At 42.1% G+C, this 72,089-nt stretch overlaps 2 protein-coding genes across 6 annotated transcripts in view; both read left to right on the top strand.

The window, feature by feature from the left end:
• KIF5A (kinesin family member 5A) overlaps positions 1–10,640 on the top strand; it is a 123,836-nt gene extending 113,196 nt beyond the window's left edge. For all 5 annotated transcript variants that reach the window (XM_075265620.1, XM_075265619.1, XM_075265618.1 and 2 more), the window contains 6 exons: positions 1,355–1,571; positions 2,884–3,034; positions 5,804–5,886; positions 8,308–8,335; positions 8,884–9,004; positions 10,327–10,640. In XM_075265620.1, coding sequence (XP_075121721.1) covers positions 1,355–1,571; positions 2,884–3,034; positions 5,804–5,886; positions 8,308–8,335; positions 8,884–8,962 — 558 coding nt within the window. In that variant the 3' untranslated portion in view covers positions 8,963–9,004; positions 10,327–10,640. The remainder of the gene's footprint in view (positions 1–1,354; positions 1,572–2,883; positions 3,035–5,803; positions 5,887–8,307; positions 8,336–8,883; positions 9,005–10,326) is intronic.
• Positions 10,641–28,539: 17,899 nt separating this feature from the next.
• PIP4K2C (phosphatidylinositol-5-phosphate 4-kinase type 2 gamma) lies at positions 28,540–61,709 on the top strand. Its single transcript, XM_075265692.1, has 10 exons — positions 28,540–28,845; positions 42,263–42,360; positions 48,223–48,319; positions 50,991–51,137; positions 51,597–51,743; positions 52,861–52,899; positions 56,024–56,137; positions 58,594–58,843; positions 59,063–59,166; positions 59,763–61,709. The coding sequence occupies exons 1-10, from the start codon at positions 28,678–28,680 to the stop codon at positions 59,841–59,843; spliced, it is 1,245 nt and encodes a 414-aa protein (XP_075121793.1). The 5' UTR covers positions 28,540–28,677; the 3' UTR covers positions 59,844–61,709.
• Positions 61,710–72,089: the final 10,380 nt, after the last annotated feature.

The following is a 72,089-nucleotide window of genomic DNA, read 5'->3' as shown; positions in this document are numbered from 1 at the left end:
TAATATTATATTTGTAATATGTATTATTATATATGTAATAAAGCTATACATTGGGTCTTCAGAAGGAGCTTTACTGGTGGGCCCAGGCATGTCTGTCCAGCTCTGTCTCCAGAGGTATAATCACCGTGACAGTATTTTTCATAGGGATGTAACCCGTGTCAGACTGCGGTGCCTAGGTTTCACCGGTAAAATTCATTCTGGGGCCCACTATACAGCTACATGCAAATATTACCTGATACATTTTTAGTACATTCCAAAAAATTTAATACCATTAATTTATTTTTCAGTACTAGCTGCTGCCTAGCCCTCACCTCTGATTGTTTCTGTCCTGGGGTCCCACTGTGAATTAGGGTCCTCTTAGCTCTGTGAGCCAGGGATATATGACCAAACAGCAGCAGACCTCGTTCTGGTTAACTAGATGAAAAAGCCAGGCGTACAGAACTTGGGCGGCCATTTTACACAGACACTGCAAGATAGACTCCGAGCAGAGACTCGGACGCAGATGTGAACCCGGTCTTAGGCTAAAATCCCATGTTAAAAAAAAAAACGCAGCGGAAACGTATTGCAATTTTTCTACACAGGGTTTTTCATGGCATTTTTTTTCTGCAACGTTTGGATGGGATTAGCCAGAATCTCATTCACTTTGTACTGTAAAATGTAGTGTTTTTTTCTGCTGCGTAACGTGGAGCCTTAGCCTTAGTTAGACAACCTACTACTATTTTGTTGCATACAAGGAAGTACAAGAAGCAATGGGATGAAACTAAAGGGAAAGAGATACAGATTAGACATTAGGAAAAACTTTCTGACAGTGAGGGTAGTGAGAGAGTGGAATAGGCTGCCACGGGAGGTGGTGGGAGCTCCATCAATGGAAATCTTCAAGCGGAATCTGGATAAACATATAGCTGGGATGATTTAGGAAAACCTGCACTTGCAGGGGGTTGGACCCGATGGCCCTTGAGGTCCCTTCCAACTCTACCAAAAAGAAAAAAAAAAAAAAAAAAGTAACTGAGGATTTGCAGTGAAGTATAAGTCTTTATGGTCCTTTTTACATGAATATTGGACTTAGGTTTAGCTCTTTCCTAATTTACCATTTCTGATGTTCTCATTTATATGTTCACATACATTATTACCGTATATACAGTAGGAGTTACTAACACATACCAACATGAGTGAGATATAAAAAATAAATAAAGTAATAAAAACTATACTACTGAAAAACAACGTTTTACAACACTCTAAAAAATATATGAGCAAAGCCATGTTTTATCCTGTAGAAGCTAAAATAAAAAAGCCAATAGATTTCGCTATTTGGCTTCCATGCTTCCAGTCTCTCACTTTCTGCGATGCTTTCCAGCTGGTTCGTGACAATGCAGATCTTCGTTGTGAGCTTCCTAAACTGGAAAAACGTCTTCGGGCTACGGCTGAGAGAGTTAAGGCCCTGGAGGGTGCACTGAAAGAAGCCAAGGAAGGAGCTATGAAAGACAAAAGACGGTATCAGCAAGAGGTGGACCGCATAAAGGAGGCTGTACGCTACAAGAATACAATGAAGCGCACACACACTGCACAGATTGGTAAGAGAGCAGAAAGCCAATTCTCTTGTTTTTTTCCTTGTGCTTCTCTATCTCTGTGTATATCGTCAGTACTGTTAAAGGGGTTCTCCAGGATAAACTAGTAATTAACCCCTAAACAAAACTCCCTCAACCCAACTAACTTATAAATTTTTTTAATTTATGTAAATTAGAATTACTCATATTCCTGGAGCGGTCATGTGACTGCTTTCAGTCTCTTCCGATGACATTACATTTTACCACTTCCAAAATGTAACATCACCATCACTCTTCCCCTATCCCCAATAATACTTATCAAGCCTTCCTGTGTCCGGGGTACGACTCCTCCCCCTCTTCCTATCTTCTAGTAGTGGACAGGATAGCTTAGCTAGGGAGACAGGGAGGATGGGAGGGGCCAGTATTGGGCAGGATCAATGGACTTAGTGAGCTAGCAAGGGTGGGAGGGGCTAGTAAATGAGTGGGATCGCTAGTCAGTGAGAGAGGGTGGGGGGTAACCTTAGTGACACAGGCAGGGTGGGAGGGAGTAGGCTAGAGAGACGCAGGGTTTTGTAACAGAGTTGGGAGGGGGCTGAATGATAGGGAGTTAGTGCAGCAAGGACACAGGAAGCTGACAACACCATGTAAATAAACACAGAGGATGCAGCAGCAACTGGAGACACCCAGAAATCACTCCAGATACTGCTAAAGGTATATGGGTGCACTTATTAATCCATCAGTGTCAGTTTCAGTATCACTAACAGACCTTTATAAAAAAAATAAAAAAAAAATTCTGCCTGGAAAAAACCTTTAATGTTGAGTTCATACCAGCGTTCGGCACTCCGCTCTCAGGTTTCCGTCTTCTGCATGCAGAAGACAGAAACCTGTCATGCCGAGTCCAGCCGTGAGCGTTTTATGCTCTCCGCGGCGAAACTGTTTTTTTTTAAACCGGACACAGAGTACTGCATGTCCGACTCTGTGTCCGGTTTAAAAAAAACGGTTTCGCCGCGGAGAGCATAAAACGCTCACCGGCGCTCACGGCCAGACACTTTTCAAACCCATTCAAATGGATGGGTTTGAAAAATGACTGCAGGTTTCCGTCTCCTGCCCAGTTTTGTGCAGGAAACGGAAACCTGCAGAACGGACTCCCGGGCACAGATGTGAACGAGACCTAACATCTATAATGGTTTTCTGTATGTGATCATCTAATTCTGCAGACAGTGGTATATCCATCTACAGTATAGGTAGCTGCAATCTAATATGGCTTCCTGAGTCATCACATACTTTCTTCATATATCTGATATAAACTATCTTCTAATTCTGTTTTTTTCCCTTTTAGCCAAGCCAATCAGGCCTGGACACTACCCCGCGTCCTCCCCCACCAACCCCTATGGAGTCCGTAATTCTGATACAATTAGTTACACTAACAACATCTTTCAGCAATACCAAAATATGTACATGCATTCATCCAACCCCAGCAATGACACATTGTAAGTATCAGAAATGTGCAATTTCTTTTATATGTGTGCCCACTGAAATTTCTTTATAGCGGTTTATCAATATTCATCTTTACTTATAGCAGGAATAGACATAAAGGCTGTTGTTCTAAGTACAAGGGATTGCTTTGCATATACTGAGAATTGTTACGCCTTTGGTACTATCTACAAAAAAATTGGCCAGGACAGTAAACCATTATGGTCAATGGAGCCATTCACACTGACAAATAATTGTGACGTGCGCTGTTTTTTTCTTTTTTCTATGTGTCGTGGCCAATCAAGGCTATGGCTCTGTGAAAAAAAATGTTTGCTGTCTACAAAAAAGAAAGGGGGGAGGGAGGTGTTGGGATGGTACATGGATGGCATATGATTAGCACATGGATGACACACTGAAATACAATGGGTTGTACAACAGTCATTGTTATATAGTCTGCAAAACAGCATGAAGGCTACATGCACACAAATATTACTGGCCCATAAAAGGCTGCAGAGCCTGCACTTCAGGGCAGATCCTAGGAGTGAGAGGAGTTGCTTGGGTCTGTCCTGGAGAGATGAGATTTGGTGAGACCAAACTGGGATGTGTGTTTTGTTTGATTGTGTAACCGGAAGTAAGCCACATGTACAGTTAGCCTTATTCTGTATTATTTAGCGCTCAGACAAGCAGGATTTTTGTTTTGCCTTTTGTTTGAAGTTAAGGCTGTGTTTTATTTTGCTTATTTTTGTACCTGACCTGAAATTTTATTTATTTTGCTTTTTCTACTAAATAAACCTGTTTGCACCAGATTTTGTGTCCTGGTCTCTGACTTGGTCCACAACCATTGCTGCTACCAAACTGCCTTCCTCACAGTGTCCATTGAAAAATTATTTAAATAATATATATATTTTTTTTTAACCAGCCGTCATTGATCCTTGTTTTGTAACGCCATTATTCAGATCGTCTTATTTATCAGATGTTATTCACTGTCTGTTAAAACAACGGACTTGTGAATATACCCATAGGCTTTCAGTGCTCTGAAAATGACCATGTAATGGCTGTTTTGCACTGTGGCCCATCTGACAATTTCCATCTCATATCAGCTTACTGGTGTGAGACACAAAAGCTCTACTATTAGAAGACTGGATATTCTACGGCTCCCTAATGTGCTTACATTAGCTGCAGTCTGGTAGATACAATTATTTTTGCCATAAGGGTGTATTTAACAAAGAAATGATCAGCAAATGAGCGCTGGATAGACGCCCTTCCCCTGATCATTGCCCAGTTTAATAAAGGCAGAGATCAACAAGCTTATTGGTTGCCTGATGGTGACTTTTATGCAGATAAATATATAATCACTAATCTCAGTGTAATGTCTATGTGCTTCCGATGTAATGCAATGTACATGAGAGGAAGGGGATATTAGTAACCATTCACCCCCCCAATTCCAGCTATTACACTGTATAATACAGATCGCCAAGGCACTTGTTATTGTGAAAAATGTGTCCATAGAATAGCACACGTCAGGTCTGCTGCAGACATTCCACAGTGAGCATGTTTTGCTTTCGCCTTTACTTTCAACCACGATTTTTAGGCAGCTGACCCCAGCTTTCATCCTTATAAAACTGTGGCGAAAACCCAGCAATAATTTACATGCCATGTGTTCAGAATTTGCAGCGCAAGACACTTTTTCTGCAGTGTGTGAATGGGTTTGTTGAAATCCCATCCAGTACACTGTTACTGTACTTCACTGTTGGTTAGCCGCTGCTAGTATTGCAATGGCTGACCTGCTGCAAGTGCGCTATGTATGTCTCCACCCTACTAGGGTTTCATTTAGAAGTGTTCACTTATTAGCATTAGATAAGCAATATACGTAGGGCTACAATATCTGGAAACTAATGACATTTTGCTTTTGTCTGCCATCCAAAGTCACAAAGTTGCCTTAGAGCTTGTCACAGGACAATAAGGATGAGGAGGACACAGCTGATCCACTGAGACATAGAGAATATATATTTTATATATTTCTCAATTGTAACTGTATTATAACAACATCAGACCAAGACAAAGAATGTTTATTTTTTTTTTTTTATATTGAGAGTTTTGCATTGCATCTGTATATAGTATTTCTTTAACAAAGTTTTCTTAAAGGGGTTATCTAGCTTCCAAAAATTATCTGCAAATATATTCATAGCAGGGCTATATATTCACTGTTCCCTTGTGCAGCCTTTGCTCGGCTTTATTTTACTTGCTGCTCCTTGTATCAGTTATTTACATGTAGTGAATCTGTGGGCAGACTACATTTCCCATGATTCATCTCTCTGCTCGCAATCTCTGTATTTGCTCCTCACAAGGTGAGGTTGACCTTGCAAATGAAACATCACAGAATCATGTGACCTCAGATGTGGTAGTTATTATCTGTGATTTCTTTGCAGGGGAGAGTAGAGAAGGGAGGGGTACACAGACAGTAGGCAGATGAATCATGGGAAATGTAGTTTGTCTACAGATTCACTGCATGTAAATAACAGTGATACAAGGAGCAGCAAGTAAAATAATGGCAAGCAAAGGCTGTACAAGGGAACAGGGAGTATTTAGCACTGCTGTGGATGATTTGCAGATAATTTTTGGAAGCTGGGTAACCCCTATGAGCTGAATTCTTCTCTCTACTTTTATGTATGTTTTGCTGAATTTTATCCTGTATTTTACCATCCTGTATATGTGAAGCATGTTAAATAGACTACAAAGCCTATATGCCACATTATAACATTGGGCTGACTTTTTTTTGTTACTAGTTTCACCAACCCATGTTCCACTGCAAGAAGCAGTTCTTCCACAAGCAGCTTGCTTCCCTATCAGAAGATGAATGTGGACAATGGTAAGACAACTATATTAACACGTTGTTGTGCTTCCTATATTGTGAGTCTCCCCCACTTGGTGGTTGGCAATGCATGGCAATAGAGGCATTGTTGGCAGGAGTGATCATATGCTGACTCCTCCTGCCACACAGGCTTTTCACCAACATAATTACATAGAAACAAATTGCCAAAAGCAGTTTTTGCCCCTATACCCCTGAAGACGCCGTGTAGCGGCGAACACTTTGGGGGGGGGGGGCGAAACGTGTCGGTTTTGTTGATCTTAATCATTAGCACTAAACGCATCGAAATCATTAAGAATCAACTGCAGTTGTGTCTGTATATAGGAATATAGGCAGGAATTTGTCCCAGCTATGTATATATCACTGCATGCACATGAAACTGCTGTAGATTCCAATAGTCAGAATGCACATTTAGAGGTGGAGTAGTAAAAGTTATGTTATAATGTGAGACTCATTTTGTATAGTGTAAGTGCCAATTTGTTTGTATCTACATTATACAGGGTCAGTCATAATCTAATATTCACCAACATAATTGACTCCCTTTGGCATTATTTTATTAGTATATGGTGTCATGGGAGAAATTAAATATGCGTTCATATACATTTTTCATTTTGGCATTTTATCTTATTACAAAATATCTTCTTAATATTACAAAATAATCTACTTGATACGGTAATATTCCATCCGTCACACCGTAGTCCAAAAATATTATAAATTCACCATGTGACAAATGTAATGGAGGATTAACAAGAAAATTACCCCGGGTATTCCGAACGTTAAAGGAAACCTGTCGCAATGATTTTACATCTACAACTGTCTCTGTTCCTATCCGTAATAATTGCTTATAATGTCTGAGCATTGCCTCCATCCTTAGAGAAACCACTTTTATTCAATATGTAAATTAGAGTTTTGAAGTCAAGGGGGGGAAGAGCTTGCATATAAAGTTAAGCCCTCCACGCCCCATCTGCTACTGCGATGAACCTCCTGTACCCCTGTGATGTCACCACTGTATCCCAATGAAAACCCTTGCCTGTTCCTTGGAAGTGAAGCTCAGGACTGATGCTCAGTGTAAGTTCACGGGCTTCAGCTCATCACTGCGCCAAAGTGAGCATCATGCCTTGTAAGATGTGTCACTGAGCCCTACACAGCTGCAGTAGTGAGCTGTAGCCAGGGATGTACACCCAGCTTCATTACTAAGTGTCATTTGGATGGAACAGGTACAGCGGTGACATCACAGGGGTAGCGAAGGTTTATCGCAGCAGGCGGGAGGAGATGGGTCGTGGAGGGCTTAACTTTATATGCTAGCTCGCCACTAGTTTGACTTTAAAATCCTAAATTACATATTAGTTATATTAATATTGATAAATATTAAAAGAGGTTTTGCTAAGGCCTGGTTCACATCTTTGTTCGATATTCCTCTTGGGGACCCCCCGAACAGAAACCTATATGCATTAAAAAGCGGTTAGCTAAGAATCAACACAGACCGCATAGACTATTATGGGGTTTGTGTGTTTTCCGCTCGGTGTCCGCGCGAATTATGCGGAGAGGAAAGTGCTGCTTGCAGCATGTTTCAATCGGGAGTCACACGGACCCCATTATAGTCTATGGGCTTCGTGTGGTTTCTTAGATAAATGCTTTTTAATGCGTATAGGTTTCCAAGGGGTCCCTAAATGGATTTCCCGAACGGAATACTGAACGCAGATGTAAATCATGCCTGAGGGTGGAAGCGATGCTCAGACTTTATAAAGATAGCATTGGACAACTGATGAGATGCCCTGTTAGGTATTGGTGACAGTTGTAGTGGCAAAATCATGCTGGCAGGTTCCTTTTAAGAAAAGCACAAGTTATGTAGCTGGCAATGAGAGGTATCCTACTTCTATCCATTTCATTAGGGAATGTAGTACAATATGTACCGCTGTGTTCACTTACATTATATATGCGAATATATCATGAAACTGATATAAGACAATAGTTATGTATACTTTGCCACCTAATGATTTCTGTATTATTAGTGTATATTTTAAGGTATTTTACTTCCAAGTTATTTTAATACTATTATTCCTTCAAGCCAGACAACATACTAGATATACTTTCATAGCTGTAACTCCAGGGATAAGGCCTAGGACTAGGTGGAGGTTATTACTAATCAGCCATAGGATTATTGTTTGCTGTCATAGAAATAATAAACCACTAGATAAGTGTGTAAAACAGTGAACTGCGGATCTCCATACATGATATAATACATTTCCTACTAATGTAATGGTATTTACTAACAAGCAGCTGGGTGTATTGTACTACCGTATATTATACTGTGGCACATACTGTAGTAGTCAGGTTCATACAGTTCATAGGTAAATAATATATTATATGATGTATTAATGTTTAACAAGCTGCTCTTTTTACCCATTGTACTGACAACAGGCAATGCTACAGACATCAATGACAACCGGTGAGTCACAGATGTATATGTTTAAGTATGGTTGTTCTACGATTACTATTCTGACTATACCGCATGACTGGTATGTGCTAGATGTGGGTGTAGTACGGCTAGAAGTTGATGTGATGTGAACTGATAAGATTTCATTTACTCTGGATAAGATACAGAGACCTTGTACTGACTGTTTATTAGCTGTTACATATATAACATGGATATTCTACAACCCTGCACACAGATTGTCCTCACATCAATCCCTGTGATGATAGAGTATCAGGAGGGCAACCATGCAGGGGTTTTGCCATTGGAAACTAAAACATGATCCACACCTACTAAGTCAATGTGCCGTCCACCCGTTCATCCATATGTACATTTTTGCGTTATAAATGTATTGTCATTTGGTTTTCTGTTACTTAAATTGGTATATATTTCATCATTTTACTGCATATTTCTAAACACTACTCCCAATAGATAATGTCAAGTACAGGGCCCTATTTGTTACTGTTTTTGACCTCCCTTTACATCCGTACGTTGCATTTATTTTCCATTCTACCTGTTTGCAGAAGTGACTTGCCATGCGGCTGTGAGGCTGATGAACAGTCCCAGTTATTTCCCCTTCACCAGGAGACTGCAGCCAGCTAATAACAGGGTTCACTAGATACGTCTTTTCACCTGCACTTCCAGGTAAGGCAGCAGAAGGGACGTTTACTTACAACTAACACTCAATGGTATTAAACTGGAAGTTTGCTTTCATTTATTTTTTCATAAATCAATAGTGCAGGTGAGGGGAACAAACTGTAATATACATCACTAAAGAAAAGCGCTCTGGTCTTTATATATTACTATTGCCTTTACTCCTTATCTGAGTGATTTAGTTGCCTATTCTATAGACAGACAGGTCAGTTTATATTGGGCTTTATGGAGAGGGAGGTGAAAGAGAGAGACAGAGAAATGTCTCTGTCTCTCTATGACTGTCTGTCTTGCTGATGTCTATATGAGGAGCTCTCTTCCCTCTCCATAGAGTTCTATTGTTCAGTTTTGATCAATAGCTGAAAGAAAAAACACATAAATAAACAGGCACTTTACTGATATCAAGTATATTACAAAGTTTGTTATCTTCACCTGAACTATGGGAAAAAAAACTAAAAGTTTAATTACACTTTAAAAACGAATTGCCATCTTACACATGTATGACTTATCTACAGGAAATGCTATACAGTTGGAATTTTCTTTTTAGCCCCCACCATTCCCTAGCAATGCTTGATATGCTATATAGGCTCTGTACTATCAATAGGGCGGTGTCAGGTAGGGGATGTGAATCAGAGCACCAATCAGAGGCAGCCAGTGTCAGAGCTCAGAGTCACACCCCCTTGTCTGCTCCTGCCTGACACTGCCTTCCTGACAGTGCAAATCAGGCACCAAAACTAACAGCATTGATTGCTCGGGAATGGTGAGGTCTAGGGAAAAATTCCAACTGTGCCAGAATTAGTGGAGCAGCTGGATTGTTGGAATTTCATGTCCTCGGGCACAAGCGGTTTTATATACCGCTAGAAAGCTGACAGTGCACTGAATTCAGCGCACTATTGGCTTTCCCGTTATGTGCCCCGGTGGAAGAGCTATCAGTGCCGTTACAATACCTCTTCACTGTCAGAAGGGCATTCCTGACAGTCTAACTGGATATGCCCTGTCGGCTTTCTAGCGGTATATAAAACCGCATGTGCCCGAGGACATAAAATATCCTCTTTAAGTCCAATTGTAGAGCTCTTTAAGAAGCTAAGATCATTTATAACAATGTAATATTTGATTTATAGAATTTTTTTTTTGTTTTTTGCTACACTTTGCTTTTGCATGCTATATTGGTCTGCACACGACAGTCAGAAGTAGATATGTAGGACTAGCACATATACACAGTAATTTCCACCCGGTAATGACTGCTGTTCTTTCGCCTCTAATGCACTAATCTATTGATCTCTCTTTGCTTTGTCTTTCTTTTTTTCCATTTCCAGTCTCCAAAGGAACTGAAGCTTATTCCCAGCATGCTGCAAGTTAGCTTTCTGTGGCCTCTGCTGCCAAACATTATCTTCCCTGTATGACTCTAGCTCAATGTCTTTCTACTGTGCTCTGTTAACGTACTGTATACTAACAGCTGCTAATGTTTATTCTATACCTTTGCAATGCACTCAGTTATGTACCCACTTGTGTTTTAAACTCAGTCCTCTAGGAGAACGTAATGTATACCTGTCAAATCACGCACTGTGTCATTTACCTGGGGTTAGTAATGTATCCAAAGGAATGGAATAAAATGTGACAATTAAAATTATGTATAGTTGTCTTTTCAGTGCTATGGCCTCGACAATATGCTGGATGAGAAACATGGGTAAAGGGAAATTTTCATTGAAAACTACATTTGGTATACGGTTCAGCATTTGCAAACCTTCTGCGTTCATCAGAAGGTTTTTATCGAGTACCTCGAAGCCGATGCAGATAATGACCTCAGGGGAAAATATACAGCAGCAAATGAAGCAGTAGTGTATACAAATGGTCTACTCCAATGCAGAGTAGAAGTAATAAGGCTAATAATATACGTTAGATAACCAAGTGTGCATGTATTCTCAACATGGGGAGGAGCATACTGGTGGCAGCTTATCTCCCTAGAGAATAAAACTATTGGGCATATTGAAATACAACAACCCGATCCTTTTTCCCATCTGCCGCCAGAAGAGGCCTACATACACATTAGATGCTTGGCTTGTCCTGCTGAAATCAGTGGATTTGACCAACATCGATCTAATGTATGTGACCTTATCAGCGTAATCATTTTTGGCTACAAAAATCATCATAAAAGACAATAAGACATCAATAACATCCTATAAAACATAATAAGTAATGAAACTTTCCCTTTTAGTGAGCATGATTCATTGCACTGTTCTGTCCAGTGTACGTCTGTGTTCTGAATATACAGATACTATTTATTATTGTTTTATTTTTTAATACTAGAGAAAGTTGGGCAATTTACAATAAAGATAATACAACTCCCATTTTGTTTTATAACTTTTGTTTTTTTTAAAAAAAAAAGAAAAAAACTCATATTTGGGAAACGCAACATGCAATGACTGACACTTGCTGTGGGAAGCGTTACTTGGATCTAATGATCTGGCTACAGGGAAGATAAAGGCCTGTTATGTAGACGGTGACAATGGAGATCTAGTAAATTGGGACATCTATCTGATATCTAAACGGGTAGAGAAGGGAAATCTGCCCCTCCTGTAAAGCAGTGGTCTTCAACCCATGGCTATAGAGGTGTGATTTAAGTTGTTGTTTGGCAGTAGGTAGAAAGACTCAGGGATTTTGCCATTACAATCTCCAATAGTGGCAAGCTGTATATGTCTGAATGTTTGGTGTCATGCTAAGGCGTCGCGCCCGGCTGTGATTGAACGGCATGGATGGGACATGGATGACATCTGTGTGCCGCCCCTGTGCCTGCGGCCTCATTTATTGAGGCCAGTGAGCACGATCCACAAAACAGGGATAGGACCTTCCTGAGTTTTGCTCACAGCCCCATACACCGGACCATGAATACTCGGTGGTGTGTATGGGGCCATAGGAATGAATGGGTCACTGTCCTAGCCGTGAAAAATACAGCTAGCACACTGACAAGGCACAAGGCCTAAGTTATAATTCATCAACTCCCGTTATTGTGGATTTGATAGCAGTGATTATATATTAAAGAGGATCTGTCACCAACTACAAAATGCTAAATGAAATACATTCCTGCCGTTCCCCTGATCTGTTTGATGTTTTTCTTTTTAAAATCCGTCCCCCCATTTAAAAGATCCCACCCCTGGGAGATTATATGTAAACTAGCTCCAATTCTCCATGTGGGTGGTGAGCTTATGTTATACTATGAGAAAATAAAAGGTGTCTTCCCATATGGAGAATCAGGGCTAGTTTACATACAATCTTCCAGGGGCGCTTTTAAATGGGTGGACGAATTTTAAAAATTAAAACACAAAATTGTCCAGGGGGAGGAGCGAGAATCAACTGATGTATGTTATTTCGTATTTTGTACTTGGTGACAGATCCTCTTTAGGGGTATCCAGCGATGGTCACCTATCCTCTGTGCATAGGATAGTAGATAAGTGTATGATCAGTTGGGGTACAACCATCGGGCTCCCGATCAGTCTTGACAGCAGGAGTCCTTAAGATTTCCCTGTCTATGGAGCAATTGTGCACATGGGTGACCCCCACTCCATTTACTTTTATAGGACTTTTGGAATGGCCATCTCCCGCAGTCCCATTGAAGTGAATAAAATGATGGTCAGTCTTGTGCACCATCTCGCCATTCAGTTTGGGAACTGCAGTTGGACCCCAGTGATCAAAGACTTATTCCCTAACCTGCGAATAGGAGATAATTATTAATATTAGGACAACCCCTTTTATTCTCGTCTGCTGCACAGGACTTTCCCTGGCGGTATAATGATCCGATTACGCAGCATAATGACTTCTTTTGTGCTTATGCTAAACAGAGCTTAGTAGAAATAGGAAATACAAATGGAGTTATATTTCTAATTTTGGCGTGAACTTCAGTTCAACTGGTGACGTCTCATAAGGAGAAGACCTAGAAGCCCTGGTTACGAGCAATGTTAGAAGACAAAAAGTAAGGTGCACATTTTATGTGATCAGCATATTTATGCAAAACTATTTGTGGCAAAACCATCATTTTTACATATTCCCCAAAATAAAAATAAAAAATACTAGGAAAAAAAGGACCAAAGATTGAGGAAGATATGAGTGTATTCACACTGCCTTTCTTGGGTCTCCTTAATAGTTCAGTAACCATTGCATGCAGTGTTATATTTACATCAAAACAACAGAAGCTTCAGTAGAACCCGATGGACACCGCTGTAATTTGGCTCCTTCTTATGAGAGATCTGGAACAATGTCTTGGCTTCTGTTGTGATTGGAGAGGATGGGAGAAATGTGAACATAGCCTAACATCACCATATCTCAAAAATATTGGATATTTAGAGATTAAATTATTAAAGAGCAGACTACCGTATTTTCCGGACTATAAGGCGCACATAAAAACCTACGATTTCCTCAGAAATCGTAAGTGCGGCTTATAGTCCGGTGCGCCTTATATATGGATGGAAGCGGCGGCAAAGTCTGCATGCCGCTTCCATACATACATAAAAGGCACCGTAAGGGTGCATTCACACAGCAGGGCTGCCGGACACTTCCTATTCATTTCTATGGGAGCCGGCATGCGAGCGCTCCCCATAGAAATGAATGGACAGACACTTCCCATTCATTTCTATGGGAGCCGGCATGCGAGCGCTCCCCATAGAAATGAATGGAAAAAAGCAGTCCATTCATTTCTATGGGGAGCGCTCGCATGCCGGCTCCCATAGAAATGAATGGGAAGTGTCCGGCAGCCCTGCTGTCACGCTGAAACAGAACGTGAAACTTACCGAGCGGTGCAGGGTGGGCGGGCATTCAGGCCTCCTCTTCCTCCGATGTCCTGACCACTTCCTCTGGCGCCCGCGAACTAATGGCCTGGGCGCATGCGCAATATCATAATGCTTCTACTACTGCGCATGCGCCCAGGCCATTATCAGCGAGCGGCGGAGGAGGAGGACGGAACATCGGAGGAAGAGGAGGCCTGAATGCCCGCCCACCCTGCACCGCTCGGTAAGTTTCACAACATTACGGTTGGGCTCTATCAGCATGATTTTGCTGATAGAGCCCCTCCTCGCCTGCCGAGCGCTTCCAATAGAAGCGGCTGGCACGCGGGGGGTTAAGCGGCCGCTGGCAAAGTCTGCCTGCCGCCGCTTTCAATAACATATAATGCGCACCGGACTGCGGCTTATAGTCCGGTGCGCCTTATATATGAACCGAGACGGACTATAAGGCGCTCATGGGCAATGCGGCTTATAGTCCAGTTCGCCTTATAGTCCGTAAAATACGGTAGTATATAAAATATACTATGATGTTGGAAGGGTTAATCTTTTGGAAATAACATCATTAAAAAAAAAATGCAGAATAGAGGGGGAAAAAAACTTGAACACTAAACCTATATCTTTACAATTGATTTTCAGTTACACTGAATCTTGGATGAGGACCTTTCACCACCGACACAACTTCCAGTGCTTAGCATCTGTTAATAAGCAGCGCTCCACTGATTTTGGCACAGTTGGAATTTCTTCTGTAACCCCCCCATTCTTAATAAGTGCGGTTAGATTTGGTTACTAATACACTGCTTAAATTCTGTAATGTCAGATAAGTGGCAGCAAGCAAGGGGTGTGATTCAGATCTCCATTCAGGGGCAGCCAGTGTTAGAGCTCAGAATCACACCCTTTGTCTGCTCCTGCCTGACACCGCCCTCCTGACAGTGCAGAGCCTAAACAGCACATCAGCCACCAAAACTAACTGCACAGATTGCTCTGGAACGGTGGGGGCTGGAGAAAAGATTCCAACTGTTTCAGAATGAGTGGAGCAGCAACTATTAAAGCATAAAAAGAACTGGATTCATTGAAGATGGTGAAAGGTCCTCTATAAGGACTTATGTGGAATTATGGTCCAGAAAATCGAGTCCAGAAAATGTCTGGAGAGCTGGACTCCAAGCATTATAGTAATCTATGGTACTAGTAGTCCCTGCCTCCCAATGGCCCTACTATTCCACACTATATATAGTATGGTCGAATACAGTTGCAGGGAGACTGGGATGACTATGATGCTTGGACTCTGGACCTTACACACCATATTTCCCCATGTGCAGGAGACCTAATAAGATTACTGTTAAGAAGTTTTTAAAAATTTACCCCACGAGCAATACTATATCACATATATCTTCAGTTTATAAATGCTCATGAAATTCTCAGAACTGAACAGCTGACCTTTTATAAGGATTATACTTCAGGTTAACTGAAGGGGTTTCTTTGGTGTCAGTGGAGCAGAGCTACAGTATTGGACACAGGTACATACATGTACAGATGTCCTGACATTTTTTTTCTGCCCACATTCCATTTTTCTGATAATTGAAAGGCATCTTGAGGGAAGGATCCTTGTCGATCATGCATTAATAATCAGTCCTTTATCGTTTCCTGTTTCTATCAAGCAAAATCCAAGAACATTAACATGATGCGTTCTGTCTATTGAGAACTATCAGTAATCCTATATATTGTCCGTCACATATCTATATCAATCCAATAAAGATGAAGATAATAACAGTCGCTGCAGTCTTGATTTCCTGCACATTTTACTCAGAACATTTTGAGACTCAGATTTTAGTGGCATGCAAGATATTGGGTTTTCTCGCACATACATATGTAGCATGTATTAACTGTACCGATGGCATACCACACGATTAACTTAATACACAATTCTAATAGTAAACATATGAATTGTAAGTAAAAAAGCAAACAACTCACAGCCCTATATGTATATAAGAGTAATCTCGGATGATAAAAAAGAATGCACAGGAAAAGCCTCTTGGTTAAAGGCGAATGCATAGCAAAAATTGAAAAATGAAAAATTCCAGGATCAAAAAGCATGAAAAATATACAAACAGAAAAACACTACATGGCAAATCTTGCTTATGTGTTTCAAGGCATGAGCCCCTTACTCAAAGCAAGTCTGGGGAACATAACACTGGGATTAGAAATATAGGTATTGGGGGTGCAGGGATTGGCGCCTTGTCACATTAATAAAAGCATGACAACTAACATGATAATAGGCATGAATTAACAGCTGCATTTATTGTTATGGTCAAATAGGGCACAATAACGCGGCGTATATGATCCAGGCTCCCATTGATACCAATGGGAGCTTTTACGGCGCTTAAAATCTCACACGCCGTATACGTGCCAGGTCACGCGGCACGTTACTCCGTGTGAATGGACCCTTAAAGTGGTATACCCATCTCAAAGGTGTTCTCCAGGGATGGTTTCACCACTTACTTCCTCCATGGTTCTACTTGTGATAAACCACAGGTTTCTGGACTAGTTCTGACCTCTCATGATCAGAACAGCCCGAGTTTCTCTGTCTCCCTCTTTCCTGTTCCATGTTCAGAGGTAGCAACTAGTCACCTGTGCTAACTATGTTGGCTGGCTTTACTGTTCTAATGATCTAGTCTGCCAGTCCCCATAGTACAGGTAACTAGCAATCACACGTGCGAGGAGGGTGGAGACAGAGTAACGTGGGGAATGGGCACTGGTTCCAATCATATAACCCGGAGTTGAAACCAGCCTGGAAATCCATGCCTTGTCACAAATAGAGCCACAGAGAAAGTAGGGTAAGTGGCAAAACTCTCCATCCCTTTAAAAAGTGATGGAATATGCCATTGCTTTGTGATTAGTGGCAGGACAAAGTCTTGGACCCTCTATAATCCCAAGAATAAAGGGTATGCAGCATTAGACCAGTGTTGTGTCCCCTTGTTCTTCCTGCCCAGCAACTATCCCATACAATTGACTGCAACCAGCCCTATTCAATTAAGTGGAGCCATTGTGCTGCTTCTTATACAGTGGGTGGAAGGGGCAGGGGAACAGAATGAAGAGAACGTTACCACTATCCCAGACTGGATTGTGGGGTCGCAGAGTTTGGACCTCCACCGATTATAAAGTGATGGCATGTATCATACAGTAGGGGAGTAATATGTACTCTATGAAGGAGACATTTGTTGATAAGGCAATTCTTAACTACAATGTGACAATGGAGTTTTGCAGAGTCGTATTCACTTTATTGAAAATTTTCCTGAGAGTTTGTATGCAACAAAACATGCACACATTTCTAGGCTCTTTCTTTCTTATGTTTGCAGACCACATTTCTCTGTATCCACACCTGTTGTGTTCTGATGTTTCTCCTTTCTCTAAGGCCATTGTTCAGATGAGTTTGTTGAGTAGATTGACGGCGCTATGTAAGGATCATATTTCAATAATGTCACAGGAATATTCTCTGCCTTCCTTTTTCCTTAAAAAATTAATAGATCCCAAAAGAGGAGACATAGAAGAACACTCCCAAACCTTTCTTTTAGAAGCATTCGCCCCTGTTGCCTTTTTTTTGGTTAAAATAAATAAAGGTACATAGAGCAGACGCTATGAACCCGCTTGTAATAGCAGACTTGTTGCCTTACATACATATGTTATATAGAAGTCCCATAACTATTTGCCAGCTATTCTGAAACGTCTAAGACACTGTAATGTCTTCAAGAAGTATGAGGAGTCAGGGATGAAATCCAACAGCAACTTGGTTTATTTGCATCTCCACAGATAGATCTACAACTTCATCCCAGCCATGTGCAAGCAACCCCCATCTCCTTCCTAGTCCCTGTTCCCATGAGTCCCTGCTTTTAAAGAGACAGGACTACTTATAGTACAGACACTTCTGCAAAACGGGGTGACCTCCTGGTATTCTGGAAGAGTGGGCATATCTCCCAGGCCTAGCAGCATGCTCCTGCATCCACCGGGCTCTTGGTCATAATATATGTGAGGTGGGCATTTTATCCATCTGTCATATCACAAGTATGGGACATTGGAACATTTCATGTCCGCGTCACCAAAAGGGGCATGATATGCAACAAACATTTTTGCAAATATTGCATCCCTAAAGGATTTTGAGGTTTTAGTAAAAATGGGGCAAGTACATATGGGAATATTTTGTGGATATGCCTTAAAGTGGACCTTTTACTACCTCCAACATCTCCAGCCCATTGCATGCTTCAATAGGAACTGCACCAATGATTCCAGTGCAGTTGAAACTCCTTCTTTAGCCTTCACCATTCCTGCGCAGCCTGGATCCCTTTTGTATTCAGATCAGCAGTCATGTGGAATCATGACACAGACACAAGAGTCACAACGTCACATAGGTCCCTGAAGTCAGGCAGACCAGAAGAGAGAGGAAGCCACACCGGAGCCCAGGAGAGGTGAGTAAGACTGAGACTCCACGTTGAGGAAGTGCAGCTTTTTGTTGCAGATTTTGTTGCATTTTTTTGAGCCAAAGCCAAGAGTGAATTGAGCAGAAAGTAGAAGTATAAGAACTACCTATACACTCACCGGCCACGTTATTAGGTACACCATGCTAGTAACGGGTTGGACCCCCTTTTGCCTTCAGAACTGCCTCAATTCTTCGTGGCATAGATTCAACAAGGTGCTGGAAGCATTCCTCAGAGATTTTGGTCCATATTGACATGATGGCATCACACAGTTGCCGCAGATTTGTCGGCTGCACATCCATGATGCGAATCTCCCGTTCCACCACATCCCAAAGATGCTCTATTGGATTGAGATCTGGTGACTGTGGAGGCCATTGGAGTACAGTGAACTCATTGTCATGTTCAAGAAACCAGTCTGAGATGATTCCAGCTTTATGACATGGCGCATTATCCTGCTGAAAGTAGCCATCAGATGTTGGGTACATTGTGGTCATAAAGGGATGGACATGGTCAGCAACAATACTCAGGTAGGCTTTGGCGTTGCAACAATGCTCAATTGGTACCAAGGGGCCCAAAGAGTGCCAAGAAAATATTCCCCACACCATGACACCACCACCACCAGCCTGAACCGTTGATACAAGGCAGGATGGATCCATGCTTTCATGTTGTTGACGCCAAATTCTGATCCTACCATCCGAATGTCGCAGCAGAAATCGAGACTCATCAGACCAGGCAACGTTTTTCCAATCTTCAATTGTCCAATTTCGATGAGCTTGTGCAAATTGTAGCCTCAGTTTCCTGTTCTTAGCTGAAAGGAGTGGCACCCGGTGTGGTCTTCTGCTGCTGTAGCCCATCTGCCTCAAAGTTCGACGTACTGTGTGTTCAGAGATGCTCTTCTGGCTACCTTGGTTGTAACGGGTGGCTATTTGAATCACTGTTGCCTTTCTATCAGCTCGAACCAGTCTGGCCATTCTCCTCTGACCTCTGGCATCAACAACGCATTTCCGCCAACAGAACTGCCGCTCACTGGATGTTTTTTCTTTTTCGGACCATTCTCTGTAAACCCTAGAGATGGTTGTGCGTGAAAATCCCAGTAGATCAGCAGTTTCTGAAATACTCAGACCAGCCCTTCTGGCACCAACAACCATGCCACGTTCAAAGGCACTCAAATCACCTTTCTTCCCCATACTGATGCTCGGTTTGAACTGCAGGAGATTGTCTTGACCATGTCTACCTGCCTAAATGCACTGAGTTGCCGCCATGTGATTGGCTGATTAGAAATTAAGTGTTAACGAGCAGTTGGACAGGTGTACCTAATAAAGTGGCCGGTGAGTGTATATTTCTCATTATTTTTGTAGCCATTCTTGGCTTTGGCTAAAAAAAATGCAATAAAATTTGCAACAAAAAAAAGCTGCGTTTCCACAACATGGGGCCTTAGCACTTTTGGTTTGGACCTGTTGGGTTCTCCCAAACTGGAGGTAGAACCTCCAGAATGTTGTAATAAGTGAACCGAAATAACTGACATGAACAAAATCACGTAGGTTATTTGGGTTAATGTTCGGTTTCAGTTATCGTTCAATTAATCGCCCAGGCTTAGGGCCTAGACATAGCCTAAATCAGTGCAGCCTGTTGAAGGATGCAAAAAGTTGGGAACACAGGGAATGATCTTACTGGGTTAGCCATTGCTGGCAGGTTATGTGCTGAGATCTATAGCTTGTCTTATACTACAGCACTTTATGTGCATACTATGTCATAAAAAGGGTGATCTGCATATTTCGTGTGCATGTTGTGAAAAAGAGATAAGGCACACAACAAAAAAGGCTAGACACGCCCTAAGTGGACCAGGGCTTTACTAAGAGACCAGTGGTTCTCAACCTTCTGTACTCCCAGCCCAGGGGTACGTGCTGCAGTGAGAGCATCCCTTCTCCTCCAGTGATAGTAGTTTGTGGGGTTCGCAACCCACAAACTACTATTCTACTCTGATCTCTCTTCAGACCCTGATAGTATAATTAGCGGAGGCCCAGAGGAGGTGAATAAACATAACAGACAGTGCTACTCACCTCCCTGGCCTCCAACGCAAAATCTGTGTCCTATTCAGGCCTCTTTAAGCTTCCTATGTGATGAGTGAGACCTGTGAATGGTGACCTCAGCTGTCACGCCATGTGTTGTTACACCACATGACCACTAAGACCCAACCACAATCCTCAGAAGTCCCTAACGTCACTCCAGGGGTCCAAAAGGAAGCCCAAAGAGGTGAGTAACACTGTATGTTATATTTACTAACCTCCCTTGGGCCTCCGATACTCTGAAGAGACCCCAGAGTGTAATTGTAGCTTGTGGATGTCGAACCCCTAAACTTAGGGTTTGGCAGAACCTGAAAATGTTAGAACATTTGTAAAAAGAACACTGTGGGAATTATTTTCCATTCTATTAACTTGTGGACCACTCTGGGATATTAAACTGTATGGAGGGTCACTATGGGACATTATTTTTGGCGCCGCCCCCTGAGAGGCTGGCTGCCTTGATGCAGTGCTCCAAGCTGGGAGCAAACTTTTCTTTCTTTTCTCACTCTTTTCCTCTATATCTTCAAGAATCCGGTAACCAAGCAATCTAGCACTATGAATTTAGCAACTATAAATCGAATGGAAGACCCTGTGGAGTTTTTTGTTCCTTTTGTTTCCATTGTAAAGCATGGACTCAAGACCTGGTTCAGCTGGTTTCCACATGTGCCTGTTACCATCCCCCCAGGACAGCATGGCTCACCATGCGGCATGAGGGAAAACCTACATGGAAGTGTGGACTTCTTCTTCAAGGAGATGATTTCTGGCGTCTATTGCTGATGTGTGAAGATGCTACAGCTGACTGGTATTTCTTTCTATTACTGTGGACACGTGGGACTCTGCTACAGCCTGGGAACCTACCATCACCCACCTACCCCAGGAGTTATGGAAGCTTGGCAAGAGAACAGCACCATGTATACCTGGACGGCTTCAGACTTCTTTGGGGAAGTAGAACACAGTGGTAAGAAGAAAGGAGGAGGAGGGCTTGTGATGAAGGACATTTGGGGCATTTTCTTTTGTGGTTAAAAGGACAATAGTGCTGATACAAGATACCGAACTATCAGCTGTGAGCAGGAGATCTCACCACCTACCAAGAACTACCACATGTTATCATGATAGCTGACTATGTCCCCCACCTCTGCAAAAATTTCTGCTTGTTATATCTACATGCTGTGACCCCCCCCCTCCTCGTGTCCTACAACCAAGTCGGCTGTATTATTATTATTATTAACATCACTCCGCACAGAGAACTAAATGATCCTGCAGTGTGTCTGTGTTTCTTTCTTTTTTTAGTTGCCATGATTCCTAGGATTTCTCTATCTGCCATGAGCTTGTATGTGTTTCTCTCTTGTTATATACTACTGTACCATCTATGAAACTGTATCACTGAAATTTCCCCATTGTGGGACTATTAAAGGAATATCTTATCTTATCTTATACTATGTGGAGGGCCACTATGGGACATTATACTACGTGGACGGCTACTATGGAACATTATTCTGTCACAGGGATCTTTGGCATGAATGGTGATGGCCTCCTGCTTTCTGAACAGCCAAAGGCCCATGGTACCCTTAATCCGCCTCCCACTCATTCTTTAAATATTACTGAGCATGGGGGTACATTATAATTATACTGTATATGTGGAGGCACTGTGGGGGCCATTATAATTATATATGTGGGGGTGGGAGTCATTATTTTACACGTTAAGGGAGTGTGAGGACCATTATACTACATGTGGGGCACTGTCAGGGACTTTCTACTGAGTGTGGGGACACTTAGGGGGCCATCACATAACTGTTACCAAAGGCTTTAAATGAAGCCTAAGGGTAAGTTCACACGTTTTTTTGGACTGGATTTTGATGCGGGAATCTGCCTCAGAATCCGGTCCAAAAAACGCCTCCCGCGACTGTTGTGGCACTCCACTCCGGATTAGACCCAAATGAATGGGCCTAGTCGGGAGGGAGTGTCGCGCCGTAGATTCCGCGGCTGATTCAGCCGCGAAATCCAGGCAAAAAAGGGCAGGAAGTGAATGGCTCCCATTGAAGTCAAAGGGAGGCGGTTTTTTTAGCTGGATTCTGAGGTGGATTCCGCTTCAAAATCCGGCCCATAAAACCCTGTGTGAACTTACCCTTACTGTAGTAACATTTCTAAGCTACTTTGGGGTACTCGGTTGAGAGGTTTTCTCATTAGCAGGTATCTGGCTTGACAAGGTTGAGAAACACTGGTCTACAGAAGCAGCTTAGTAAATAAGATGCAGTAAAATCTCTCAGACTAAGGCCGCACGTTGCGGAAATGCAAAAAAAAAATTTGTTACAGATTTTGCTGCAATTTTTTTTTTTTTTTTACGTAAAGCCAAGAATGGCTACAAAAGGAAAGGGAAATATATAGGAAGTTCTTATATTTCTGCCTTTTGCTCAACCCAGTCCCGGCTTTGGCTCAACAAAACGCAACAAAATCTGAAACAAGAAAAGCTGTGTTTCCGCAATGTGTGGCCTCAGCCGTATACAAACTACAACTACTGGCAGCGCAAGGCAAAGGCTGTAAGCAGCAGAAGGCCTGCCATGTCTCCTGTAGCTGTGCCCCAGTAGTGGAGTTCTTGTCTGGACAGCTTACACGAGAACACCCTGCTGAATCTCCATGACGCAGTGTGTGGCCCTGTGACCAGTCATCTTTCACAGGATTTACAGGGAAACTCGCATTCACAATCCTGTAACAGGTCAAAATTATTGCCTGGCTCCATGAAAGGTCTTGCACACCCCATTCTAGGTATAACTGACATAACATAGCGGACAATTCACGTTATATTAACCGGTTAAGGACCGCTGGCCGTACATTTACGGCCAGCAGTCCTGGTCTCTAAGACCAGCCGATAGTAAATTTACGGCCGGTCTTCAGAGACTCACTAGGCAGGGGGTGGGGCGGGGGGAGGGCAGGGGTTAGGTGTTACTGACACCTAACCACCCCCTCAACAACGTTCAGTCGGACTCAGTTCCGACTGAACGTTTTAACCCTTTCGATCCTGCCGTGAAATATCACGGCGCGATCGAAAGGGATCCGCCGCAGATTGAAGGTGATCGGCACCCCCCGCGGCGAGATCGGGGGGTGCCGATGTCAGTAGAAGGTAGTCTGGGGTCTGGCCAGTGACCCCAGACTACCGGAGCCCCCACATTCCTGGTTGATCCTGCCGACCGATGGAGGAAGTGAGCGATGTGTCTCACTTCCTCTGCAGCTTGCAGGACACGAGCAGGCTCATGTCCTGCTCGTGTCTTGCAAGCTACTATACAGAATCAGTTGGTGCTTTCATCAAAGCATCAACTGATTCAAGTGTCCTAAATGGACACATGAAAAAGTTAAAAAAAAAAAAAAGTTAAAAAAAATAAAGTGTATGAAAAAAGTAATAAAGTTATAAAGCCCAAAAATCCCTTTTTCTCTATACAAAATGAATTATATAAAAAAAAGGTACTAAAAATTAATAAAAACAATGCATATTTGGTATCGCCGTGTCCGTAACAACCTGTACAATAAAACTGAAATAATATTTAATGTATACGGTGTACATCTGAAAAAAAAAACGGAAAAAACCCGCCGGAAGTAATGATTTTTCACCATATCACCTTACAAAATATGCTATAAAAAGTGATCAAAAAATCATATGCACCCCACAACAGTACCAATAAAAAGCGCAGGTTGTCCCGCAAAAAATAAGCCCTCAACCAACACTGTCAACCGAAAAATAAAAATGTTACGCCTCTCAGAAGATGGCGATGCAAAAATCACTGATTTATGTCCCCAAATGTGTTTTTGTTCTGCAGAATTAGTATCGCATAAAAAAATAGTATAAATGAGGTATCGCCGTAACCGTAACGACCCGCAGAATAAAGGACACATGTTACTTATACTGTACGCTGCATGGCGCAAAATTTAAAGGGTACAACTCAATGCCAGGATTGATTTTTTTTTTTTTTTTTTTTAAATCCAGCAAGAAAGAGTTAATAAAATGTATTCAGTATGTTGTAGGCACCCAAAAATGGTGTCATTACAAAATACATCACATCCCGCAAACAACAAGCCCTTATATGGCCACGTCACCAAAAGAATAAAGAAAATATAGCATCTACCAATGTGAAGACAAAAAACCCCAAAATCGCCAAATTATTAGAATACAACTGGCGGCGTCAGGAAGGGAATATATAAGCAGTGTGAGCGAATATCAGGGGACACCCCAGATTTACAGCTTATGAGGGAACAGACACCAGAAGTGACCCCCAAAGTGACCCCCAGAGTGACTCCCCCAATCATAGGAGCTACTGGGACATAGTAGGGAATTTGGTGTCTGCAATGTCCTCCGCACAGCTTATATATTCCCTCTTCGCCATCCGCCGTGCAGTCACGTCCGGATACTAATACTCACTACACCCCCTGAGAAATTCTTTGAGGGGTGCAGTTTTCAAAATGGGGTCACTCCTTTGGGGAATCCACTTTTCTGGTACCTTACAGGCTCTACAAACATGACATGGCGTCCAGATACCAAACATCTGAATCTGTACTCCAAAAGCCTCATCGCGCTCCTTCCCTTATGCGCCCTGCTGTTCGCCCAAACTGCAGTTTATGCCACATGTATGCCACATGTATGACACTGGTGTACCCGGGATAACGGACGTAATGTCATATGTGGGAATAAACTGATATTAGGGCACAGCCAGACACAGAAGGGAAGAAGGGTTATTGGGTTTTTGGAGCACAGACGGTTTGGTTTTTGGATGCCATGACACTTTTGCACAGCTGAAACGCCAGTAAAATGGAATCCCCTGATATGAGACGTTATTTTGGAAACTACACCCCTGAAGGATTTATCCAGGGGTACAGACAGCATTTTTAACCCCCAAGTTTTGCTATAACTTATTATCCATAAATGAATACGAAGCTGATTGTGAGAGGTGAAAATGACCATTTTTCCAGGAACCCGTCATTTCAGTGCGTAATATGTTGTGTCCGACTTGTATCAGAGATGAACGCTCTGAAAGCTGTTGTGCCCGGGATACCACCCGCTTACCAGTTTTTGGAGTGTCTCTGCTGACATAAGTTGGGAGCAACATATCGGGTACTGAAATGGCGAATCTCTGGAAATTTTTCATTTTTAACTTCTCATTATCAGTTGCGATTTCATTTCTGGAAACTAAATAAATGCAACACTCAAGGGTTAAAAATTCTCGCTACTCCATTTGATAAATCCCATCAGTGGGCTAGTGTCCAAAATAGGGTGACATGTCTGCGGATTCCACTTTATTGACAATTCAGGGGCTTTGCAAAAGTGACGTCCAAAAACCAAACTGTGCTCCAGAAACCAAAATAGCGCTCCTTCCCTTCTGCGCCCTGCTGTGTGCCCAAACTACAGTTTATGACACATGTATGACACTGGTGTACCCGGGATAACGGACGTAATGTCATATGTGGGTATAAACTGATATTAGGGCACATGTATGACACTGGTGTACCCGGGATAACGTACGTAATGTCATAAGTGGTTATAAACTGATATTAGGGCACAGACAGACACAGAAGGGTTATTGGGTTTTTGGAGCACAGATGGTTTGGTTTTTGGATGCCATGACACTTTTGCAGAGACCCTAAACTTGCCCCTACAAAATGGGGTTTACAGTTACCTCCAGGTCTCTCCAAAAGGAACATGGCCCCCAGAAAGTCCCTCTAAATCTGTACCCCAAAAGCTAAAAAGCGCAGTGCTCCTTCCCTTCTGAGCCCTGCTGTGTACCCAAGCAGCAGTTTACACCCACATATATATTTTTTTGCCCCTCGGGATGGCCCCTTAATAGTTTTAGGAGTGCAGGTCTCTGACAACACAAAGTGGGTGCAACGTATTGGGCACCGAAATGGCATATTTCTTTCAAAATTTCAATTTTCATTTTGGACATTCATTTTTTGGAAGCATTTTAGGCACAAAATGATAATACCCCTTGATTCATTCCATGACAGGTGTAGTTTATAAAATGGGGTCACTTTTGAGGGGTTTCCATTGTATTGGTACTTTAGGGGCTCAGCAAATGTGACATGGCCCCTCAAAACTATTCCAGCAATATATGCCCTCCAAAATCCAAATACCTCTCTTTCCATTCTGAGCCTCACCATGTACCCATACAGCAGATTATGGCCACATATGGGGTATTGCCGTGTTCAGGAGAAAATTTGTAACAAACTGTGGGGGGCTTTTAATTCTTTAACTACTTGCAAAATTAAAAATATGGCGCTAAATGGACGATACATTGTGAAAAAAAATTTTTTTTTCATTTTTACGTCCCAATGTTAATAAAATCTGTGAAACAGCTGTGAGGCCAAAATGCTCACCAAACCCCTAGATAAATTCTATGAGGGGTGTAGTTTCCAAAATGGGGTCACTTTTAGGGGGTTTCCACTATATTGATATTTTAGGGGCTCTGCAAATGCGACATGGGACTTGAAAAATATTCCAGCAAAATCTGTCCTTCAAAAGCCAAATAGCGCTCTTTCCATTCTGAGCCCCGCCATGTTCCCATACAGCAGATTATTACCACATATGGGGCATTTCCGTGTTCAGGAGAAATTGTTTAACGAACTTTATGGAGCTTTTTCCCCTTTATCCTCTTGTGAAAATGAAAAATTTGGGGCTAAATTGACAGTTTATTGGAAAAAAAGTAATTTTTCATTTTCATGCCCCAATGTTAATAAAATCTGTGAAACAGCTGTAGGGTCAAAATGCTCACTATACCCTTTCATATGTTCTGTGGGGGGTGTAGTTTCCAAAATGGGGTCACTTTTAGGGGGTTTCCACTGTATTGGTACTCTAGGGGCTCTGCTAATGCGACATGGCACCTAAAAATAATTCCAGCAAAATCTGCCATCCAAAAGCCAAATAGCGCTCCTTCCATTCTGAGCCCCGCCATGTTCCCATACAGCAGATTATAGCCACATATGGGGTATTGCCGTGTTCAGGAGAAATTGTGTAACAAACTGTGGGGGGCTTTTACTCCTTTATCCCCTTGTGAAAATTAAAACTTTGGGGATAAAGTGACATTTTAGTAATTTTTCATTTACACATCCCAATGTTAGCAAAATCTGTGGAACAACTGTAGGGTCAAAATGCTCACTATACCCCTTGATGAATTCTGTGAGGGGTGTAGATTCTAAAATGGGGTCACTTTTGGAGGGTTTCCATTGTTTTGGTACTCTAGGGGCTCTGCAAATGAGGCATGGTGCCTGAAAATTATTCCAGCAAAATCTGCTGTTCACACACCCAGTGTCGCTCCTTCCCTTCCATGCACTGCTGTGTACCCAAAAATCAGTTTACGCCCACATGTGGGGTATTTCTGTGTACGGGAGAAATTGCATAACAAAATGTGAGATGCATTTTCTCCTTTAACCCTTTGTGAATGTGTTAATTTTAGGTCTAAATGAATGTATTAATGAAAAAAAATGAAATGTCTAAATTTCACTTCCATATTATGTTTATTCTTATGAAAAACTTAAAGGGTTAACAAACATCCCAAATGCTGTTTTGAATAATTTGAGGGGTGTAGTTTTGAAAATGGGGTGATTTATGGGGGTTTCTATTATATAGGCCTTTATAATTCCTTACAGAACTGAAGCGGTCCCTAAAAAATTGGTTTGGAGAATTTTCTTGCAAATCTAGAAAATCGCTGTTACACTTGTAAGCCTTGTAACGTCCAAAATAAATTAAAAGACAATCAAAAGATGATGCCGATATAAAGCAGAGATATGGGAGATAATATTTATTCATGTATTTGGGTGGTATGACTATCTGCCTGAAAAGCAGAGAATTTCACATTTTGAAAATTGCAATTTTTTCCAAATTTCCATCAAATTTCCTAGTTTTTTTTATAAATAAATACAAAAATATTGATTAATATTTACCACTAACATGAAGTATAATGTGTTACAAAAAAAACAATCTCAAAATCATTTGTGTAAGTTAAACCGTCTCAAAGTTATTGCCATTTAAAGTGACGCGTCAGTTTTGAAAAAAAAGGCCTGGTCTTTAAACATACTTTTGGGCCTGGTCCTTAACCGGTTAAGAATCCACGACCCTGCCCTTAACCAAGATGGCTGCTGCTGTATGACATTCCGTTAGGATAAAGTCTCCATGGTGATGCGGGCGCGCCGTGCGTGAGGTCACGTGACCCACGAGCCGGTTGGGTGGAGGTGGGGAGCTATTGCGCAGGCGTGCCAGTCGCCCAGGTGAGTTTGTAGGGGCGGAGAAAGCCTGCAGCCCGGGCGGGCGGGGGAGCACCCGCTTGGGACAGAAGAAAAAGAGGAGGAGGCTCGGGGGTCGTGCTGGCTGGCAGCCCCGTGGCGCTGACATGTCTTCCAGCGGGGTGCCCCTTAGTTCCTCCACTGCTGTCAGCATTCTGCCCGCCACTACAGCCAAGACCAAGACGAAGAAGAAACACTTCGTGCAGCAGAAAGTGAAGGTGTTCCGGGCCAGCGACCCGCTCGTCAGTGTCTTCATGTGGGGAGTCAATCACTCGGTGAGGCCCAGACTGCCGCCCTCGGGTGACGGGGAGAAGTGCGGAGCACCTGTAGAGCGGAGAGGGGGGACGGGAGGCGGCGTGGCCGGGCTGTCAGTCCTGGATGTCAGCTCACCTGCCCGGACATGTCAGACCTCGTACACCCCATATACAGAGGGAGGGGGCGCTCTGTATAATGTATAGCTAGACTAGTCATGGTATAGTGCACCCATGTATACATGTCCACCACAGCCTGTCCTATAGAAGTGTTATACTATATAGCCATCCTAGTCATACTATATAGGGCATCTCCTTCATGTGTGTCATACTATAGTGCACCCCTTATAGAAGTGTCATACTATATACGGTAGCTATCCTAGTCCATACTATATAGGGCATCTCCTTCATGTGTGTCATACTATAGTGCACCCCTTATAGAAGTGTCATACTATATACGGTAGCTATCCTAGTCCATACTATATAGGGCATCTCCTTCATGTATGTCATACTATAGTGCACCCCTTATAGAAGTGTCATACTATATACGGTAGCTATCCTAGTCCATACTATATAGGGCATCTCCTTCATGTATGTCATACTATAGTGCACCCCTTATAGACGTGTCATACTGCATAGGGCATCTCCTTCATGTGTGTTATACTATAGTGAACCCCTTATAGAAGTGTCATACTATATACGGTAGCTATCCTAATCCATACTATATAGGGCATCTCCTTCATGTGTGTCATACTATAGTGCACCCCTTATAGAAGTGTCATACTATATACGGTAGCTATCCTAATCCATACTATATAGGGCATCTCCTTCATGTGTGTCATACTATAGTGCACCCCTTATAGAAGTGTCATACTATATACGGTAGCTATCCTAATCCATACTATATAGGGCATCTCCTTCCTGTATGTCATACTATAGTGCACCCCTTATAGACGTGTCATACTATATAGGGCATCTCCTTCACGTATGTCATACTATTGTGCACCCCTTATAGAAGTGTCATACTATATAGCTATCCTAGTCATTCTATATAGGGCGTCTCCTTCATGTGTCATACTATAGTGCACCCCTTATAGACGTGTCATACTACATAGGGCATCTCCTTCAGGTGTGTCATACTATAGTGCACCCCCTATAGAAGTGTCATACTATATAACTATCCTAGTCATACTATATAGTGCATCTCCTTCATGTGTCATACTATAGTGCATCACTTTAGTTATACTAATCATACTATAATGCAACCCATAATATATCTGTCTTGCGCTAGGTTCACATCTGTGTTCGGGTTTCCCTTCATGAGGTCTGCTTGGGGACCCCCCAAATCTGCTTAAAGCGGTTACCCGCAGACCCCAAAAACGCCATAATGGGATCTGCTGGGTTTGTGCCTGAAAAGGGTGAAAAATTCAGAGAGAAAAACATTGCTTGCAGCATTTTTCTCTCCGCATTTTTCGTTTGGAAGCCAAGCAGAAACCACACAGACCCCATCTTCTTCTGCGACGAGGTCTTCACTGCGCGTTCTTCCGGTGGGGTCTTCCTACTTCTAGGCCTAGGGACAGCCAACTGCGTATGCCCATGGCTGCAAGAAAAATGGCCGCTTCCACAGTACTGTAAGCGGCCATTTTCTCGTGGCCAGCGGGCATGCGCAGTCGGCTTGCCTGAGGCCTAGAAGTGAGAATACATGGTGAAGACCTCGTCGCAGAAGAAGCTGGAGGCGTCACTAGAGCGTTTTCTAGCAGCATTGGGGATGCCCCCAGTGCTGTTTGAGCGCTGAGGCCCTCCCCCAGTGCTGCAAGAGAGCTCATTTGCATACCGAGATTGCAGGCAAACGGCGGCACGGAGAAGGAGAGGTAGGAGACGAATAGCCTTTCTTAAGGCTATTCCGACATGTTAGGGAGAAAAAAAATTGTGTATAAAAGATAGGATCCCTTTAATGGGAAGACATTCATATCTCCTGGCCGCTATAATTGGATGAGTATTAAGAAGATTCTTTGCTGCAAGGTCAGGAGCCCTGCATGTCACACAACACTGTCTATTTCCTATAAGCAGTGTTACAATTTTAGGTAGTAACTGAGTGTTCTGTATCCTGGCTGCAGCTGACATGTTGTCTTTTATCTAGGCCCTTATACGACCGCTTTGATAGGTGTCATTTTGGCTTTCTGTGCTCTTCAGTAGTGCCCAGTTCTCAATTAGTTTTATTTTGTATTTCTGCTTTTTGTGACTTAATTCATTCTCTGGGGTCAACCAATTTACGTTTTTCCAGTCGCTGCCTCAGTGTGAACGGTCACCCACCAGAAATAATCACTTTGTTTTCCTGCTTCACAAAACAGCGGACCTTATTGGTGGGGGCAGAGGGATACATAGCTGGGACTCAGTGATGCAGATCTGGTCACTTCCTGATATAGATCCTTGTATTGTTGTACATTTGGGTTGTTTAGAATGTTTTTTTTTCCATTAGTAATATATTCCATAGGCCTTCCCTACATACTTGCTATGCAGTGTTTTCATGGCCTCATGCTCATGGGGAACAGCGTGTCTTGTACAAAGTCTCCCTTTTTTCCCCCTCATATGAGTAAATATCTTGAGTCATTAAAGGAAAAAACTTGAAACTTACTACACACAGAATGAGAAACCTACATCATATGATATATCCTTCATCAAGACAGCGGCAGGGTAAGTATAAAGCTTTATTTTTATTTTGGACACTGATCTCTTTGACAAGGTGATTTTGGACACTAAACCTCTGTTCCAGAAGGATTTTGTGAGTGGTTTAGTGTCTCAAATCACCCTGATAGATTCCCTTTAAGGCTAAGGCCCCAAAGGACGTCCCGCAGCCAAAAAGCGCTGCGGGAAAAACTGTGGCGGCAATGCTTTAAACAGAAAGTTTGTGAAGTTTTCCTCCTCTGACTTTCTGTTGCAATTATATCTATTGGAGAAACCGCCGGCGTTTCCGTATCTATAACTGACATGCTGCGATTTCCAAAAAACGTGCCGGTTTTGGAATCTCAGGTGTGTCCTCACAGTGGTTTTTACCGCAAAGTGGGCATGGGATTTGCTTGAATTCCCATCCAATTTGCCTGTACTGTAAAATGCTGTGGTTTTTGCCGTGGCGTTTCTGGCCCGTGGGACCCCGGCCTAAAGGGAGTCTGCCACCGGAATCCAGCATACCAACCCAAAACCGCAGATGGGGTAGGGTTCCCAGAATCAGTTTTTTTTCCCTAGATAGACGTTTTCTCAATATGAAGATTGGTTCTTTCCAGCAAAGATGAAGTTGTACATGAATTTCAGGGCTTGGAGTAGGCGGGGAAGGGGAAACATTAAAAATAAGGAAAATTTACTCTGGTTACCAGCGCTCAGGAGATCTTGTCGCACATGACTGGTGAGGTCAATCGGTGGCCACAGGAAAGACGCCGGGGACGTCACTCATATAAGCCAACAATTTCTTGCCTGAGGCCTCAGCAGTCATGTGTGACATGAGACTTCTGGCGGCAACTCTGCAGTGTTGGGAACAGGCGGGTATGAATTTTTTTTTTTTGTGTGTGTGTGTGTTTCCACTTCCCCAGCCTTCTCCTCTTATCCTGAATTTCGTGGACAGATCCCAGGAATAATTCTGCCAGTGTACCTATAAAGAGTGCTGATGTATAACTTTAGGGTGTTGTTTGGCTTGGCAGCTCTTATCTTCCTAGCTTGGTGTAACTTCCGGCTTTTCTGTAGGTGTAATTGGCATGCTGCGATTTCTAAAAACGTGCAGGTTTTGGAAAGCGCTGCATGTCTGCAGCATGGTTTTTCCTGCAAAGGTGGGCATGGGATTTGCCAGAATCCCATCTGCTTTACTCTGACTGTAAAATGTGGTGTTTCCGCTGTGGGCGTTTACTCCACATGGGGCCTCGGCCTTAAGTAGTTTTTGTTACTGTGAGGGATAAAATCATTAAAGAATTTTAATAAAATTAACCCCTTAGTGACCAGCCTATTTTGGACCTTAATGACCAAGCCAAATTTTGGAAATTTGCCCTGTGTGACTTTATCAATGAATAATTCTGTAACAGTATAGCGCATCCAAGCGATTCTGATATTGTTTTTTCGTGACATGTTGTACTTTACTGAGAAGGTAAAATTAGACTGATATAACTTGCGTAAATTTATTTAAAAACTCACAAATGCTGAAAATTTTGAAAATTTTTCAATGTTTTCCATTTTTAGCTGCGATATCTCACATATACACAATAATACAGGGCAAAAAAGTTAGTAGTTATATACTTCCAAATGTTCCTTTTGTGTTTCAAGCATATTTGAAATAATTTTAGCATATTTGAGTAACTTAGACAATTTACAAGTTTATCAAGTTTATAAGCAAATTTTGGAAATTTTGAGTGTGTGATTTTTTCCTGTACCAAGCTCTGTTTACAGACAGGAATTGGTGGAATAATGACAGAACCTCCCATTAAATGACCCAATTTGGAAAACTAGACCCCTTCAGGTATTCTTTGAAGGGTATAGTGAGTATTTTGATCAAATAAATATTGTTTTGCAAGAATTATTACAAATGATGAAAAAAATGACATTTTCATTTTCTTCAAATATATGTCATTTTAAAGCCAGTTTTTTTGCACACAACACATCAAAAAGAAGAAACACACCCCAAAATATATCACCCCACTTCTCCCGTGTTAAAATATGTTCATTTTGTGGCCTTAGTCCTATGTACACACATATAGTAGGGCCTAAGAGGTAAGGAGGGCCAATTGGATTTCAAAACACAAATTTTGCTTGCAGATATTTTAGGCCCATTGCACATTCAAACAAGATTTGAGTTACCAAAGCAATTGAAAACCCCCCATAAATGACCCCATTTTATAAACTAGACCTCTTAGGATATTCATTGAGGGGTATAGAGAGTACTTTGACCCCATAAGTTTTGAGAAAATTTGCGTCAAACAAAAAAAAAAATAATCATATTTTTTACACGTGTCATTTTATAGGCAGTTTTTTTGCACATAACACATGAAAATGAAGAAAAACACCCCAAAATAGATGACCCCATTTCTCCTGTGTTCAAAAATGTACACTTTGTGGCCTTAATTCTATGTACGGACGCACAGTAGGGCCCAAAAAGAAGGGAGCACCAACTGGATTTCAAGACACAATTTTTGCTTCTAAATGTTTCAGGCCCATTGCTCATTTAAACAAGATTTGAGTTACCAAAATAATTGAAACCCCCCATAAATGACACCATTTTATAAACTAGACCCCTTGAGGTATTAATTGAGGGGTATAGTGAGTATTTTGACCCCATAGGTTTTAAAAGAATTTGCGTCAAACAAAAAATTATCATATTTTTTACACAAAAGTCATTTTAAAGGCAGTTTTTTTTGCACACAAGGCATGAAAATGAAGAAAAACACCCCAAAATAGATGGCCCCATTTCTCCCGTGTTCAAAAATGTACACTTTGTGGCCTTAATTCTATGTACGGATGCACGGCAGGGCCCAAAAAGAAGGGAGCACCAACTGGATTTCAAGACACAAATTTTGCTTGCAGATATTTCAGGCCCATTGCACATTCAAACAAGATTTGAGTTACCAAAACAATTGAAACTCCCCATAAATGACCCCATTTTATAAACTAGACCCCTTAAGGTATTCATTGAGGGGTATAGTGAGTATTTTGACCCTATAGCCGTTTCACAGATTTTACTAACCTTGGGATGTGTAGGTTAAAAATTACTAAAATGTCCCTTTATCCCCAAAGTTTTCATTTTCACAAGGGGTTAAAAGAGAAAAAGCCCCCCACAGTTTGTTACACAATTTCTCCTGAACAGGGCAATATCCCATATGTGGCCATAATCTGCTGTATGGGGACATGGTGGGGCTTAGAATGGGAAGAGCGCTATTTGGCTTTTGGAGGGCAGATGTTGCTGGAATAGTTTTCAGGTGCCATGTCGTATCTGCAGAGCCCCTAAAGTACCAATACAATGGAAAGTCCTCAGATGTGACCCCATTTTAAAAACTACACCCATCAAGGAATGTATCAAGGGGTATTATCATTTTGAGCCTAAAAATGCTTCCCAAAAATTAATGTACAAAATGAAAATTGAAATTTTTAAAGAAATCTGCCATCTCGGTGCCCAATACATTGCACCCACTTTGTGTTGTCAGAGACCTGCACTCCTAAAACTATCAAGGGGCCATTCTGAGGGGCAGAAAATTATATATGTGTGTGTAAACTGCCGCTTGGGCACACAGCAGGGCGCAGAAGGGAAGGAGCACTGCGCTTTTTAGCTATTGGGGTACAGAGTTAGAGGGACTTTTGGGGCGCCATGTTGTTTTTGCAGAGCGCTGGAGGTGACAGTAAACTGGAATTCGCCAAGAAGTGACCCCATTTTGTAGGGGAAATTTTAGGGTCTCGGCAAATATGACATGGTGTCCAAACACCAACAATCTAAATCTGCACTCCAAAAGCACATAGCGCTCCTTCACATCTGCGCCCTGCTGTGTACCCAAATGGCGGTGTATGCCCACATGTATGACACTGGTGTACCCTGGATAATGGACTTAATGCCATGTGTGGGTAGAATCGGCTGTTTGGGTACAGCCGGGCACAGAAGGGAAGGAGCGCTATTTTGGTTTTTGGAGCACAGTTTGGTTTTTGGATGTCACTTTTGCAAAGCCCCTGAATTGCCAATAAAGTGGAATCCGCAGACATGTCACGCCATTTTGGACACTAGCCCACTGATGGGATTTATCAAGTGGTGTAGCGAGCATTTTTAACCCTTGAGTGTTGCATTTATTTGGTTTCCAGAAATGAAATTGCAGCTGATAATGAGAAGTTAAAAATGAAGTTTTCCAGAGATTCGCCATTTCAGTATCTGACATGTTGTGCCCAACTTATGTCAGCAGAGACACTCCAAACACTGGTAAGCGGGTATCCTGGGCACAACAGCTTTTAGAGCGTTCATCTCTGATACAAGTCGGGCACAACATATTACGCACTGAAATGACGGGTTCCTGGAAAAATGGTCATTTTCACCTTCACAATCATCTGCGTATTCATTTATGGATAATAAGTTATAGCAACATTTGGGGGTTAAAATGCTCTCTGTACCCCTGGATAAATCCTTCAGGGGTGTATTTTCCAAAATAAGGTCACATATCAGGGGATTCCACTTTACTGGTGTTTCAGCTCTGCAAAAGTGTCATGGCATCCAAAAACCAAACCGTCTGTGCTCCAAAAACCCAATAACCGTTCTTCCCTTCTGTGTCCGGCTGTGCCCTAATATCAGTATATACCCACATATGACATTACGTCCATTATCCTGGGTACACCAGTGTCATACATGTGTCATACATGGGGCATAAACTGCAGTTGGGGTACACAGCAGGGCGCAGAAGGGAAGGAGCGCGATGTGGCTTTTGGAGTACAGATTCAGATGTTTGGTATCTGAGCGCCATGTCATGTTTGTAGAGCCTGTAAGGTACCAGAAAATTGGATTCCCCAAAGGAGTGACCCCATTTTGAAAACTGCACCCCTCAAAGAATCTCAAGGGGTGTAGTGAGTATTAGTATCCCAGACGTGACTGCACAGCGGATGGCGAAGAGGGAATATATAAGCTGTGCGGAGGACATTGGGAACACCAAATTCCCTACTATGTCCCAGTAGCTCCTATGATTGGGGGAGTCACTCTGGGGGTCACTTTGGGGTCACTTCTGGTGTCTTTTCGCTCATAAGCTCTAAATCTGGGGTGTCCCCTGATATTCGCTTGCACAGCTTATATATTCCCTTCCTGCCGCAGCCAGTTGTGTTCTAATGATTTGGCGATTTTGGGGTTGTTTGTCTTCACATTACTAGATGCTATATTTTCTTTATTTTTGTGGTGACGTGGCCATATAAGGGCTTGTTGTTTGTGGGATGAGATGCATTTTGTAATTACACCATTTTTGGGTGCCTACAACTTATTGAATACATTTTATTAACTCTTTTTTTGCTGGATTTTCTAAAGAAAAATCAATTCTGGCATTGCATTCTACCTTTTAAATTTTTCGCCATGCAGCGTACAGTATAAGTAACATGTGACCTTTATTCTGCGGGTCGGTACGGTTACGGCGATACCTCATTTATGTTATTTTTTAATGCGATACTAATTCTGTAGAATAAAAACACAGGGACATAAATCAATGTTTTTTGTATCGCCATCTTCTGAGAGGCGTAACATTTTTATTTTTTGGTTGACTGTTGGTTGAGGGCTTATTTTTTGCGGGACAATGTGCGCTTTTTATTGGTACTGTTGTGCGGTGATTGTCTTTTTGATCACTTTTTATAGCATATTTTGTAAGGTGAGATGGCGAAAAATCACTACTTCCGGCGGTTTTTTTCCGGGTTTTTTTTTCCGACGATCACCGTATACATTAAATATTGTTGCAGTTTTATTGTTCAGATTGTTACGGACGCGACGATACCAAATATGTATTGTTTTTATTAACTTTTAGGTTTTTTTTTTTTAATATAATTCATTTTCTATAGAAAAAAGGGAATTTTGGGGCTTTATAAGTTTATTCATTTTTATCAGACACTTTATTTATTTTTCACTTTTTTTTCTCTTACTTTTTCATGTGTCCCTTTAGGACACTTGGATTAGTGATGCTTTGATAAAAGCATCACTAATTCTCTATTAGACGCTGCAGGACACAGCTGTCAGTGTCTTGCAGCGTCTGGAGGAAGTCAGACGCAGGGGCTGCCTGCGTCTGACTTCCTCTTAAAGCGGCAGGATCAACCAGGTATTGGGGGTCTCTTGGGGTCACTGGCCAGACCCCAGGCTCCATGTTAGAGACATCGGCACCCCTCGATCTCGCCGCGGGGGGTGCCGATTCAGCCGGCACCGTCACGGAACCGCTTCAGTTCCGTGATCATGTTTGATCACGGAACTGAAGGGGTTAAAACCCCCCGATTGGAGACCCCTCCGATAGGGGGTTATGGAATGGGGTCTTAGCTGTTAGATACAGCTAAAATCCCATCCAATTATGTCAGCACTTACAGGGAATCCTTCCCTGACTGCCCGACGTAGTTTTCCTATAGGGCAGTCAGGAAGGACCTGCAAGTGCCGACGTAGATTCCCTATGGGCCGGTCGTTAAGGGGTTAAAGATGCATTTTACTCTTGGCACATTGTTATAAAACAAGCTGTTGCTTAATCTAAACCACTTACATGGTTGTTTGGAGCCACTAGAATGATTGTTCACAAACACTTTATAGCGGTACAGTGGTTAGCAGCGAGGTGCTACATATCCAAGCTTTCCTGCATAACTGAGGAGTTCATGTGTTTGCTGTCACCCTTCCTGGAATGTCTGTCTTTAATAAGTATATGTATTCCCTATGATAGAAGAACAGATGCTGCAGAATTGTTACAACTGCATTGTACTTATTCTCTATTGTTCTTGAAATCTATTTAGTAATTTACAACTGGGTGTTAGGCAGGGTTTACACATAGGGGTGCATACTTGCTGGGCTTAGCTGCATGCGGCCACCAATGTAGATGTATGATCGAGTGTACATTGGTGGTTGCCTGCAGCTATAGCTCCACAGACATGCATATGACTGAGCTCACACAGCTGCATTTGCAGCAAGATCCACCACCATAAATCTGACTGTTCTCAATTGGAGGTTTGGCTGGAATCCACCCAAAGATCCAGCAATGCTTGGACAGTGTCAGTTTGTAGGAACTCAACCTATTAACAAGCAGAATGGTTACACCCAATGGTCTGTTTATGGCTAAATTTGTAACCCAGAGCTGAAAAAAAAAAGATTCTCAAAATTTTTATCCTAATGGGAGTACAGGCGGACAGGTTTTACATGCTGTTTTTTGTGTTAAAGGGATCCTATCTTTCAAACGCATTTTTTCCTGAGTAACACGTCGGAATAGCTTTAAGAAAGCTGCCTCTTCATCCTCCTCTTCCTTCGCAAGTTTCAGACTTCTAGGCCTCGGGCAGAGCAGACTGCGCATGCCCTCAGGCCACGAGAAAATGGCCACTTACAATACTGTGTAAGCGGCCATTTTCTTGTGGCCTGTGGGCATGCGCACATATGTGCACACTGCTCTGCCTGAGGCCTAGAAATCTGAAACCTGCAGCGGAAGAAGACGGGTGAAGAGAATGTTGCTGGAGAGAGTTCTCTCGCAGCATTGGGTACGCCCCTAGTGCTGTTTGAGCGCTGGGGCCCACCCCCCGTGCTGCGAGAAAACTCATTTGCAAATCGACAAAAAACGGGATTCCTACAGAGCAGCGGCGCGGAGAAGACAATGAAAGCTAGGAGAAGAATAGCCTTTAAGGCTATTCTGACGTGTTACTCAGAAAAAAATGTTTGAAAGATAGGATCCCTTTAAAGGCATGCTCTAGAGTTTTCCTATTTTATTATAGAAAATAGAAATGAAAAAAAAGCAAAAACGCAAAACTGCTGTGTGGGGGGAAAAAAAAGCCAAAAAGAAAACAAAAAACATGCAATATTAGGCCCAGTTCACATCTGCGTTCGGGCCATTTCCATTCCGCTCTCTGCATTAAAAATACGGAGAGAAAAATGCTCTAAGCAGTGCTTTTCTCTCCCCTTTTTTTGTGCGGAAAACACACAGACCGCATTGTGTCTATTGGGTCCCCAAGCAGACTTCCCGTACTGAAACCCGTTGCAGAAAGTCAAAACCTAGAATCAATCCTAAACTCATAAAAAGAATAATGGGAATATAATATTGTATAAATATATCATTTAGAGGGTTAAAGTTTGCCTTGCACTAGCATTCATTGTAAGGCCGGGTTCACACTGGGTTTTTTGGATCGAAATTTGACTCAGATTCCGGTCCAAAAAAATGGCCAGCCGCGACTGGATGTCCACTCGCATTAGGCCCAAATGAATGGGCCTAGTCCGGTGGGAGGTGGTGCGAAGCGGATGTCCTCAGCCGCGGAATCCACCTGAAGGAAGGGCATATTGCTTCTTTCTTCCGCGAGTGGGAACAAACCGCTCACGGAAAAAGGAAATGACCGACTTCCATTGATTTCAGTGGGCGGCGTTTTTTTGAGCCAGATTCTGATGCAGATTCCACAGCAAAATCTGGCCCAAAAAGCCCTGTTAGCCCGGCCTAGGGATGAGATTTGGATACTACATTTTACATTGTGTGTATGTGTTATTTTGAGGCAGGATTTAGAATTTTTTTTTTTTTTTTTTTTTTTTTAAATGTAGATTGTGAGCCCCACATAGAGCTCACAATGTACATTTTTTTTCCCTATCAGTATGTCTTTGGAATATGGGATGGAAATCCATGCAAACACGGGGAGAACGTACAAACTCCTTGCAGATGGTTTTATGCCCTTGGCGGGATTTGAACACCAGGACCCAGCACTGCAAGGCTGCAGTGCTAACCACTGAGCCACCGTGTGGCCCCCAGGATTTAGAAATTGTCGCCTTTTTTTTTTTTTTTTTTTTTTTTTTTCAGATTGCGGCATGTGGCCTATCTGTCATGGGTTAGTCGTGGTTTTTTGCCCTCTTGTCACAGCACAAATGCCTATATGCGTGCACCAATCAAATTTTTCTACCAGATGCCTTATTAGTCATAATTTTATTTTATCGGCGGTGTGGACTGAATGAGAATTTCTTGTGCCGTTGCCAAATCCCGGTACACACTACCTTGCACAGTAACAGCTGGTGGGCAGACGGGGCTCGGTGTCTGAATCCATTCAGGTGTTTATCGTAGTCATTATGGAGTGTGAATAAATCCTTAAAGCTTGCAGACTTGCTGTAGGAATTCTGGGTTGCGCTTACAGGCTATTTCCATTGGATTTTGGTTTAGTTACATGGCTCCCATGCCAGCGGCTCAGTAAACTGCTTTGTTTAACTTTGTTTCTGAGCTCTGTTTTGTTACAGTCATGCAAATCCTGTGTCAGTGCCAGCCATGAGCGTCACCAGTCTAAACATTGGGAAGTTTGTTGGCTGTATACCTATACCTACAAATTGTTGGAGACTTGGTGTCCTCATCGCTACAGAGCGGAGAACTCACACAAAGAATAGCCCTTGTCCTGTATATGAGCTTGTGGAGAACTATAGAAATGTAACTGGTCACTGCTCGTCGCAACATGAAACAAAATGGAAGTCACAAGTTGGAAACCTCAGCACAGCCCAGGAATAATTCCTCCAGCGTCCCTATAAAGCGCGCTGCTGTATAACCTTAGGGTGGTGTTTGGCCTGGCGGTTCTTATCTGTCCTAGCTCCGTGTAACTTCCGGCTGGCTCCACCATTTATCTCGCTCTGTATCTAGATTTATCTTACTCACTCTATAACCTGACATTATTTTATCCATCCGACTGCTAATTTTTATTAATGGGAGATTAAGCTGCTCGTGTTTTGGCAAAGAAATTCTGAAATGTCCTGCCAAGTTCTAATACACTCTATCTCAGTTACAAGAGTTTCAGGATTGAAATTTTATACAAGTAGAGATGCACTTAGTGGTTGTCCGAAGCAAAGAAATGCTGTCCGCATGCCTTACTGGGGGGAGGGGGACGTCATAGACAAAGGTCTCTCCCTGAAAATGTGTTGCGTGGATGGCAGCCTCCACCTGCAAAGTTAGGTTTAAGACAAGCCAGCCGTGTGTCCATACCTAGCGGCCATGATGTAGTCAATTATTTTTATTTTTTTAAATTTCTATTCGGCCATTAATACTGAATTTTAACTGTATGTGGAGATAGTTTGTGGCCTTATATTAATATTCCTTGTACCTGTGTGTGTTGGGCATAATGGAGATATTCTTCTCTCTCAAGTTAGGGTATATAGAAGAGTTGATAGTTCAGATATCGCCACCGCTTAGAAGCATCTCTTCACTACAATTTACATCATGTACCTGTCTAATGGATCAGAGAGTCAATTATTTTGCAAGAGTTTGACAGCTTTAGGTTAAGTTCATACAGGGTGTTCCGGACCAAAAACCTGGTAGCCGTGACTGAAAGCCGGTGCACTACATCAGCATCCAGCCGCGCACGCCGCTCCTGATTAGGCCCAATGAATGGGCCTAGTCGGGAGGAGGGTGTGTCTTCAGGCCGAATTGCGAGGCGAAATAGCCTCAAGAATGAACATCTCGCTCTTTTTCAGGCTCCCGGAAAAGACCTGAGTGGCTCCTATTGATTTCAATGGGAGCCATCTTTTTGGTCAGGATTTTGAGGCGGATACGGCCTCAAAATCCTGACCAAAAATCCCTGTGTGAACTTACCCTCATTCTCCTTGTAAATTGTAGTTACCGGGGGTCATTTTTGACAATTCACTGCCATTCAAAAAAAATAAAAACCCAGCATGCACATCCTTGTGGAAAATCCACATCAAATTGTCTCCCATGTATAATGGAGCTAAAGCTATTGCGACTTTTTTTTATAAAGATATATGCTGTTTCTTTTTTTCCAGGTCAATGAGCTCAACCAGGTTCCTGTCCCGGTGATGCTTTTACCCGATGATTTTAAGGCAAATTCAAAAATTAAGGTCACAAATCACCTCTTTAACAGGTTGGTAGACGACGCCTGCTTGCCTTATGGCTAGATGTGTTGTATTTGCTTTTTATCTTTGCTGTAGGGCGATAACTGTAGCCAGCAATGTTGTCATATTTATCATCTTTTAATGTGAAAATATCCTAGTCTGCTAGGGTTGCTGTGCCAAATCTACCAGGTGCTTTGGACCTGTTCAACCTGTACTATTGCTTGGAGAGGAAAAAACTACTTTTCAAGGATGGCTAGCATTTGTAGATGCAGAGATACATTACAGCATACGTACATCATATGCAGAACAAAATAGCACTATCTATTACCGGTAGCCTTTCAATATTTGTCTTTATCCATATTATACAGGAAGGGGATTTCAGACCAGACAAAGAATGGTTAAACAGATGGTCTCCTTATCTTTAAGAACCTTCCATATCTATGCAAGTTTAAAGGAATTAGGTTGGCCTCACGTGGCCATGCTTGGGCCAGAGAGTGCATTTACTCTGATGTGATGAGACTGAGCTGTAAGGCCCACCTTTCTGACAATTGAGATATCGGTGACAAAACGAACGGCACTGGTCTCCCCAGCACCAGGACACATACTGGGAAAGCAGACAGTGCGCTCAATTCAGCGCACTATTGGCCTTGTAGTGGTATATAACAGCACACATCTCTGAGGACATGAAAGGTCCTCTTTAACCTGAGAAAACCTCTTTAAATTCTTCAATACAACTATCTGCCTTTTGGCAAATATCACATTTTCTGTACATATGAAGTTGCAAAACAAATTTTCTTAAAATCCACAGTTTTGAATAAATGTGAAAATATAATTCTGTAGTTAAAAGGAAAGCCTTGCGCAGCCTGGTTATACAACCTATTTTCACGTATCTGTGCCACTTCTACAGTAATCTTTTTACACTTGAGTAATACCCCTCAGTGATATATATTGAGTAATACCCCTCAGTGATACATATTGAGTAATACCCCTCAGTGATACATATTTGAGTAATACCCCTCAGTGATACATATTTGAGTAATACCCCTCAGTGATACATATTTGAGTAATACCCCTCAGTGATACATATTTGAGTAATACCCCTCAGTGATACATATTGAGTAATACCCCTCAGTGATACATATTGAGTAATACCCCTCAGTGATACATATTGAGTAATACCCCTCAGTGATACACAATTATAAGTACAGTATCAACCATCAATGCTAGAAACTGGATAACCCCTTTTGAAGGTTTCTGAAGCAATCCAGTTCCTCCTGACATATGTACCCATTCACTGTACAGAATATTATCAGCTACATGTCAAACGTGACATGAGGTCACAAACCCAGATGTATGTGCTTTTCTTTCTCTAAAAGTGAGATTCAAGCTGTTTAGCTTAAAGGGGTTTTCCCATCTCGCCCGCCTCAGGGTTCCACCTGCTTTCCTGTTTCTTCCTCTTCCTGGTTTCAGTGACACATTGTTGAGCGGGCTTACGCTAGGTTCACACTAGCACAGGGTTTCTGTTCTTCTGGTCCTTTGGATGAGCAGAAAAACAAACAAATGAATTGCTAAGGCCCCATTCACATGAGTCGCAGATGGTGGATTTTGGTCCCGATTCTGACGCGAGAAGCTGCGTCAGAATAGGGACAAAATCCGCCTGCCGTGACGTCCAACAGTCGTGGCAATCCGGTCTGACATAGGCCCAAGTGAATGGGCCTAGTCCAGAGCGTGCTGCGGCTGAATCAGCCGCGGAATACGCCTGAAGAAAAGGCAGCTTGCTTCTTTTTTCCGTGAGCGGCAACATGCAGACCGCTATTGTGAGGGGGCAGATTATGATGTGGATTCCGCACCAAAATCCGCCCCCTCTGCCTGTGTGAACGGGCCCTTAGTGGTCACCATCTTAGGCCCCGTTTACAAGAGGGGGTGGATTTTGGTGCGGAATCCACATCATAATCTGCCCCCTCACAATAGCGGTCTATGTAGAACGCTAGCGCTCTTTTTTTCCGTGAGCGGCATGTTGAAAAAAGAAGCAAGCTGCCTTTTCTTCAGGCGGATTCCGCGTCCGCCTTGCGGCAGTAACCTCCGGAGTCAGCCCATTCATTTGAGCCTTCTCCGGAGGGGGAAGCCGTGACTGTCGGAATCTGCAACAGTTGTGGCAGGTGGATTCTGGCCCGGAGTGATGTGGCTCCCCGCATCACTCTTGGTGCCAAAATCCGCCCTTCCACTTCCCATGTGAACAGGGCCCAACAGAGCCAAGGGACCCTATTGACTATAATGTGGTTCGATGGGTGTCAGTTTTTTTAACTGCAATCACTGGGCGGACACCAGCGCAGATATGAACCCATTGCTAGTCTGTGTGATGTACATCTGAGACTAACAGTGAGCTCCCAAGACTTAAAAGGATTTGTTGTTATGGACGACACTTATTCCCTATCCGCCGATAGCAGGTAAGTGTCTGACTACTGGGGGCGCCACTGGTTAGCCACTTTCACACCAATGTTATTGTTTGTACAATAAAAAGCTTTACAGTTTTCCAATATACTTTCTGCATCAATTCCTCACAGTTTCCTAAATCTCTACTTGCTGTCATTCATTCTGCTTAATCCCAGTGGATATAATTCACTGGGTGCAGCCATGTTTCCGCGGCTCGAGACTTCCTGCAGATTAGTGCCATTCATCTGGGCCTAATCTGTAGCAGAGAGTCGCGACTGAATGTGGATGCACTGCCTCAGGTCACGGGTGCAAGTGCTGGCGGCAGAAAATGAAGAGTAATTCCTTTTCATTTTCCACTGGGTTGAGATACCCTTACAGCACCCCAAGAGTTTCCTGCCTGCTGTTGGGGAAAACTAAAATTTAGATTGTTTGTTTTCAATATTCCTTTTCTTTTGGTGAAAGCTCTCACGGAAAAGTCTCATGTCATCCCAAGTGTGTGTGTGTGTGTTAGGGATTCAGCAAGGAGGGTTACATGTGTATGTGTCATCGCACAATGGATCCCCCACAGTCTTGTGGCTTCTTTTGTGAAGAAAGCAGAACATTGTGAGAGAAAGCTGCATTGTTAAAATGGTAGTTCACAAACTGATGCTTATAAGGGTGCTTTATGATGTCAGAGATATGCAGTATTACATACCGCTACAAAGCTGATGGTGTGCTGCATTCAGAGCATAGTCAGCTTTCCCAGTATACACCTCACTGCTGGAGACATTGAGCTGAAACGAACGACGCTGATCTCTCCAGCACCATCTTTCTACTGCATATCTCTTGAGTACACAAAAGGTCCTTTTTAAAGGGGTTGTCCAGTTTCAGACCAATATTTAGAGACTTGTTGTTGTTTGTATAATAAGTTAAGGTTTTTTTTGCATATACTTTCTGTATCAATTCTTCATAGTTTTCTAGATCTCTGCTTAGTCATTCATTCTGCTTACAGTCACTGGTCATGTGATGGATACACCGGCTCACAGCTCGTTACAGTCACAGTAATTAGACATCTGTCTGGTAATGAGCTGTGCACTTGTGTGCTCATCACATGACCATGGACAACCCCTTTAATGGCCAGTGCACGTTATTCTACAGCAGATTTACTAAACCATCATGATTTCATATTGGGAAAGAGAATCTGTCTGGTTTTTGTTCTACAAATAGCCCTGTGGAAAGTGCAGGAATATCTTGCATATTGCAGTATTCTCTGCCAAGTTCTCTTCCAAAAATGTTTGGAATCCAGATACAGGGTTCCTTATCTGAATTGCCAGTCACACATATCCTGAGGAGTGGATGTGCCAGCCTGTCATGAGACTTTCTTCCTTCAGGACCTTGTTCTGTTATTCCCACTTGTATTCCATGTAATATATATGCTGTCTTGTTATTACTGGGAATTTGTCGTTTTCTATTATAAGGTATTTCACAGGATTCCAGTTATGTATATAACTTTAATGTTAGGCCAAGTTTTAGTTTCATACAAATGGGGAAAAATGCCTCAAAACAGCCAAGAAATGGGTACTGTCTTGGGACATAAAATAATTTAGCTTTTTTTTTTTATTAATTCTTTTCTTTACCCACATTGTCATGCTGCTGACTAGAGATGAGCGAATAGTATTCGAAACTCTAGTATTGAATACATTGCTCCATAGGAATGAATGGAAGCGGCCGGCGCTTAACACCTTGGTGTTCGGCCACTTCCATTCATTCCTTTGGGAGCAAGGTATTGAAAACTAGAGTTTCGAATACTATTCGCTCATCTCTACTGCTGACTGTTGACATGCTGATAGTCTGTGCTACTTTCCACAATGACTTAAACAGAACCTGTCACCAGGTGTGAAAAAGCCCAATGGCATACCTCATCTGATCTGCGCTGTCACCCTGAACGGTTTATTGTTTTGCTTATCCGTATCTGTTCAGCCATTCCAAAGATATAAGCCCTTTTAATTTTGGTGCAAATCAGGATATAATAGCCAAGTGGGCAATAGCACTACATGATATACAACGCACAGAAACTCCATCTGCAGAGAAACCAAAGTGTTGTCGCCCACTTGACTATATACCCTATTTTGCATCAGCATTACATTTGCATATATCTTTGGATGCTCAGTGACCACTCCGATCAGATGTATATTTATGTATATCATTGGGCTTTTCAGACCTGAGGACGGGTTCCCTTTAAATGAGAGCAGTCTCCTGACCTGACATCTGTTTCCCTAAATGCTAGTACTCCACAAGAAGTGCCCATTCTGGAGGGTCTTTTCTTAGATTTGTTTTATTCATACTGGAAATATATACCGGTAAGTAATTGACACATGGGCTGTTTTTACTTCCACATTAGCCTTGACACTTGCCTTGCAATACTAGTGTCAATAGACAGTTACTGGCCTTTGTTCACAGCAGTTAACCCCTTTTATTCTGATGAATTAAAGGGGTTTCTTTGTCAATTGCAGAGTATAAAGTTTTTATATGTAGGCCACATTTGCCCAATATCTGACAACATGGTTGTGCTAGCAGGCCCCCATTGCAGTATATGATAGAGGCGCAAAATGTTAATAAAGCACCCACTCTCACATCTACAATCGCTGAAGGGGTGGACACCAGCATTTCAAAGGCACACAGATGGTGGTGGTCACCTGATAATGTTAGGCGCACAATGCTAGGAAAATGCCACTTGGTCACGCTCCTTTAGGTCAGGATGGCTGATCAGCACGTTAAACCTGATAACATATTGGTTTCCTCTCCTAAAGGTAAATCATCAACATTGCTTTACAATACAGACTTTAACAATTGTATAATGTCAAATTTGGTGAATGATAAATGGCATAATAATACTAAGTACAGTGTGATTGTGTTTTTCTTTTTCCAGAAGTGTGTGCCACAAAAAATGTTTCAAATGGTACAGTAAGGCCCCATGCACAAGACTGTAATTTTATCTGTAATTTCAGATACAAGTGCAAACACATACATTTCTGAGAGCCCATACACATGTCGGAGCTATAGAATGGGTCCATAAACTCTGAAGCATGTTCTCAATTTGTCCATATTTGCAAGCACAGACAAGTGTAGTGGATCTATATCAGTCAATGTGTGGATGCGTGACTGCGGATGACATACGGACCTGTTTTTATGTGGATCAGTATTTGTGAACAGTAAATTCACTACAGTTGTGTGCATGACGCCTGAGAGCAATAGTGACATCGTGTCTCAGACAACAGATAGGCAAAAACAAGAAAAAAAAAAGTTGAAAATTATCCAGATATCTACAGAAACCTACTTTGTTTGTATAATAAAAGGACATACTTATGTATTGGTGTATACAGTGTCTGACTTGACGTTGTGTGTGGTTCTCAAACATTTCCGAACTTTAGTTTTTCTGCCTACAGTTTTAACTTTTGTGTACATATTTTATATTTTAGAGAGAATTTACCTAGTCACTTCAAATTTAAAGACTACTGTCCCCAAGTTTTCCGAAATCTCCGTGAGCGTTTTGGAATAGATGACATTGACTATCAGGTAAGCTGACAGATCTGGGTCATATACACATTGGTATCCATAAGAGTCTGTTATAGGGAAATGTTTTATTGCAGCTACTTTGGCAGTTTTTATTTTTTGTGTGGTAGCACCGCCTTGTTGTACACTTCATCTGCCAGTAGGCATCCCCTGCTTTCTGGCAAGATGGCTGCTCCAGATAACCATGTAAGCAAGTGAAAATAAATAGTGACGTAAGAAAAAAAGAAATTAGAAAAATGATTAGTTAAAATTAGATTATAGGTTTCTTTTAAGGAATTCAAGTTACTTTGTTCAAGGTTTAGAAATGGCTATACTGCTGCAGAGTGATATCTCATCACAAAAGACAGCAAAAACCAATAAACAGTTAATAGTGTTGGATGTCTTTTTTGGTGACATATCATTCTGCATGAATTTAACAAGTTGCAAATTTTTGGGTGTAATCTGCTGCATCTGTACATACTTTACAGAGAAGCCGTTAGGTCTGTTGGGTCCTTATGGACCCAGTGGTTTAGTTTCCCAAATAGCCCTATTTGTAACCTTGTCCATGCGTGCTATGAAAAAGTCAGATTTATAGTTACCTAGATGTGTGTCCAATGATGTCTTCAGAGTCCTCTAATGCTCTGAGCACCTGCGCAGTGGTTCAGTGGAGCTGAGAAAGTAGGCCTCGCCTTCACTACACATACTGACACTGGTGAGACAATAACCACCAGTTCAGAAGGTCCCAAATAAACCGGCCAGGTTTCCTATAAAGGGTTTCTGATGGCAGCTTTGGTCATGATGGACTACTGACACAGCCAAGTAGGAGCCCTGAAATGCTGGTGTAACTTAACTTTGAGTATGTTGGTGCAAGCCTGTAACATTACTGCTATGTGTAAGTGATCTTATGGCAGTAGCGTCCACACAGAGACCACTAAAGCACACATTCAGAGAGGAAGGACCTCCTCCATGATGCTTGTGGGTGATGCACATCTAAATATGTTACTTTGCCTGTGATGGTACTACATAGACGCAACATACCTAAACTCCTCCTCTTTGGCAGTGTCAGCGGTTTTGCATTGTCAGATCTGCTGACAGACTCCCTTTTTAATAAACTAATCCTGCTTCCTGTTACAAACCAATCAAATGTCTATATTTCCAAATAGGCTGCTCCTCTATATTCTAGATACTTATATATAGGTAGGACCACAGTACCATGAGGCTGAAAGGCTGGTTTGTGACTCTATAACATGTAAGCACTGAAGGGGTTTATATGTTCATTGAGTTTTAAAGACTCCTGAAGTAGTATGCCAAGTAGTTTATATTCATGAGTCTATCTTACATTTTGGAAAAGAATCCCTAAAATCCTCTTATTAAAGCAAATCTGCTTATCTTCTGTATAATGAAATGTCTTTGAGTTCCTAAAGGCTGCGATGATAAAGTGGCAGTAGACGGAGTTGTAGCTTTATCAAGGCATGCTTCAGAACAAAACTAGTCTATTTTATGGTGCAAAACAGAACAGACCCGTGCACTTAAATAAATAAGTCCAGACCGCAAAATGGACACTGGGTCCTACCCAGGTCCTGTCCTGCTCACACACCCCCTCCCCCCGAAAAAAAAACACTGATCAATGGAAAAACTTCAGATACGTTGTCTCTTTTTTAGGATGTCTTTACATCCTCTTGCATTAAAGGGTCTTTCTAAGAATTTGATACTGGAAAGGTTTCTGTGAGTCTGACAGTCACGGATAAGGTTAAGGGTCCGTGACACTATGTAATTGTTTACCAGGCATAGCGCTGTACACTTTGTAGCTGCTCTAGGGCCTTTTATGTTGAGATCCAAGTCCTGGAAAACCCTTTAAGCATTAGAAGGTCAGATAGAAGCAGTAAAGCTCCTGTACTACAGTAAAAGTTAGTAACTGAATACCCAAGAACGTAAATATGTAACAAGCTAGAAATCTAATGATACATTATTAATAATTGTAAAATAGAACTGAAGAGAATTAATCACTTTATTTTTGAAGCCAATGTTTGTGTCTATAACACTTTGCCAACTCCACCCAAAACTGGTCAGGACTCACTCCGCAGCCCTGCTGTGTTCCCCTCCCTTTTCCATTACTCAGGCGCAGTAAGCCTGCATATTAAAGTGCTTTGTATCTGTACAGACACATACAAGATGGTGACCAGCTCATACAGCTTTGTTACTCAGGTGGCTGAACCCATTGCACAAGCACTTTTACCTCGTTCCTCCTCCTTCCTCAGATTGCAGGTTTTTGTGAGCAGGGCCTTCCCTCGTACACTTTTAATTGACTGTTACATTTATTACTGTGTAATGTCTACTTTTATCGGTATCACTCTGCATGTCTGGTCCCCTCGGACTGGCTGGTGTATTTATGTAACCTCATTATATAATAATGGACCACTTTTACCTCATAGATTGTAAGCTCTTGTGAGCAGGGCCCTCACTTCTATTGTGAGTTGATTTTATTAGACTGAAAAGTCTCATTTTATCTGTTCCTGTCCCCTCTGATTTGTAAAGTGCTATGGAATATGTTGGCGCTATATAAATAATAATTACATGCTATGCCAGTCCTGATCTTTTCTTTCTGCACATATAAAATGCCTATAATGTGGCCTTTTTGCGTTTTAAAGTTCTGCCCTTTTTTCATACTTTATCTGGTTTCTAAACTTTATTTTAGGTCTCTCTGACACGTAGTTCCCCATACACTGAAAGCGAAGCTCATGATGGACGATTTCTTTTGTCTTATGACAAGACTCTAGCAGTTAAGGAGATATCTAGTGAAGACGTGGCAGACGTGCACAGTATCCTATCGGACTACCACCAAGTAAGGGAAGCTTGTGTTTAACATGGGACATATTGGTGTGTAATGTGACTGTCAGATCTCTTAGGATTTAGTGTGATGGCCACCTAAGAGACAAGGACGGGGCGATACACAGGTTTCCATGAATTATTGTAATGTATTGAGAAGAGCTCTTTAAATGCCTGAGGTATAGCGGGATGACATCCAAATGTTATACAAATGCCTCCTGTCTCCCATTGACTTCACTAGGAAGGGGGGGGGGGGGGGGTAGTAAATCTGTTGTAAACCTAATCCCACCCAGCACCTTGTAGAGGTGAGTCTACAGTTTCCAAATATATCCCTGGTGTTCAGCTTTGGTGTCCCATTTTCATGTAAATTATGATTTTATTCATATGCAAAAAAAAGGGGAGAAATGCTTTGTCCAGGAGTCTAGAGCTACTACTGTATGTGTACTACACTACACATGTTTTTTCTGTCTTCCAGCATATCGTGAAATGTCATGGTAGCACACTTCTGCCCCAGTTTTTGGGCATGTATCGATTAAGCGTAGACAATGAAGACTTTTACATGCTGGTGATGAGGAACATGTTCAGCCATCGCCTTACAGTTCACAGGAAGTATGATCTCAAGGTGAGCTCGGATTCTGTGGCTTGTTGGTGGCGTATGTTTGATTCTGCTGCAAGCTATGTACTATCCCTCCAGACCTTTTAAAGGTAGAAGTACACTTCTGAAACGACCAATTTTATCAGGATCAAATTGTGTGTGAAAGTGCTGCAACCCCTCTGACAACAGACATGAAAATCCAGAATGTCTGATCCCTTGTCTTCAAGGTGAATAGGCAGCCACCAGTGGTATCTTGTTTACTCTTATTGAGAATAAATGCATGTTTGGTCACACCAAGTATGCACAGGATAGGGGTTGCAAATTATTGCTGTGTGTTGGGTGTGGGTCAGCAAAATAATGAAACAGGTGATACAATGAGAGCATCCATGTACTTCTCCAAGGGCCCATACACTTGAATGAATGAGCCCAGATCCCAAACAGTCATGTATGGGACCTGCCCTAAGATTTGTAGCCAGGGCTTATTTGCCCCCACATGGACCTTTTTAAAAATACTGTTATGTGCATGAAGTCATGGAAAAGAATGATTCTGGGTGCCATCCATTGAAACTGATAGCACGTGGACTAATATACAGTTGTGTATGGCTCCTGAGGCACTGCACCACCTTAAGTCTGATGCTAGATCTGAATATATATATATATATATATATATATATATATATATATATATATATACACATATATATATTTTATATTAAGAATATTATATCTTACAAACATACAGATCTTCAAACAGAAAAAATGTTATGGCTTTTATATGTGAAGTTTTTTAAAAAAAAAAAAGTTAAAAATTGTGGGTGGAAAGGGTAACCATAATATTGTTACACCATATTAATGGGTTTCCAAGAACCATAGGATGAGATGATAGATGCAGAGTGTAAGTGTCACCTCAGATCTTAGGATGGATATAATACATGTAGAAGTACACAACCCGACTTTCATACAGCAGAGTTGTGTTATGCGCAGTCTGAACTGCGGCCAGTCTATGTTGCTATTTAGACGCAATAGAAGTTAAAGGCAGTAAATAGGAAACTGTAAGTCTTTCTCCATAATCCTACTGTATTTCTGTGTTAATAGAGCTGAATGTTGAGCCATATGCTGAATTTGTATTTTTCATATTTTACAGGGATCTTTGGTGTCTCGAGAGGCTAGTGATAAAGAAAAGGTAATTTTCCTCCCCTTTTCTGGACATCATAATATATATTTCTGCAAGCGTTTTTCTCTCTGCGTTTCTTGACGTGATATCTGAAGTTGACAGTTTGTACATAAAATTTTACAGTGTCTCACGGTTATGCCACATGCACACTGGCCATATGCTTTTTCATTGCGTTGTTTGAGTACACTGACCCATTCTTGTCTTCTGGCCCTTGTATTGGGACGGATCTTTGTGGGCTGCCATGGAGCCTAAAGGCAAAACTCAGGACAGGTCTTGTTCCTGTCTGTTTTGCAGTCCAGACTTACTATTGAAATGTATCTGTGGAAAGCACAGACAGCGGATGGATATATTATCCATGTGTCATCTGTGCAGTTTTCTTCCGGACCCATACATGCACATGGCCTCATGCACACGGCACAGTGTGCGGGCTGGTGATGGCAATTTTATATCTCTTAAGACTCTGAGCTTGATAGGATCTTGCCTTATAATTCTCAAAATGCAGCATCTGAAGGGTCTCTGCCTGCACAATCATTCATGTGCGTGAGGGCTAACATTAATATTCCATATCTGCTTTCAGCATTGGATGGTATTTGTAATTGTGTAGCTTTAAGAAATGTGCCGCACATTTGAGGGTGGTTTTTCTGCTATGATACTGCCAAACATGCAGTTCTGATGCCTTACGTTAGAGGCTGCGCCATTCTTCGTAAGGAAGTGCTGAGCCATTCCGTTAGTCAGTGTAGTATAATCCATCTCCAGCTTCGTTAGAGGGGTCAATTTTCATTTTGATACTGCCCTTGGTTAACTGATTTGGGCTGTGTCTACCTGTACTAGACATTATGCAGGTCTTCCATGTGGACTATGGTGCCATGCATGTATAAAATGTAAAGGACATGTACCTCCTTGAGAGAGCAGGTATACAGTCAGGCAATTGTGAAAATAGAAATATTTTAGAATTGTTTCCTACATGGACAGATGTTTTTTTGTTTTTTAAAAGTCAGGTTAGTGTTTGATTTGGTTTTGTTCTCTGTTTATAAAATGGAACATTAAAGTCTCGTGCACACGGCCCTGTGCACGCAGTATGCTAGCCAGGTTTTTCACAGTTGGCACGCTGACCCATTCATTTCTATGGCCCCATAAACTCAGGAAGAGTCCTGTTTCTCTCCGTTTTGCGGCTTGCGCTCACTGAGCTCAATGAATTGGGCAATGAAGGTGGAGGAGTTGGCACGTGGATGTCACCCATGTGCTGTCTGTGTCTATCAGTCGCACACAGTCATGTGCATGTCATTGAAGCAGTTAGAAAATACATTTAGAAAAGTCAACTCATCCTGCCAAAAAACAAGCTATTATGGGAGCAGGTATAAAGGGGAAACCTTTATTACCAATAGGGATAAGGAAATATAAAATTGTCCATTCCTTTTTCAATATTTTCCTCTTTCCCATCAGGACAAATCCTAACCCAGTAAAGTAACTACATGTCATTGCAGAAAGCTTGTATTTTTGAGTTGGGCTGTAAGATATTCCAATCCTTGTTAAGTAGTGAGAGAACCTTCTTCAGGCGGGCGCTATTTCTGTGCATGCCATTTCCTGGGCACACTATGCCTTTTTGTATGCTGCTTGGAATTAGTCACTCGGATGCCTTATTTGGTTCTCGTAGAGTTTATTAAAGTTGAGGCAACGCTGCTATAAATGTAACATTGCATAAATTCCACAAGTCACTTTTTCCCTTCAGAAGATTTTATGTGGCAAGACACAGCTGCTGACTTTTTTCTTTTTCATAATCTAGTTTTCTTGTATCTTTTGCTATTGACTTGAACTTTGATTTAAATGTCATTGTAAATTATACATTAGGGGATTTAGATAGCAAACGTTGTACAAGACATGCTAATTCTTCCTTCCATGGGTGTGTATTGTGCCCATGCTCAATAGCCGTATTCCCGCTGTAGCTCCTTAACAGTACCCAGCTACCTTCTGTACCCTCCTCAGAGGCAAGCTGGATGGGAACCTCCATATACTGTCCCTTAGAGTTTTTTGGAAAAAAAAAAATCAGACTAGATCAGCTTTATATCTAGAGAAAATATATTTTTCCATACAAGCATCCAAGTGATAGTGACAAATACAGTTGGTAAGCAATGTAAAACAGTTCAATGTCATTATAGAGTCACTGCAGTATAAGGTCTTATTCACACATCAGTAATTGTAAGCCAAAAGCAGTAGCTGGTTGAAAACCCAGAACAGGGGCAGATATTTTATTATATGTTATTTTTTGGTGACTGAAAATATGTGATTTGTTTTCGAGTGTTATCTGATCACAAGCTGGGTTATTAGGCTTTACTCTTACGTCCCCATTTTAGGGCTCGTTCACATCTGCGTTCTTCTTTCCTTATTGCAGGTTTCCGTTTCCTGCATAAAACAGATGCAGGAGACGGAAGCCTGCAGGAGACTTTCTCACCCATTCATTTGAATGGGTGAGAAAGCTGTCCGGCTGTGCGCGACAGTGAGCGTTTTGCGCTCTCCGCCACGAAACCGGGTTTTATAATCCGGACACAGAGTCGGACATGCAGTACTCTGTGTCCGGATAAAAAAATCCGGTTTCGCGGCGGAGAGCCTAAAACGCTCACCGCCGCGCACGGCCGGACCCGGTCTATGGTTTCCGTCTTCTGCCATGCAGAAGACGGAAACCATAGTACGGACACATTGAACGCAGGTGTGAACCCAGCGTTAATTGTATAGTTAGTTCTTCAGGCCATGAACCTTACACCAGCCGCTCATCTCAGCTGTCTGCCTGTCTTCTGACTAAAGCTCAGGACTAATGAAATCCAATGTTCCCGATACTAGTTTTCCTCACCATCTGTTGGGGGATATTCAGGACATCCCCTACACCAGGGGAAGGCAACCTTCAGCACTCCAGTTGTTGTAAAACTACAACTCCCAGCATGCATACTTGCTCTGCTGTTCTTGGAACGCCCATGGAAGTGAATGGAGCATGATGGGAGTTGTAGTCTCACAGCAACTGGAGTGCTGAAGGTTGCTGACCCCTTCCCTACACATTAGGTGGTTGGTGAGTTTATCTAATCTATATGGCCTTCTTTATGACCATTTCATTTTGACATACTCTACTCTCCTTTCTTTTAAGATAAAGGAGCTTCCAACTTTGAAGGACATGGATTTTCTAAACATGAGCCAGAAAGTCTACATTGATGAAGAACAAAAAAAAGCCTTTATGGAGAAGTTGAAGCGGGACGTTGAGGTACTGTAACAGAAATGGATTCAATGCGGTGTTTTTGTTGCCCTAAGTCATGTTCACATTCAAGGATGGATTGGGATCTTAAAGGGATTGTTTTTGAATGTAGGAGTACTCTACTTTAGGAGTAAGAGGTCTAATAATGCACATATCCCATTGAATTTATTTCACACCTTTAAGCCCCTCTTCCACCTTACTAGAGACCAGATCTTTAGGTAGTCTATAGAAGTATGTAAAGGTGGCTCCATGAAGGTCAGTGGGTGTCCCTGGGCATAGAGAACATGTGCATCAGCTATAATTTGTGATAAGCACCATTGCTTTCTGTGTGAAGTTTAGCCGGGATTATAGGACACAAACTGTTTTTACAACCTTCTCGCAACAACTTACTAGCTCAGAATTCAGGCTCGCTGACATCGAGGGTAGCACGGTGGCTCAGTGGTTCCTTACATCACTGGGGCCAAGGACAACATCTGCAGGGAGTTTGTATGTTCTCCCTGTGTTTTCCTCCCACACTCCAAAGACATACGGATAAGGAATGTAGATTGTCAGCCCTATATGGGCCAGTGACTGACACTATCTTTAAAAGAGCTGCAGAACATGATGGCGCTAAATAAATACGGTAATAAATCTGTTGACGGGACCTTGAAATCCCAGCCAAACGCTTTAAAGAAGATGCTGTGCAGAACATATAAATCATATACGGGCTTAGAAGGCAGGCGAGATACAGGAATGTACTTTACAGGAATCTATGTAAAGTAAATGGCCGCTCCTATCACATAAAGCTTGATGCACGCTGAATACATCATGGTGGTACATTGCAAATGAATGAGACGTTTTGAGGTCCATAAGTCTGTCTGTCTGTTTCACCCTCTGCAACTGAAACAGTAAAAACATGGGCAGAAGATACAGCCAAAGCTATTCTGCCCTGGAGAAGCTAAGAATACTTATTAGAATGGAGCCATTTATTCTAGTGTGAACTGAGCTTTACTAGAAATGTAAGTGATCTAGTATTCTGCTGTATAATAACCTGCAGCTCCTCTGGATGTCTCTGTCTGTCTGTTCCACTTTGCTGTTTTATGACTCTTGACATAAAGTACTAAAGTACATAATCTATAGAATGAAGAGAAAAAGGTTAGATGTCTTGTTGCAGCAGGGGATGTAGTTGACATTTTCTGTATTGACGCTACCAGCTGATTTTGCTCTTCTTTTTACAAAAGAAAAAAAGAAAACCCGCTCATACACGCCACTTTTTTCCCATGTCCTCATCTCCGTTATATTTCCTTCCATGTTTTATCTGTAGAACAGAATGTTCTTACTGTGAGTTCTGTACATATAATGCGAGTGTCTGGATGAGACGTATCCGTAGCACAAGATAATCCACTCTAGCACACATTGATGCTTGTCGCATGCACAATGTAGTTTTGTTTCCTTTTGACAGTTTCATCTCCATTCCCAAACTTTCTTTCTTTAAAGGGATTCTATCATTGGCGTCAGTGGTTGTGAGATAAAGACATGTCTGGATAGCCTTTAAAAAGGCTATTCTATTACTACCTTCTTTATTTCGATTCTCCCCGCTGTTCCATTTTAATCCTGTTACTTTATGTAAATGAGCCTACTGAGCACCCTGGGCGATTCGAGCACCCCCACACACACACACACCCCTTCCACGTCATACCTTTATTCACACCCCTCCATTGCTTGTGCTCCATCTGACCCTCCTTTTCCCTGGATGTTCTTCCAGCCAGATTGCGCTGCTGCATTTGGTGTAGCTCGCTTGCTGTTCTATAGCGAGCTACACCAAACCTGATAAACTGATGTTGCCGAAAGTGCAGAATCAATTTGACTTTTCTGGGTTGTTTTTTTTTTTTTTTTTGTTTGTTTGGTTTTTTTTTAAGTCACAATCCTTAAAGGGGTTTTCTGGACAAAAAATGTTTTCTATTAAAGAAAGGGGTGTTAGCGCTATTAATGGCTTAATAAATGCACATATATACCTCTTGCAGTGTTTTGAGTGATGTCTGGGTGTCTCTGGGAGCTTCTGGTATCTTCTGTGTTTGTTTACAAGGTTCAGCTTCCTGCTGTGTAACTTCTATACTGGCTCCCTCTCACCTCACTCCCCCCTCTTCCTCTCTCCCTCCTCTTCCTCCCTCCCTGTCTCTCTAGCTATCCTGCCCACAAACTGCCTCTCCCTACCTACTCAGCCTAATCCCTGACCCCATTAGGCTGAGGGGGTTTAGTGTAGGGATTTCCATTTATCCCGGACAAACCCTTTAAGGGTGAATCACTTTGCTTAATTGTCCAGCCCTAATGAATAAGCAACCAGTGCAGTGATGGCCCTGGAGTAGAGGTAACAATGTAGTGTAGAGAGAAGGTGAGCCTGGCTGCTGCATTCAGGTTAATGTCTTTAATGTATTATTTAATGTATTTTTTTGCGACATAAATGTAAATTCTGCGTGGTTTTCTAGTTTCTGGTGCAGTTAAAAATCATGGATTATAGTCTCTTGCTGGGAATTCATGATGTCCTTCGAGCAGAACAAGATGAGGAAGAGGAGACTGAGGAGGAGGATGCTGAAAATGACGGGATGGTTCATGCAACAGTTGGTTCTTATGGGACCTCTCCTGAAGGAATTGCTGGCTATCTGAACTCCAATAAACCTCTAGGGCCTGGAGAGTTTGACCCAATCATTGATGTTTATGCCATCAGAAGCTCGGACTGTAAGGTTCTTTCTTTTTTCTTTTTTTTTCTTTTTTTTTTTCTTCTCTTTCCTTCAATGCATATTTTGATTTTGTTTGGCTTTTTGGGAAGGGGTGGTTTAATGTTACACAAGGGGATTATTTTTTTTAATTTTTTTTTCTTCAATATTTTTTTTCTACATATTGTTTGTGGGCTTTTCGTTTATCTTTAAGTAATATGAGTCGTGTATCTTTATACAGATGCTCCACAGAAAGAAGTCTATTTTATGGGGTTGATTGACATCTTGACCCAGTACGATGCAAAGAAGAAAGCCGCTCATGCAGCCAAAACTGTGAAGCATGGGGTAATTCTATAGATTTGTCACTTCTGACATGTTTGTTTTAGTAAATGTGTATTCCCATAATACAACAATTCTTGGGCAAGTCGTCTTAGAAATCTGCATGGTGCTGTTTTTGTTCCTTATGAACAAATTGACACTTGGCTGTTACCAGTTTGGGGGTATTATATCCCACCACACTGCGACTGACCATTCAGGGCTTCACTTTACCAGACCATGTGCTTGACAAAGGGATTGATAACACAGTTGTCAATGTATTCCTAAATTTCTAAACGTAATAAAGTTTGGCCATAGTTTTACTTAGAAAATGGCAGAAACTAAGATGACACAGTAGACTTGTTTGTAGTTTGACAAATGCATCACCAAGGCGTGCAACAGGTTAATGATACTGATGAGCCCCAGACTGGTGCAGCAGTAATATCGCCCCAGATTAACCATTGCTTATACAACGGTATATTCATTATAGCCTTAGTAAGAGCAAGGCTCTGGGAGCCCCTGGTTTTCAGTATGGGGTACTTACATGATTCATAGACATCCACACTTCAATTTTTGTCTCCGCAAACTCACAATTCGTTTTTTTTTTTTTTTTTTTGTCCCTCTAGGCTGGTGCCGAGATATCTACTGTGCACCCGGATCAGTACGGAAAAAGATTCCTGGAGTTTGTCACAAATATCTTTGCATAAAATGTCAGACTTAACTTTTTCTCATGGATTTATTGAAGTTCGACTAAAATGAAAAAGCAATCCTTCTCTGAATGCTGACCCCACCACACTTGGTATCCTGGATATGTTTGGATTTTATTCACACTGTAATTGGAAGAATACCCTATAAATCTAATTTGAGACCATGCCAGGTGCTAGAATTCAAGCAATACAACATAGCTTTACTGACTAAAGGGAAGAAACCTCTAAATCCAATGGTACTAGTCCTAAGGGGGTTCTCTGGGAATAACATGAAGAAATATCATATAATAAATACTAATACACCTAGCTGAAGCTGTGCCTTTTCCCTAGGAAATTTTCATTGGGTAAATGAAACTGCACCTAAGCTATTGACTTTCTGGCAGCATTTAGATTAAACTGTGAAAGATCCTTTGAATGGATTTTGGATCTTTTTGGTGAAATCCACTTTGTCCTGTTTCTATATTGGCAGCAGAAATCCTCTCACTACTTCTCAAGGGCATATGAGTGGTTGAGAAGTAAAATCCAGAGATGCTAAGGATGGAGGTCGATGCGTAAAAACACAGTAGGGATATGGGAACTGTATATAACTTGCCATAGGTATCTTGGTGGCATATGAGAGCTGTGATTCTTTTCTTTCATAGGATACCAGAACTGTGTCACTATGAATCACTGTTCTAAGTCTTATAACGCCAGAAATAGATCTCTGACCCTCCAGTTGCAGCTGATCTGTATTATTTAGACGCCCCATCTGCACTTGAGAGGATTTCTGCTGCCATTACAGAAACAGTCCTACTCTTTAAATTGACAGCCATCTTTCTTGTATTGTAGAAACCTGTCCTGGGTCACACAGCAGGGCTGACTCCGTGAGGAAACAGAAGTGATGTAACTGCTTCTGCTACCAGTCTGGACCGCGAGTAGAAAGGGGAGAATTACTAGAATGATGGGATTGTAAATATGAGTGGGATGGAGTGGCAGAGATTAGTTACCTACAGTTCACATAACAATGCTTTGTCCCTGCTCACCATGATTTGTTGGTTCTGATATATTTACAAGTCCATTGTTCATGTAATTCTCTCACACATGTTCCCCATGCTACTACTATCAAGCCTGGACAGACTGTAGCTCTGGATCTCTAGGACTGACTCTTGCAGGATAGAAAGGGCGGTAGCCATATTAATTTACCCTGATTATTATTCCCGAAGGAAATTGAGATTTTTCTTTTAATGTTTTTTACATATATATATATATATATATATATATATATATATATATGATCTTTTCCTGTTCCAAGAGAATCCCTTTATATGTCTGTGGAAATAACCAGTCACTTCACTTGGGACTGCAACTTTTTCACATCTTTCCCATTTTTGCAAACAGGCAGTAATATTTGTCACTTAAGTCTGCCATAAGAAATTTTTCTAGCCAGGACTGTGCGTGCAAGCCTAATATGAGGTACATGCTTGATACCATAGCTCCAGTTTTCACTGACTACATAGATATCCAAATGAGGGACACTTCTATAATGTAAGGTTGTCTTTACCTCCCATATTTTATTCAGGTTGCTTGGGGTAAGCGCTCACTTTTTCTCCTTCCCTTTGCTGACGCCACACTACTGTTTTTGGCAAAATGAAAGGGAGCATTGGCCAAAAATACAGCGGTATATACAAAGCATTATCTTTTATAAATCCACCTGTTTTTTGCAGTTTTTCTATATGCCTGTGCATTGGGGTTGCTATATGGAAGACAAACCAAATCCTTATCTACTTTTCTAGATTAATAAATCTGATTTTGTTTTATATAGATGTATACATTCATGTTTCATAATTTATGTTTGGGATATTACTTATATGGTGTATTTTACAGGATAAAAAACTGATATTTACTTTGTGTGTTTCTTTTATTTAAAGTTTTGCCTTTTTATTGAATTGTTTGTCCCCAGGAAGCCGGTTTACCTAAAAGTTTACTGCTGGCACCTAACATTTCTCAGTTTGGTTTTAGCTTTGCGTTCAACTGATGTTTTTTAAAAGAAAAAGTGGCTTTTGGAGAAAAGTAAAATGGGTTCTACATCATTCTGTCCACCCTTGGTGTAAGCTACAGATTATAGTCTATAAATCTCTCTGCTACTGACAGTATACAAAAGTAGTGTCTCAGATATATACAGGGATATTCACTCATGAGAGAGAAACAGAGAACTTTCCACTGCAAAATTGTGGCCATCTTCAGTTTTTGCAGTAGCAGCAAAATGGGGATTTTACAGAATCTTATCCACTTTATATTTCACTTTTTAGTCATGATCTTCTCTGTATGGGGTGAAAAACAGATGGCACTAGAAATCTGTCCATTTACTACACTGGATTACTCATATGGATGAGGGCCCTACCTGCTAATGTCCCACTTAGGCCCCGTTCTCGTCTGCGCATGGGTTTCTGTTCAGGAAGTCCCTCCGAATGGAAACCTTGTCCCCATAAAAAAGCGGTTACCTTAGGAAACCTATAATGGGGTCCATGTGGTTTCCCGTGCGAAAAATGTGGAGAGAAAAGTGCTGCTTGCAGGACTCTTCTCTCCGAATATTTCATGTGGATAGGCGAACAGAATGACCCGGACACCAATGTGAACCGGGCCTTAGATTTGCAGAGTGTAGTGGAGTTCTGGAAATTTCCATGCTCTACTTCCCTTGTTGCTGATTAAGCTCCAACATGTCTCTACTCAAAGAGCCGGAACATCAGCAGGCAGAGGAATGAGAATTCTTAGCCCCTTCTTCTCTCTTTAATGCTAAGTATAGGGGCAACGGGGAACCCTCATCTATATGAGTAAGAATGTTTATCCGGTGCACTGAATAGAAAAAAAAAAAAAAAATGTAACCTGCTTCCAGTCCAGGAATACTTTAGAAATTTGCACTTGCATGACAGTGGACAATAAGTGGTATATACAGTATATAGTACAGTGTATAGTAACTTACACTTTCCTAGGTGTGAGTGATTATGCTTGGAGAACAAAAACAGACCTTATTTTCAAGGTGGCCATACACCTTACATATATTGGAACAACTTCCTAAACAAGTGTGTATGTGCTGTCACTATGGAGGGAAGGATTAAGCTTCTGCTGCAGATTCCCCTTCCCCGTCACCTGCTGATGGAAGAGTTGTGTGGCCCCCCTGTACGTATTAAAGGGGCTCTATCAGCAAAATTATGCTGTATGAGCCCCACATATGCGTGAATAGCCTTTAAAAAGGCTATTCAGGCACTGCTAAGGTTATTTTAAACTCGTTTTAAAATAAAACCCTAAAAACGATTATTCAAATGATACTTACCATGCACGCTGGGCGGTCCTGCACTGTCCGACGTCATCTTGCTGTCACGCTTTCCTCTTCTTCCAGCAACGTCCTCCTGTCTTGGCTATTCCCCGCCTCCTTATTCTTCCGGCGGGTTGTGTTCAAATCCTGTGCGTGCGCAGTATTGCTATCTCCGCCATTTTTGTTGGAGCTTTAAGTAACCCTTAGAACTACACGAGTCGAAAAGTCGGATATCTTTGTGAACGGACACTTAAGGACAGACACGAACAGTAATGGACACTGCATGGTGTCCCATTTAAAATAATGCAAAATATAACGGACACAGCTAGTGTCCGATGCTAATGTCCGCGCAAAATTTTGCACGGACCTTGGCATCAGACACTAGCTGTCGGACACCCCCCCCCCCCCCCCCCCCCCCCCCGAGATAAAAGTACAACTCCATTATCCCCATTGTCCTTTCAGTGTTATACATATGTAGTATGTTTATACTGTGGGTACACATGACGAGCTTTCAGCAGGTTAGCTGTTACAAGTAGTGATGGTACTTAACCTGCTGCAAGCTACATTAGCAGGGTAGTGGATGGAACTTGTATAAATCCCATCCACACACTAGAAAAAGCCATAGCACAGATTAGCTTGTACACACAGGATGTGAATTATTGCTTGCCTTACGTTTTTAGCCTTTGCTTTCAACCATTGTATTGCAGGGACTAGCCACAGTTTTCGGCTCTTTGACTGTTGCAGATGTCCAGCAGTGGACCCCATGTGTGGTCTTGACCTTAGTTGTATTCTGGATATATGCAGTACAAAAAACTCCTTATATGCAAATGTAAAATAGAACAGTCCTAGAATTGCCTTAAAAAAAACATATAGGATCAGATTTTCTTTATTCAGGTTCATTCATTTCTGCATCAAAAAATATGTAAATGAAACCTGGATAAAAAATCTATGGAAATGTCCTAACCTGTTGTAATTCTTTAAAGTGCTTCAGTTTTCTTCCCGCTTCTCTCTTCTTTTCTCTGCAGGACCATCACCATACTACAGACTTGCTATTAGTGGGGTTGTTTTGTTTTTTTTTAACAATGCTAATCTTAATGTTCTTTCTCTATATAAGTGCCTTATGCTGTTCTGTAAATAAGCAAAGTGGAGTTTCATTTCTTTAACCCCTTAAGGACCCGGCCATTTTTTGGTTTCGCATTTTCGTTTTTCCCTCCTCACATTTCAAGAGCCATAACTTTTTCATTTTTCAGTTCACAGAGTCACATGATGGCTTATTGTTTGCGGGACAAATTGTACTTTGTAATGGCACCATTCAATATGCTGTGCAATGTACTGGGAAGCTGGAAAAAAATTCAGAATGAGGCGCAATTGGAGAAAAAATGCATTTGCGCCATTTTCTTATGGGTTTAATTTTTACAGCGTTCACTGTTTGGTACAAATGACATGTTACCTGTGTTCTACGTGTCAGTATGAACGCGGTGATACCAAATTTATATAGTATTTGAAATGTTTTGATACTTTTAAAAAAAAAAAATGATAAACTTTGCAAAATAGAAAAAAAAATTTGTGTCATCATGTTCTAACACCTGTAACTTTTTCATATTTCCATGTATGGAGCTGGTTGTGGTGTCTTTTTATGCGGGACAAGATGACGTTTCTATTGATACCATTTGGGGAAAGATCTGATGGTTTGATCACTTTTTATTCAATTTTTTATAGGAGGCAAAGTGTTGAAAAAAACGCTTTTTGGCGGTTTTTATTTTTTTTGCCGCTACGCTGTTCGCAGTACGGGATAAATGTTTTAATATTCTAATAGTTCGGGCATTTTGGAGCGCAGGGATACCTAATGTTTGTTTAATGTTCTTTAATTACTTTTATAGCTAATCTAGGGAAAGGGGGGTGATTTGAACTTTTATATTTTTTTTATTTTTTTAATACTTTTAAAAACTTTTTTTTTTCTTCTGTTACATTTATGATCAGACCCCTTAGGTACCTTGAAACCTAGGGGGTCTGATCGCCCATACTATTCACTGCAATACTACAGTATTGCAGTGAATAGCAGAATCCCAGCACTTCTATTAGACGATGCCTCTGGCCTCTGGCATCATCTAATAGATCTCATGCAGAGACAAGCCTGGAAGCCTTCAATAGGCTTCCGGCTGTCATAGCAACCGATCACCGCCCTCATGTGACGTTCAGGAGGGCGGCGATCGGCGAAACATGGCGGCACCCATGCCGCCGGCGCCGTTTACACACTGCGGTCACGTTTGACCGCAGTGTGTAAAGGGTTAACAGCAGCGATCGGCTCGGGCACCGACCGCTGCTGTTATTGGCAGGTCCTGGCTGTATTATACAGCCGGCATCTGCCGTGTATGGAGCGAGCTCAGCGTGTGAGCTCGCTCCATACATCCCCATGCGACCCATGACGTACAGTTACGTCAAGGGTCGCTAAGGGGTTATAAAATACAGAGAAGTAGAATAGAATATGTTTCTATTTGTGTTAGAAAATACACTGCTCAAAATAATAAAGGGAAGGCTGAGATAACACCACCTAGATCTGAATGAATGAAATATTCTCACTGAATACTTTGTCCTGTACAAAGTTGAATGTGATGACAACAAAATCACACAAAAGTCATCAATGGAAATCAAATTTATCAACCAATGGAGGCCTGGATTTGGAGTCATCCCCAAAATTAAAGTGGAAAAACCCACTACAGGCTGATCCATCTTTGATGTAATTTCCTTAAAACATGTAAAAAAAAAGAGGCTCAGTAGTGTGTGTGGCCTCCATGTGCCTGTATGACCTCCCTACAATGCCTGGCCATGCTCCTGATGAGGTTGCAGATGTTCTCCTGAGGGATCTCCTCCCAGACCTGGACTAAAGCATCTGCCAACTCCTGGACAGTCTGGTGCAATGTGACGTTGGTGGATGGAGCGAGACATGATGTCCCAGATGTGCTCAATCGGATTCAGATCTGGGGAACGGGTGGGCTAGTCCATAGCTTCAATGCATTCATCTTGCAGGAACTGCTCACACACACAAGCCACAGTGTTAGACCCCCTAGGGGCCTTGAACCCCAGGGGGTCTGATCACTAATGCAATGCATTACAATGCTAGTACATTTCCAAAAATCTTTTTCTTTTGCCGGGTTTGGAAATCGCAGCATGTCCGTACTGCTGTTTTTTCAACATTAAAAGTTTTATTGAAAGGTTTTACAATTTTTACAACACCAGAAAAGGAAGGGGGGGGCAAGGGGACCAGAGTAGTGCAAAGAAATATTAAACATTGGCAAAATTCGGGGGAAGAGGAAAGGGGGGTAGGAAGGGGAAGGTAAGGATGCAAGGGACAAAGAAATGCTCTGTCGCAGCAGAGTTTCAAAACTAAACAGATATAAACCTAGAAAACATCGGAATAACTATTGCCAGATAAAGCAAACAGAAAAATATACGAACAGACAGCACAAGGGGACACTATACAGGAGACACAGAAGGGAAGAGGGAGCGGAAATCGGCAGAGTAATAGAAATGGTTCCAAAGGAGCCAAGTCTGCTGATGTTTGGTTTCGTCCTGGCGGAGCTCAGCCACCAGGGTTTCCATAGTTCGCAGGGTAAGAATCTCATTTAGCCAGCGAAGGAGGGGTAGAAGACTTCCAAAGCCTAGGAATAACAGAGCGAGCAGCAACTAACAAAAATCCAAGAAGCCTACGGGTGGATTTGCGATACGTCCGGGAGAACAGTGAAAGAAGGAGGGGCGCAGGATCGTCCTCCAAGTCAATTCCCGTCACCTGCAAAATAACCTGTCTGACCCCAGACCAAAAGGGGCGTAGGAGAGGGCACCCCCACCAGATATGGGCCATCGTGCCCCGCTCGGAGAGACACCTCCAGCATCTATCGGAGGTGGAGGGGTATATATCGTGCAGGAGGGCCGGGACTCGATACCACCTGGAGAGTATTTTGAAATTGGTCTCCTGTGCCCTACATGACATGGAGAAAGTATGGCACGAACGAAAGGCCGATGACCACACATCCGGGGGTAATGAGACTCCCAGTTCCCTCTCCCACCCAGTGGTGAATGATGGAAGCGAATCCTCCGCCCCGTCCAACAAAAGACCATAAAGAAGAGAGACAGTATGGGAGGGGGGGGGGAGGGGGAAACACAGAGACGCTCGAACGGTGACAGGGGTTTGTGGAGATCACGGGAAGGTCGTATAGAAGAGTAGAAATGGGAGAGTTGAGCGTACTGCCAATGGAAGAGAGGTGTGTCCGGACAGGAGGTCTGGGTTAGAATCTCTGAACGGGAGAGAAGTGAGGACGCTGAAGTGACCTGTTTGAAGCGGAGGACGGGGAGACCCACACGATGAGAGAGAAAGGAAGAACCCAGGGCTGCGGGAAAATCTGGATGATCCGAGACAGGAGTCATGGGGCCGTCATTCGTGTAAAGGAGACTCATGGCACTGTATCTGCGATAAACTCCCATGGTCTGACACGCCACATAGGGAAGCGGATACCGCTGATCGTCGGACCAGTACTTCTCAGGGAGCCAGGGAAGTGCAGTGAGGGGAACGGGGCTTAAAGAGTCCTCCAGGGCAACCCAGAGCTTCGTCTTAGCAGCGTGGTGCCAGTCAAGGATGCGGGTAGCTACCGCCGCCATATAATACTTCGCACAGTCCGGGGCTGCCGTACTGCTGTTTTCACCGCAAAGTGGGCATGGGATTCGCTAGAATTGCATCCACTGTGCTTGTACTATAAAATGCTGCGATTTTTTTTTTTTTTTTTTTTTTTCTTCCATGGCATTACCAGCCCATTGGGCCCTGACCTTAAAGGGGTTTTCGTATCTCCCTGTTTCAGAAGTTTACCTGCTGTCTCTTCTCATTTCCTGTATTTCCCTCCCTCCCCTGCCAGCTTGCTAAACAGGACACTATGAAGTATCACAATACTTATGAATATAAATAAGTGCAGATCAGATAGTATGCACATGCTTGTAGAGAAGGACTTAGTGTTATTTATGTGTTTACATAGAGATAACAGACAGGGCTTTATCAGGGAACTGCAATTGACTGAACAGCAGAGCTGTAGATAACAGGACAGATGACATCACTCACTGCTCTCACAGGTCTGTTATGGAAATGCTGTTTAAAGAGGACCTTTCATCAGATTGGGCACAGGCAGTTTTATATACTGCTGGAAAGCTGACAGTGCGCTGAATTCAGCGCACTATCGGCTTTCCCGATCTGTGCCTGGTGTAAAGCGCTATCGGTACCGTAGCGCTTTACAGTCAGAACGGCGTTTCTGACACTTAGCCAGGGACACCCTTCTGCCCAGCAGCGCCTATCGCGCTGTGCTGTGGAGCAGGGAGGAACGCCCCCTCCCTCTGCTCACACAGCTCGTCCATAGTCGAGTATTATCAGGAGGGGAGGGGGCGCGTTCCTCCCCAGTCTTAGAGCACAGCGCGATAGGCGCTGCTGGGCAGAGGGCGTCCCTGGCTAAGTGTCAGAAACGCCCTTCTGACTGTAAAGCCCTACGGTACCTGGACCAACAGCGCTTTACACCGGGCACAGATCGGGAAAGCCGATAGTGCGCTGAATTCAGCTTTCCAGCAGTATATAGACTGTGCCCGATCTGATGAAAGGTCCTCTTTAAGCAATGGGAGGAATATTTTCACGTAGCAGGAAAACAAAGCCGCATTGCAAAAGCAATATATTTAGAAAAAGTCTTCAATTTACATAAGATACCACTAGTATAGATAGGACGATCGAGATGGGAATACTCCTTTTAATATAACACCTTTTTATATAACGTATGCAGTTTCTAAAATGCACTGCCCACGGTGACGTTTACTTTCATGGCTGGTCTTACATGTACTTTATCCTGCGTAGCGCCTAGTATTTGTTGTGCATGTGTTGAGGATTAGATACTTTCTGGTGTCACTCCCTGTATTTGAGCCTTATGGGGGACATGATGGGAATAGCGACTGCTATAATGTTGTGACAGAAAGAGTCAACATGCAGACCAGAAGAAATTGTAACAGACTATATAGCCATTTCTATATACATGAGTTCTGCACGTGGAGACAGTAATAATTAAGTAACCGAATCAAAGCAAAAAATATACTACACTACCAATGTGCCTGGTAGGAATCCTAAATGAATACACCCTTTGTGTTGTGCCTTGTGATGGGCCAGCAGGCACGCTGTTTGATGAGGGTTTTTTTTTTTCTGATCTAAATATGTCATGTACAGTCAGTTTGTTGTATACCAGTCATAGAGGTGCTGATAGGCGCAGGGCACGACTGATTTGTCAAGATAGAAAATTGTGCCTATGTGTCATAATGGAAATATACACCAGTTGGGAACTGATGTTATGTCCTGTATAACTCATGCCATAGTGTGAGTATAATAAATATGTTGAGTCAAGGCATCCCTGCCCTGCCTACATTTGACAAATGTGACAAGCGAGCTACAGACTGGTGAATGGATCGTACATTTGGAGTCAGAAAGGGCTTTGCACCAACTTTTGCCACATTATCACACGTCTACACCAGTAAAATCACATAGATAATAATGGATTTCCCCATTACATGTTCATAACCATATCAGGGGGCACAATGCATCTAGATTTAGCCAGCTGCTAATGCACTAGAAGGCACAAGCCGTATGGGCAAGGGTGGAGAAGAAGGCATGTGGGCTCAACCAAAGTGGTCCAGGTGGACACCCAGGGGTCCACGGGAGACTCGACGGGAGTCAATGTTAGATCTAATCTTCACATTTTTTGACGAGTGTTTAGAACATGGTAAAAATGTAGCAGCAGGTGGTCCACCAAAACCAGCAAAATTTTGAAAGTGGTCTATGAGAAAAAAAAAAGCTTGGGAACCTCTGGTTTAAGGAATGAATCACGCAGAACACAAAAGAGACAGCAGAGAAGAAGCCAACGTGACAGTCCTGCCAGGATCAGCCTCGAAGAGAGGGAGAATTGAAGGCAGCATGCTCACCTGTAGAGATCATTGGAGGAATATGCAAATCTGTCTCCCAAAATGTAAATAGGGAGACAGTGCCTCCCTATTGCTGCCATCTATAGGAAGCACCCTGAACATCATGCCCGACTTTTTTTTGTGTTTCTGCAGATTTTGCTGCATTTTTTTGAGCCAATTCTATGAGTGGCTACAAAAGGAATGGGAATTATATAGGAAGTTCTTATACTTCTCCTTTCTGCCCAATCCACTGGCTTTGGATCAAAAAACTGCAGCAAAATCTGCAACAACAAAAAAAAGCTGCGTTTCTGCAACGTGGGGCCTTAGCATTAAATTTGCGGGGGAATAATACCCAGGACCATTGCAGAACACCAGTGATCTAAATATGTATCAAGTTAAAAAATAACTAAAATGTCACATTACAGACCTAAAGCTGTTGTGATGTCACAAAACAAGGACAACAACCACAATGTTGTCACAGTACAAGGATAATAAATGCAGAGATGTTATAGCATAGGAATGGTGCATACCAAAAACTCATCCTTTGCGCTGTGACATCACAGTATTGGAAAGAAACCCCAAAACATGCATATATAATGCACACATACCATGTGCCGTGTGACCACTAAGGCTAGTCAGCAGCCTCAGGAAGAGTCCCAGGGATGTATATTTATATACTGGTCATGGTAATGTGACGAGTACAGAAATAACATGAGAGCAGAAAAGTAATACATTATATTCTTCAGCGCCATCTGTTGGTACAATGTGGTACTGTTTAAAGTGCACATTTTTCATGACGAGTTGTAGTAGAATTTAATTATGATACCAAACAAGGATCTCACCTCATTGTCTTTGAGCTTTCAATTCTTGCGTAGCCTTTGGGGGTAGGACTTAGCTAAAGATAGGTTCTCATCTGTATCAGACTCCAGCACAGTGTCCATCTAAGATTGTTGGACATCAAAATTCCTGCAAGCCTGACTTTCATCTAGCAATTTCAGTTAAAAAAAAAAAAAAAAATTAAAAAAAGAACATCTGATGCGTAGTCAACGGACCACATTATGGTCAGTAGGGTCACTCGAGCTCCATTGGTGTCCACTGTTTTAGCTGTTGGGCATTGTTTACAAAAGACCAGAACGGACACCTGATGCTAGTGTGAACTTGGTGTAAGATAGTTAAATGATCTTTAGAGGGTCATTATATTTAGAATAATATATAGCTAGCTATTACTTCTCTAGCTTTGGCTCAAAAAAACCGCAACAAAATTTGCAAAAAAAACCAAAAACCTGCGTTTTCGCAACATGGGGCTTTAGCCTGAAAATGTACTTAGAAGGATTGATGGAAGCCAAAGGGCGATCACACTAAATATTGATGGGATTTACATTTCTCATTTGTTTAGTCATTTAGCATTTTGTTAATTGACAAAAATAAACTATTAATACTTCTGTTTTTAATGCATTCTTACTTTGCAGTGTTTTCTACACCGACCTGAAAAAACATCTATCATTGCAGGAAAACCACATAAAGCATATTAGCATGCTTTCCAGGCGAAAAAAATGTATGTTCCAGACTGAATCATAGGAAAAAAATTGCTAAAAGCTCACACAAGGTAAAAACAAGGACGTGTGATCTTGTGATTAGTGTTTCAGATGGATGTAAATGAAGCTTTACAGGAGAATTATTTGGGTATCCATCTTTGAAGAATAGCTGTATATAATACAAATAGAGCAACATTCTCCCATGTTCTTATAGAGAATTTCTAGTAAGGAGTTGATCTAAGGCCCTAAGAAGTGGCCCCTGGACTCCAAAGACCCTCAGCCTCCTGAGCAGGTAGAGCCTGCTGTGACCCTTTCTGTGCAGTTTATTATTGAGGAACACGCCCAGATACTTATAGGTCTTGACTATCTCGATGCCTGGTCCTTGGATCTCCACCACAATCGGAGCACTTCTCCGTTTACTAAAGTTCACCACCATCTCCTTGGTCTTCT

The sequence above is a fragment of the Leptodactylus fuscus genome, chromosome 2, assembly GCF_031893055.1.
Source record: "Leptodactylus fuscus isolate aLepFus1 chromosome 2, aLepFus1.hap2, whole genome shotgun sequence".
In the NCBI taxonomy this organism is placed as follows: Eukaryota; Metazoa; Chordata; class Amphibia; order Anura; family Leptodactylidae; genus Leptodactylus; species Leptodactylus fuscus.
The sequence above is the reverse complement of the archived record's forward strand: the minus strand, read 5'-3'. Positions and strand labels throughout refer to the sequence as shown.

What these genes read in the sequence shown, in the direction of transcription:
- PIP4K2C (XM_075265692.1), top strand. Translation starts at nt 28,678, where the DNA reads ATGTCTTCCAGCGGGGTGCCCCTTAGTTCCTCCACTGCTGTCAGCATT. An exon ending in AGGCTAGTGATAAAGAAAAG is followed by an intron (nt 52,900 to 56,023) that starts GTAATTTTCCTC and finishes CTTTCTTTTAAG; the next exon opens with ATAAAGGAGCTTCCAACTTT. An exon ending in AGTTGAAGCGGGACGTTGAG is followed by an intron (nt 56,138 to 58,593) that starts GTACTGTAACAG and finishes GTGGTTTTCTAG; the next exon opens with TTTCTGGTGCAGTTAAAAAT.